Source organism: Gordionus sp. m RMFG-2023, chromosome 3, assembly GCF_954871325.1.
Source record: "Gordionus sp. m RMFG-2023 chromosome 3, tfGorSpeb1-WG-v2, whole genome shotgun sequence".
In the NCBI taxonomy this organism is placed as follows: domain Eukaryota; kingdom Metazoa; phylum Nematomorpha; class Gordioida; order Chordodea; family Parachordodidae; genus Gordionus; species Gordionus sp. m RMFG-2023.
In genome coordinates, this window is record NC_088777.1 from 17,837,470 (window position 1) to 17,909,558 (window position 72,089).

Genomic DNA, 72,089 nt, shown 5'->3' on the forward strand with positions numbered 1-72,089 from the left:
AATTAATTTAATAAAAGACAGTTGTATTTGGAATTAAACAGTATCTTCATATATTTTACCCTCTTGCTTCTTTATATTTTACTCTCTACTAAATCAAACTATTACAAAAACAAAATGGGTAAGTTTCACTCACTAGAATTTTAACTGGGTACAAGGTTTGTTGGTATCCTTGAGAAAAATTGGGATAATTATATAAAGGGTAGGCCTTAATATAATTCAGGTTCGCTCATTTTGGGCAGGTCTATGGCCAACGTGCTAGATAAGATAAGATAAGATATTAGCAGAATGCAAGAAAATTTAAGTATTAAGGAAAAATTAGTTTTAGCATCCTTAGTTGAAAAAAATGGGAATAATTGGTAATATTTATAATAAGATTATTATCATGTTTCTTCAAGGTCCTTTATTAGTAGAATGGCTAAACAATATTCTGAGCCAGGTAGATCTTTAGAATGGTTAAATCCAAATGTAATATTAAATTAATATAATCCAGTTATATTTTAAAATATAGCATTGTGCTCAAGAGTATGAATTATTAAGTGAATTAATTAATGTGAATATGTAAAATTATTTATGTATATACATACATATTAAATTTTCTTAGGCTATTGAATTTTAAAAAAACTGGGGACAATCCAAGTAGAGAACATGAAATTATAAAAATTTTAACTGATAAAAGACAAGAGGAATTAATGACATTAATTGAAGAAGAAACAAACCGTTATATGTAAGATTAGTAAATTTTTTTATAATAAAAAATATTTATTAGTAATCCTTAAGATAAAATCTTTGAAAATTAATCATATAAAAAGCTCAATTATAGTAAAAATTTAGGCTGTGCCAATACATAAACCTATCTGATTTGATATTTTAATAGTTATTTCATGATTGTATACATAATTATAATACAAATAAAATGAACTAAAATTCATATTATTTATAAAATTTAAAAAAAAGTTGAATAATTTTAAAAGATGGAGTAACAAAAATTATAAACTTTTTACTATATTATCTGCATCAAGAAAAAGAATTATAACATATCTTACAACTTACATTCAGCTAGTGGAATTCCATGTCAAATTGACCAAAAAAACAGACATATCTAAAATGAATGAAACTCAATATGATAGTTACTGATGTTGTATATTTTAGTAAAATCAAGATTTTAGAGCACTATCTCAACCAGATCCAAAGATACACACCTTCAAAGTAGAAAATTGAGCAAAACGTGGTTCATTAAATCATGTTTTTTTAAAAATATACTTAAGATAGAATTACAAATTAGATATTTTTGAGTGTTAATATTCTCTATAAATGTTTATTTTTATTTTATATTAATTAAAATCTCAATAGCCATTTTTGTTTTTCTAATTTTAATTGAAATTTTTATAAATAAAAATATTATATATACATAGCGTTATCTTAAAAAATTATTATAATATAATAAAGTTAATAAAAATATGGAATGTATTGTTGTTAAAATAAAGTATTTACTATCATTATTATCTGATGACTTGTGGGGTGAAAAGGATGTGGTGGTCCATGGGTATGTAAAAAAAAATATATATCCTCAGTAATTTTATTCTTTTTTGGTGCTATGGCTAATCACCAAAAAATCGTCATAAACATATATTTCGAAAAAAGACCGGTACAGACCGTGGTCCTAAATGAAAGACCAATCATAGGTAAAGGATTTTTGGTATATATTATTGTCCATAGATTAATTTATGTTTAATCTATCCAAATTTCAATCGGCTGGACTATTTTGGAATCTGAGCCATGCATTAATTTTTTTTTAGCTCTGATCAAAGATTTTTTAAAATAAATATGTTTAATCAACAATTATTTAAAAAATTAAAAATTTTATCAGTTTATTTATTTTTTACCTTTCTCTCAATTTATTTATAAATCGATAAATAGGAAATTTAATTATCAATCAATGATTGAAACGAACAAAAGGTTAAATAAATATTTCTTAATCCTTGGAGGAACATTAAAATGATTGGCAGCACGTTCAAGCCTTCAGTGTACCAGTTTTGGACACTTTTAAAAGAACAATACAATTTAAAGAAATCAATAAGATAAAGATTCAATTTAGCTCGCCCCATTCCAGAAACTCGGGGAATACATGTTGTATTTCCTTTGAGTTTAATTACCTAAATCATAAATAAATTAACATGCAGAGGCCTTTAAAAATAACATAATCTCAAAAGCCTATAGTTTGCTTTTTGTCAATATCAGAGGATTCGTAACATGTGTTTATGATGATTTTTGGTGGTTAGCCATAGTATTAAAAAAGAGTGAAATTATTTAGGAGATATATATTTCCTTTTTATATGCCCATGAACCATCACCATCCTTCTTTTACCCCACAATTGACGATAGCATATGCTTGTTTCATTAGTCAAATAATAACGATAGTAGATTCCATAACAGTAACAGGACGTACCTACAAATTATCGCATCACGGAATTCTATTAATATACCCTAAAGTGGAATTAAATAAAAACAAGAATATTTTTTTTTAATAGTTTGCTTATAAAATTTTTAAATATGTTTATTTTAAAATAGCGTCTTAACATATCCGTGTGAGATGTTTGCTTACATATTGCCCCAGGACATCATATTGGTTATACTCAATCGATTTTTTAAAATTTAATCTTTATCATTATCAAAGACCTTTTTCGCTATATAATCTATCTATTACTCCTTAAAGTATTTTGTTTCTCTGGAAAAGGAAAAAAAAAACCTTTGTTATGTGGTGTTCGTTGCTGGATAGTCATAAACCTATTACTGACTAGTTTTTGCCTATTCACTGGAATTTTCACCTATTTAAACAATTTGCGGTAAACCCATTATCTTTTTCTTATTTTCATGAATAAATTCTAATCTCAATTGATATGAACACATTCTCAATTATTGATAGTAATTATCAAGGCTTACATTAGATGTTAAACTTAAAATTAGCCACCACCCACCCTTAAAGTAATTAAATTATTTTTGCAGTTCTAAAGGCTTTTGTTTTGTCCATTTCTTTTTGTTTATTAGCCTATAGACGTTTAAGCAACAGTTCTCGGACTGTTGCGCGTACAAGTACGTACGGCTTGCCCACAAACGTGTGAAGGGCTCCTCATTTTTCTCCCCTTAATTAACTATCCAGTTTGATGGATTTTTGAGGAAAACCTAGCGTAGCTCTGTTGTATCCACAACCAGAAGGCGAAAACGCTTTTATCACGTATCAAGTAAATATGTTATATTATAATAATTTTTAAATATAACGCCATCTATTTATCTTTTTTATTTATAAAATAAAATTTAAAAAACAAAAATGACTATCGAGATTTTTTATTAAATAGTTTGATAAAAACATTTTTAGAGAATATCAACACTTCCAAAAATTCCCTTCTTAATAATGTTAATTTTTTATTCTTGCCGGAAATGAGATAATACATGGAATTTTTTAATTTTTTTTCGATATTTTCCAAAGTAAAATTTAAAGGCCATAAAATGATATATAATTTGAAAAACCAAGATTTAATGATTGCGCGATTTTCAATATTGAAGGCGTATATCTTTTAATCTGGTTGAGCTATCGCTCTAAAATTGTCATTTTATTTATATTTACAACACAAATAACTAACATGTCAACTTTCATTTATTTTTGAGATAGTAGTTCGAATCACAGGTCGATTAGTCATGGAATTACCCTAGTGTTAAACTGCTTGATTTAGCTAATTTAAAAACGGTTAGCTCAAAGTATTACCAAAATTAGACAAGCCTGGAAATTTTTCTTGCAGATAACAGAAAGGTTTGGACATTGGCAAAATTTTGAAGTTTAAGTATAATATTTTAGTGAAAATCTTGATTTTGCTTTAAAAATGGAATAAATAAAACTCTTTAACACAAACCATAAACATTGTCCGTATTTTGAATATGATGATTAATTTCGGAAAATAAAACGAATATACTTAAATCATTCCTGAGAGTTATTGAGTTTTTTTGAATAATATTAATTATTCTAATACATTGGTAAAACAGATAGTAAATTTAAATCAATGTATATAATGGATTGATATTGGTTATATAGTAATATCGAAAAATATTTTGGATCCGTGAATAAGATACAGATCAGCACAGCCCTAGCTATACTTATAGCTCTTTCAAGATTATAAGAACTTTAACTCTTCCAATGAATATAGTATTAAATAGGTAATAAGCTACCCTACATCAAATATATTAGACTACTGATGATCTTTTATTTGTATAGATTTTAAAATTTGAATAAATATAAAACCACTTAATTTAAAAGAAATATTTATTTTTTAATTAAGTATTGTCCACTCATCAAAAAAATAATAAAATATCTATTTTAGTTTATTAAAACATTATAGTTCTTTATATTTATTTTATTAAAATAAATCTTGGTAGAAAGTAAGGTATCAAGAACCAATTTAGACTACAGAGACCAATTTTTCTAAAAAATTCTGCTTAAAATTTTTTGTAACAAATAAATCTAGAGAGAGAGATCTATATTTTTAAAAAAAAAATTCAAAAACGTTATCCCATTAATCAGGATTTTGATTAGTGTGAATGAAAGTCAATTATTAACAAAGAATGATACTCTCTTTATAATATTTATATTATATTAAAATCATAAATAAAGTTGTTCTTTAAATTTTTAAGATCTGGAACCTGATTTTGTCAGATTCATGTTTGGAAGTATCTCAGTTAGAGAAAATCGGGATCCAACCTATCTCTGAGGCTAACTTTAATATATAGGATAAAATATTTATTTCTATATTTTATTTTAATTTGCTACAGTGATCATATTTTATATTACAATGACAAAAAAAATGATTATTAAAAATTTGTAGTGAGAACCATCTCTTAATTATATCCTCCATACTATGCTAGCCATATAATATTTTTAGCAATTCTAATTATATTGTAATAGAAAATTTAATAATGAACACTTTATTTTTATAAGTATATACAAAATATCTTTAGAAATATTTAATAGAAAATGCTCTGAAAAAAATTAGGTTATAAAAATTTTTCATAATTTTTAAAAATTTTTTACAAATGGATGACTAACTTTTTAATGGCTCGCCATTTCTATATTGAATGAACGTAATAGTTTCCAAACCCCACATTATTAATAATAAAAATCTGTTTTAAATTTAAAAAAAAAACTAAGCCTTTTCACACAATCAATAATTATAAAAAGGAGACTTTCATCAAAAAATTTATTATACCTTTATAAAATATAGTTTTATAGATGCAGGGATATATGATCCTTATTTTACCAATGCCATACTCATGGGATATAATATTTTAGTGCAAAATTGCATCGAAAATTTATTCAATCAACTTTTATATTAGAGAGTTGAATAATGGGTTTATGGTATTGACAAAAAAGTATTGGACGATACTCGGTATGGGTGCATTTTGGTTAAATTTTTTTTTTAACATAAAGTTATTAATCGTTATTTTTATAACGCAATTAAATCATATTTACATAATATTAATTCCTATTAAAGTTGAATTCATTGACGTTGCGAGCAATTATCATTTCGACATGCTAAAAAGATTACGATTAAATATAAAAAATTTAGGCAGGTTGGAGTTTACCATACAGAAAATATAGAAGAAATAAGTTCCCTTTGCCTCGGAACGTGTTCCTAAAAAAAATTATTATATATTTTATTCATTTATCAATAATACGAATTCATATAATATTCTCCAAATTTCGTGTTAACATAATTTTGAGTGTCGAAAAAAAATATTTTAACTAATTCGATAACAAAATTATCAAGGGTATGACTAGTTTTATTAATTAGTTGGTTGTGTAAAACCTAGACCCGGGTTTTGGGTCTAAAAATTGACTAAACCAGCTATGAGCACAGGCCTGGGGTCCAGACTCTATGTTCAGATAAATAATGTTATTTCAAATAGTTCAAATAAAAATTATTTACCAAAAGTAAAGATGCAGCAAAACGGAATGGCGTTTTCTGGGGTAGGTAGTAAAGCCCTGCAAACAACTCGGCTTCGAAATTTTTTTTTTAATTGGATCAACCTAGGGCTTCTAAATATCAAAAAATAATAGGATTAAAATGAGTTATTATGTTGTTTAGCCGAACGATTATTTCCAGCTATACGACTTTTGCAACGATTCGAAACATCACTTTTTTTTCTAAATAAAGTATAAATTAAAATTTTTCTACAAGGACAATTAGTATTACATTTAACTTTATGCAAAAATTAAAATGCTTTTTATTTATATTTTTAAATTTAAAAATTTTCGGACTCAGGGATTAAAGGAAGATGTTTGCCTGGATAGATCTTTCAAAAATATTCTTTGAAGATATTTTATACAAATCTTAGAACAAGATTCCAACTTTTTAGCGATTTAGAACTTATTTCTTACCATGTAATATGTATTTTTAATATATTTCATTTTTTAAAAAATTTTAAATATAAAGATAAACAAAAATACTGAATTTAATTTATTTACTCTTTTGTTTTATATGTATGGCACCCGTATCAGGTCAATTCAGCGAAACTTTTATCGCGAATGTCGTTTATCGCGAAAAGTTATTATAGCAAAGGTAAAATCGCGAAACCAATTCTGCGAATTTATCTCCGCGAAACATTTATAGCGAAGACAATTTCGCGAAGCCATTGGCGCGAATTTATTTCCGCGAAACCTTAACCGCGAATTTATTAAAGCGAATACATTTTAGAGAAATATTTTACGCGAACACTTTACAGCGAATTTTTTATCGCGAATATATTTGGAAGTCATTATTGCGAGCGCATTACCGCGAAACAATAAATATATTGCGAATGCATTTATTTAAAAGAAAACAACATATTATTTATTTTTGATGTTTTTTAATAAAAAATGATATGCTACCATTGTAATATTATTTTTGTTACAATTTATTAGTGATTTTCACGCCCAAGATTTTAAGTAAAAAATATTTCTTGAAGTTTAAAAAGATTTTTAAACATATTTTGATAAAAATTTTAAATCTTCTTTGTAAATATATTTTTTTTGAGGAATTCTTTTGTGAAATTTATTATAAATATACAATTTTAAGTGAAATCTTTTATGGTTTTTTTTATCATTTTTGTAAAATTATCTATTTCTTAAATATATTAAAAGAGCTGGGTTTTCTAAATAATTTTTTAAAAAATATTTATATTCAACTTATTTATGTTATTTTATATGATCTTTTTAAGGAAAATAATTTAATGTGACAATTGTCATATTCGTTATTTCTTAAGATTTTTGAAATTTATTGACTCAAAAGGGTAAATATATCATTTATATTGTAAAGATGTTAAATTATAAATTCAATGAAGATGTTTCTTGGAAATATGGCAATTATCATAATCGGTATTTTTAAACATATTATATTTTTTTTAATGCTAATGGGCAAAAATATGTATTTTTAACATGTTAAATTATAATTTCAATTAGGATGTACCATATAAAAGCGACAATTGTCATAATCATTATTTTTAAAGTTTTTTTACAATTTTTTGACGTAAATGGGCAAAAATATAAGTTGTTACATGTTAAAATAAAATTTCAGTGAAGATGTACCATAAATATAAGTTACAATTGTCATAATCGTTGTTTATAAAGTTTTTTGAATTTTTTTGTTGCAAATGGGTAAATAAAAATATTGTAAACATGCTTAATTAAAATTTCATGAAGATCTACCATTGAAAAGTGACAATTGTCATAATCGTTGTTTATTTGAATTTTTTTGTTGCAAATGGGTAAAAATATAGATTGTAAACATGGTAAATTAAAATTTCATGAAGATCCTATAAAATTCATTCGCGATAAACGACTTTCGCGAAAAAGTGTTTCGCGATAAAAGTTTCGCTGAATTAACATGGAACCTATGGCACCACATATATAGAAAATAATAATTAAATAAAATTATTATATTAGATCTATTTAATTTTTATAATTATAGATTAAGAAAAATTATTTTTGTTTTTATATACGAGGATGTGTGGGGGGGGGGGGTAGTAGGGATAATTATTTTATGTTTTTTTATATTATTTTTTTTACCCCTTTACTCGATGATAATATTCGGAATTAAAATTTCTTTATTGCCTTTATATAAACTAAATTATCCTAAAAGAATAATTAACATAAAAATATGATAAATAAAAATGAACGTAAACTCAAAGGATAACGTTATGACTAAATACTTTCAAAAACATTTCTTTAAATATATTTAATTCAATTTTGTTTAATATTTGGAAAAATATATTACTCTTGTACAACTCAAATTTTATTAAATATTTGGAAAAATATATTACTCTTGTACAACTCAAATTTTATTTTTCAATTTTAAAATTTAATAAATATATATCCAAAAGAGGGCATTAAATGCATATATATATATATATATATATGAAATATCATTTTGGGAAACCCAGGATTTCGATTTTGACAAAATTTTCTTGTGGCTTTTATCCACTTGGTTGGTTCGCATTTTTTGTATTTGGGTGTAGATACATGTGAAAAACCTAAAAATTAAAAAAAAATGATAGGTTTCTTTGACATTTAGTTTATGATTAGGTTTAGGTAGGTTTAGAATCGAAAAATAATAGCAAACTTGTAAGGCACATATTGCTGGCGTTATTGATCAAAATCTTTTCATTTGTGTTTTCGATGCTTATATTTACATGTAAAACATCCTAAATAATATTTTAAAAATATAGTAATTTGATCGATTGCTGAACTCAAAACCGGCCGCTTACTAAATATTAGATTTACCAAATTTGCTAGTAATATAAATAAAAATGTTTATTTTTGTTTATATATCTATAAATACGTGTAAAACATTATCCCAAATTTTTTTTAGAAATACTGATAACCGAATCGTAATCGACCCAATGTCTAAATATTGTTTTGCTGGCATTATCCAAGGAAAAATCTTCATTTTTGCTTTATACGCATATATTTATGTCTATTATATATCATTAAAAATATTCAAATAAATAAAGATAATTTTATTAAATCAGTCAATCTAAAATATATTTGATTCTAATTATAGCAAACGAGCGAATAAATAAATATTATTAAATGAGGGTAAGATATTTATTATTTTACGATTTCATTACTATTTTATAACTTCTATAAGTTTAAAAACAATTAGAATTTTTTAAAAAATATTTTGTCATTATCAGTAAATAAAAGTGAAAGTTTACAAAAAAATATTTTTTAATTGATATTACTAGCAATTTTGGTCAATTTTATAATTAGTAAAGGATCGGTTTTAAGTAAGGCAATCGGTCAAATCATAATATTTTTTGGAATAATGCTTAACACGTAAATGTAAGCATAGAAAGCAAAAATGAAGATTTTAAGTGTTTTAATAACATTTTTCAAATCATTGACATTTATTTCACATCATTTTGGTTAGTGTCGTTAAACTGCTGATTTTGAGCCTATTTTTAAAAAAAATATTATGTAAGCCTTAAGATATTGCTCATAGGAGCACAAAGGCTTGAACATCTATTAACCAAATCTCGAGGCTTAAGTCAATATTTTTCTGGCTAAAATATTGAGTCAGCCGTTTTTAAAAATCAAATTGAGCCGTTTAACAGCACTAATTTTGGTAGAATCGTTTCTACCTTCTTTATTCGTTTGACAATTTGCATATACATTCGAGTTATGATATTTGAAGAAACAACCGAAGTGAGCATGCTTGAGTTAAGAATTATATAGCAACGATAGGATTTGATTTTTTTAAAAATGCCACTTTCTGAGAACGGGCTTGAAATCATTTTTTATTTCTATGTAATTTTCTTACTACGTCTAGAAACTGAAAGATTTGACAGCATAATTTATTTTATGGGCTGAATTGAAAGATATTCAATCGCTGTTTATCTGAATAATTTTAATGGCAATCATGAGATCTAATAAAAGATTATCATAAATATTTCTATGCCTTTGTTGAAATAAAGTTAGGCCAAGAGAATAATTTCAATTGGAAATATTGGTACTGTATTAAAAATAGGAAATTTTTATATCGCAAAAAATTTATAAGGATTGTTTTTACTGTATCATGCAATGACAGAGAATGCCAGATTTTAGAGAAAAATATATTAGTATTACAATAAAATAATAATAAAATGTTATTCTTATCAACGAAAAATAATCTATTTATCTTAAATAAATGTTTGGGCAGTAGTTATCATTTGAGCAGATTCTCGTTGATCAATATTTTATAGTTATTCTCTGATATATATTATCAGCGCAAGAGAATAAATCTGATGTTTTTTATAGAACCCATTGGTAAACGAATTTAAACCTAATATATTTCTTTTATTTAATCATCTTATTTTATTTTAGAATCATGATTGGTATTTTTTTTCAGTTTCAATTGCTAACAATATCTAAATTTAGAAAATAAACATCGCAATAGTTTATTAAATAATATTTTAAAAATAAGTAACAAAGATTACCTGTTTAAGGTATTAATAGACATTATAAATAGTTGATTACCTTATTTGACGGTGGATATTTTTTAATTCTTTCGTCATGTAATTCTAGTAAATTATCTTATTGAATTTCAAATAATATAACAACTTTATTTATATAATACAAAAAAGTAAAATGTTAAAGAATATTATTATTTAGATCCGTATAATATTGTCCATTAAATTTTTTAAATAAGAAAAATAATTTCCAAGCAGCTTCTGTTCCTAGACTATTCAGCTTAGGATCGAGTAATCCAAATGTAGAGAATACCCGTTCCGCAGAAGGAGTAGACGAAGAAGCTGTAAATAATTGTTTAACTATTTTTATAATACTTTTGTTTTCGAATATATTTTCTTGAGATATCCACCAGTCGAGTGGCGTCACATCATCTAAAATTGCTCGACAAAACATAATCTTTTTGAAAGGTTCCGATTTAGCTTGAAATTGTATTATGATTGGCAGAATATTGGAATTTGAAAAAGTTTCTGCAGCATACTCCAATGCCATTTCTCTTTCGTCGTTAGTTAAATTTAACGTGTATTTTGGATTTAAAATATATGCTAAAAAATGAGCCGGGGTTAAGGCTTGTTTGTATCGTTTATTGAAAATAGAGATATTTTTGCTATCAATTTTATTATCCTCATATAATTTGTTGAAATAATTTCGAAGATTTTTCCAGTTGTTTACCGAATCGGATATGTTTGACATATTTTTTCCCAAAGTTTTGAAAATATGCGAAATGGGTTCAGGCATTTCTACTCGGCTGTTTACGTTTTCCATTTCTTGTGATAAAAGGTGGAGTAGATGTACGCTGCATCCATATGTTATTATATTATTTCCATCGTTGGTTTTAAAACTATCTCGCATTATAATCATATCAGCTTTATCTATGACAAAACTGGTCACCGTTAAATTATAATCATTATAACAATTATCTATAAGTTTTTGAGATATTTCAATGAGATATTCTTCAGTGAGAGGGTGATCTGTAGTATCTATAGTTTTTAATAAATAAACATCTCCCTCATCCGAAGTGATAGTGGCATAAATAATGGGTTCTTGATGGGCAGTTGACCAACCATTAATAGCCAAGCAACCTGTTTTACCTGTCAAGTTATTAAAATAAGATACCTTCTCTTCATCATATATTTTGTTTAGGAGTTCCTCGGCAATATTCTTTCTCGAGGGTGGTTCATATCCTGGTCGAAGCATATGAATCGTTTTTATGAATTCGGGGTGTTCAACGCACTTAATAGATGAGTTGGTAGCATAAATTGCCTTTGCTATTTGTTTGTCAATTTCTTCTTTTTTGTTTTTGTCATTAATACCATTTTTTATGTCGTTTTTATTTATTTTTTGTTTTTTTAATACGATTATGGGCATGGAAGGACCCAATGGAAAAGTAGCTTGAGACGCGAAATTTTTGCTTTCTAAGTAGTATATTTTTGAAATAAAAATATATCATAAATTTTTTTATACCAATTGATGTTGAGACTAAATTTTCATATAGCATTTCTATCCCTTCTTGAGGATTTGTACATTTTTGTTTGTGATTTTTTAACCTTTCCACTAAGCCTTGCATTTCATGTTTACACTTTTTACAAATAGCCCTTGTACCGGTTTTATCGCGAATATGTTTAATTTCATCGTAGTACCTCCATATAGGGTCTTTTTTCCTACCAGATGGCATCCTATTGTTTTATATAAGAATTTAAATCAAATATTTTGGAAGAATCATGAAATAAACCTTTATACATTTTTCTTTTCAAAAATTAAAATGTTAATGCGCATGTTCATAAATTTCATTATTACGATAGCAATGAACGCAATTTTAAATTGATATTTTATAGTAAATTAGTAAATTTATATTTTATTTATTTTTAAATTTAATTATTTGATTTAAATAAATAAAATCGCTATTTAGATCATAAAAAATCGATTAAAAAATATATGAAAAATATCGATTTATTTGATTTTTATAAAAGTCCTTTTTTGTCGGCATAAAAATATATATTGAAATATATACACAAAAATAGAATGAGAATAGGATTGACTAGTTATAGTTATTCAAACAAAACATTACAATTTGTATTACGTTTTATTTTAGGTTTAACTAATTATAAATTTTAAATCGCTAAAGAAAATTTGCTTATTCCAAAAACTTTTTAAATATAAAAACATTTCCAAATTTTTTTCTAGAAAATTTTAGATTTAATGTCACGATTTAATTAAAATTTTTGAAAGCTTTGTGCGAATTTTTGGACGCAACTTTAAAAAATTGCATTAAATTCCCAAAATATACGAATAAATAATATTCTAGGCACATTAAATTTTTTAATCAAATTTTCACATAAAAAATATGTTATAACTTGTATAACAAAAATTTTAAAAGGGAACACTTCCCTAAAACCCTAGAATTTTTTCTATTAACTAGTGTAGAAGCGCACTTTGAATTTGCTTATTTTTTTGTGGTTGGGGGGATATTGATTTAAGAATTAATAAAGATACTATAAGCGTAAACAGGTATTTTTAAAATCTATATTGTTCGTCTGGTATGATGCCTACCACTATTTTTTTTAATCTTTAAACCATCTTAAGTAATAAAATGTTCTAATTAAGCAGAATTGATGTTTTCGAATTGGCCATTTCACTCGTAAAGTATTACATCATAGTTTTCATTTTTTATAGTTTCTTTTTTTGTGGTTCACAAAACTGATTTAGGAATTAATATGTACTAATAAGCCATTAAAATAAGCGCAAACCAGATATTTAGTTCTTCTATATTTTTCATTCTGTTATGATGCCATCTTACTATTTTGCTAATAATTTTATCTTACTGTAAAATTAAAATAATATACAATTAAGCACTAAACATTGATAAAGAATACATGATTTCAATAGCATTTTAATTATAACGTTATCCAAGTTATTGCTCCTAATAATTTTTCTTTTATATATAAGCAGGCAAATAATAAAGCATTAGCATAAATTTTAGTATTAGCCCTTTCCACAGCCAACTTTAATAGAGTGATTTAAACATATTGAGTATGTTAAAAAAGCAAAATAAAAATAATCACATTAAAATCAAAAATACATATCATAAACAGGCTCTAAATTTTAAATCTTAGCTATGCTACTGAAATCAATTGATTAAAATCTTATAATGTAATTAATTTACTTTTTGCTTATATTTTAAGTAATCATTTCTTAAAATGTAAAGATTGCATAAAAATAATGATGATTGTCAAAAAAAATTTTATAAAAAATTATCTAAATTTATGATATCTAATTGATAATGAAATATTAGTTTGAACATAAAGCAATTAAATACCATTTGTAATTTAAATCTATCTTTATTTAATATTTTAACATTCAATGTTATTTATTTAACATGTTCACATTTTAAATGAATGAATTTTTGCTATATATAGTTCAATTTATTAATTTTTTAATAATTATAAATCTTTTTGTAACAATTAAGAAATTATTGTTTTCTTATATTTAATTTTATTATTTTTAAGAATATGATAAAAATTTAATGCTAAATTAATCAAACTAATTATTTGTTATTAAAAATTTATTTTACACTCAAAATATATTAAAAATATTATAAATGAACAATTATTTAAATATTAATAAAATTATATTTGTACTTAAAAAATTAATTTTGGATAATGGCTGTTTAATCTGGCCAAATTAATGGATATTTATTATGATTTTGCAAAAGTATATTCCCAGGGCATATTTTTTAAAATTTTTTACCTTATATTAAATTTATAAAATTTTGATTTAAATCAATTTTTTGTTTTCATAAAAAAGATATTATTTTGGACAATACTAAATACATATATGGCATTTATGTTATGTCATCTTATATAAACTTCCATTTTTCTTTATAAATTCACACATTTCTAATTTTTATAATAAAACCAAACAAAATCATACTTTATAACATACAACAATTTATTCTCTTAATAAAAATGTACATTGTAATTTTTTAGCTTCTTATTAGTTTATAAAATCTATTTCAAATTGAATCTTTATGTAAATAATTTAAAAATTTTAATAGCATACTTTTTCTTATAGCTATAATATTCATTGTTTAAATTTATTATAATTAATATAATAATTTCAATCTACATTATTTAATAAATATTGATATTAGATATATTAATCAATATAAGATATACATATTTTTATATATAAATAATAAATTAATATTTATTATCATAGAATTAATGGTGCTCAATCATTAAATTTATTATAAATAGGTAAATGTATATATAATATTGATAATATAATAGGTATAAACTTAGAAAGTACTTGTGTTTATCAATAAAACTGGATGTAAATATATGTAATATAATTAAATGAATGTATGTTCAAAAAATTACTTTTACTCTATGAGTATATATGCTCCAGTCTTAGGGCAAACTTTTTTAATATGATTTTTACATTAATTTAAAAAATTATTAACATTTTGATATAAATCAAAAAAATCTTGATTAAAATCATTTTTTAAAAATCATGATTTATGCTAACCCTATACATTTCTTACTTTTAATTTTTCTCTCAATTAATAAACATAAGCATTGGGCATCATGATTATTTAAAAGTTTTTAAAAATGTTAACATTTTCATTATATATTTAAGGATGCAATTTTTATTGATTATACAAACAATTTTGCGTATGATAGTATCATATAATAATCATTGTTATTAAAATCCTCAATTATTTACAAAAAAATTTAAAATTATGTTTTAAATGGATTTTATAAACTAACATGAAGCTAAAAAGAGTAGTGCACATTTTTAGGGATGCAATTCTTGATGATATAAATAAAAACTTCTGAATGTTAGTGGATGGTATAATATTGTTACATTCATATAAATACTATGAATAGTATAAAATAATAAGATATCACTTTAGGTATGCAATTTATTAAACTTTTTATTTCCATTTTATAAAAAATAATACAATTTTATATTTTTTATTGTTTATTTTTTAGACACTATTCTTAACATATTTATCGTAAATAAAAATATTAATAATTTAGAATCACCATTAAGTCATTTTTATTAAAATGAAGATTATCACTAAACTTTTAAACATCAACTAAATTTGGAAATTTTTATAAATCATATTAATAAATTTAAATTTAATAAAGATTTTTTTTAATAAGCATATTTTACCATCAAAGATTTTTTTAAATGAAGAAGAGAATTCTCAAACAAGTTTTTTTAAATCAATTTTTAATGTTTTGTTATTTTTATGCATAAAGAATTTTCAATTTTGATCTTTAAAGATTTTATTTCTCAAATTTTGGGAATTTTTTTTTCAAACTCAGGAACTCTGGTATAAAAAAAAACTTAATTGAAAACCATATGAAATATGAATATATGAAAGGTCTCTAAGGTCAAATTTTCAAGCCTCCATCAGTTTTAATTTATTTTAAAGCCTGGTTCGATTTCATTTTTAAGCCTGAACCTCGCCCAAACGAATTTTTACAAAGTTAAATAAAATAAAAATCTTATTTATTTTTCATTATTCCCTTTTTATTTTAATAAGAGAAAACATTATTTTAAGCCTAAATTAAAATTATGAAGTATGAAAATGTTTGGGCAAAAATACCCTTAATTTTCCAAAAAAAAAATTAATTTTTTAAAAAATGATTTTGATTTTAATTAAGTAAAAAATTTCTTATTTGCTTTTTTTTTAAAATATAGTTTTAATTTGATATTGTTCATATTTATATTTAATTTTTTAAATTGAAACCGCTTTTTAAAATAAAATATTTACTATTTAAAAAAAAAGAAGAAAAATTGTTATTCTTCAAGCTATAATAACTTCAATTGTTTTTTTCAAACTCTAAATAAAAATAATATTTTTTTTAAATTTTAACTTCCTATTTTAAAAAAAAATTAATTAAATCGTTTAGCAAACTAAAACACGAAATATATCTGTTAGAAAATGATCAAGTTGATTACAAGCAAATGCAAGAGATGCTTAGCGAAATGGAATTGTGAGATGATTTATATTTTAACATTGCCTTTTTGATCATTATTTATGCAATTTAAATATTTGTTTATGATCTCCACTATATTCAGGCAAGAAAAACAATCTTCGCAGACATCATTTATCTCTCCCAAAAGTATTTTATTAAAATTAAGTTAACCTTTACGAATAAAAATAAATAAAATAATATTTTAGCTCCGGCAAGCGAACTCGATTCATCATTCAAGGTTACCGTAGCTGGTCCTCCATTTTCTAACACCATTATAAGTTAATTTTCTTTATAAAAATTTAAATAAAGCACTAGGGTTAGAAAATCATGATTTTTTTTAAAATTAAAATTATATAGAGTACATTTGATAAAATGAAATGTTACAACCATGCTTCTCATTAAAAAATACAAAAAATATTTAAATACCTTGAGCCGACAGAGAAATGAAATAGGAAATTGATAAACTGTCAGCTTAGATGTAATTTATTCCATTCATTGAAAACTCTTTATTTCTTGAAAATTTGTTGATTCGGCTATATTTAAATTATTTTTTTGAAAGATGAAATAGGTCTTAGAATTAAATTTCGCAAAAAAAACTGTTTATAAGCTGTATGATATTTTAGGCGCGGTCCTTATTTTCAAATTTACTTTTATTTTCAAGCCCTCCCAGTCACAGATTTTTTTGTCCGCTAGGATTTTATTTTTGATAATTTCACAGTTCGCCCTAGAAATTTAAAAAAAATGTTTATTTTGATAGGATTTTGAAAATTGTTTCTAAAGGAAATTGAAAATATAAGCAGTAAATTTTTCCGCTCGTTAGTCGGGCCTCATGCCACTGATATTTAGTCTATTTGCATTTCCCCCCCCCCCCATTACACATTTTATGCTTATTCACCAATTCAAAAAAATAATTATACATGTTATTAGATGATGCGAATATAACAAAAAACTTGCAAGATAATACCTCAGTCGATAAAATAGAAAACTCCCATGATCGTCAGGAATCATCCGAGATTATCTTAGAAGATGAAAAAGTTCTAAAGGCCGAATCCATCGAACCATTAGACGATGGCTTAGAAGAGATGGAAGAAGATGACGATATAGGAATGAGCGAAAACATATTAAATGCCTTAAACAAAGTCGAACAAGACGTTGAAATGCAACAAAAATTGATACTGTCTCAGGGAAAAATTTCTCAGCCAGTGCATTTGAATCAATTGGATATACATGATTTAGGTCATGTAGATTTGCAAGGTTTATCAGGTAATGATTTATTGAAAGACAGAAGTATCGAAAAAACGATTATAAAACCAGGCACTACGCAAATAGAAGACGAGGTTGAAATTAGACTAACGGAAATCAATCTAGAGGAAACAGACCAGTTGGATGGACAATTAAAAAAAGACGACAATGTTGCCATCTTGGTTGGATCATCTGTGACGACTAAATCTTTCGATAGCAGTGTTCTTACCAAGAATTATGTTTTTTTATTGTCGATTATGCATTTTTTTTAGAAAATGAATTTTTTTTGGGTTATCTACTAAACCTCTCTTTGTTTTATTTATATATAAGGAATTTATTTTAAATTAAGTATTATATGTAAATATATTTAAAATTAAGAAAAAAATTCACATTTATTTATTAATTTATTAAAAATTAATTTTAAAAAAATCCTTATTGTTTAAAAACTTAAGACCCTATCACAATCATCGAATATGCCTAATGACATTACTATTCAATCTCCTATATTGCAAGAAATACAACCTTCATCTACCATCGACGAGATTGATATTAAAATCCAATCATCAAATTTACTTGAAACAAAAGACGATTTAATTTTGTTGCCATCTAATATCGAACAGAACATATTGGAGAAAGAGGATGCTGTTAGAAGTTCTAAAAAATTCGTTGTACCTACACCTAACAAAAGTATGGAATTGAGTTTAATTGTTTTAAAAATTACTTTATAAATGTAAATTTAATTTTTCTTAACCCTGTCTGAAAATTGAATAAAAAATATGTCATTTCATTCAACCGATACAGGGTTGTTAAACCCGGGCATGGATTCCCAGGAATATTCCCTTATTGAATGGGAAAGTGGATATTCCCGAAATTTCCAATTTTTTAAATATTTTAAAATCATTAAAAATAAGCAAACCTATTTTCATTTGCAATACTTTGGGTGTGCTGCATAGAAAGACTAAAACGTTAATAAAAGAAATTAAAGTCAACCATTACATTTCTGCATAACTAAAAAAAACAAGATAATAATTATCCAACACTATTGCCAAATCCAATACGATACGATGTTGCAGTAATAATGATAAAGATGTTATATAAAAATCAAGAAATTTTACCAGAAATGACAATCCATTTTTTTCTGGACGATGATAATTTTTGGGGGAAAAATAAAGAAGATATTAGAAATTATTGGACCAATATATGCTAAATATTACTACTTGAATCTGACAAAGCAACACTTTCTGAAATACCTGAATGTTTAATATTAAAAAATCTGTTGATTATTTAGGATAACCTTGATGATATTGAGATTGGTCATGTGATCTCAATAATAAAACATTTTTCTGATTTTTTAAAATTAGATGCTGGTTTGATTATTAGAAACTTAGGAGAAGCTCTGTAATTTAGGAAGTGAGATATCTTACTCCAATACATGATGGAAAGGGTTCCTGTACAACCCAATCATTATCCACAATTCCCTTAAGAATTTTATCTATTACTTCTACTAGTGCTTCATCAGAACGTATATGGTCATTTTTTCGGAAGCACACACTATAACTCTAATAAACAAGAAATAAGTTCGGAAATAAAAAGGTAAAAATGTTGGTAACAATTCGACATAATTTATACTTAATAAATCAGCAATTGTTTTCAAATACTCAATCTCGCAACAATAGACTTTTGGAAGAAAATAGTTCATTAGAAATTGAAATAACAGAATGATAATGTTGTTGAAAGGGTTGATGATAGTACGAGATGTTCTTATTATACTTATTTGCACTATAATTTATCTGTTGCTACTTGAATATAATAAGGCCCAAGATGACGTGGATATAAAGATAGCGGTGGATATGTGAAAAATGAATCTTATAAGTGTTGATGCTCAGGACTGTCAAAAATGGAAAATAAAAATCAGAAGGGAAGCTGGCCAACCTGGGTAAACCTGGAAATCGCCATTAAACGGCGAAGACTTGAATAATAATAAATTTAAAATTGTGGTTATTTAAGCAATATCATTGATTCCTTGTTATTCCCAAAAATTCCATGGGAAAGTTACCGTTGCAATTCCAGGGAATTTTCCAACCCTAAACCGATATAACATATATTTATAGATGATCATTTTAAAAAATCATACAAGGCAAATTGTATGTGTATTTGCATTTTTCAAAAATTTACTTTTATATTTATGATCCATATAATATAAATGTTTTCGTATTTTCAATCATATACTAACTCTATTTTGAATGGTAGAAAAACAACTAAAACGAATTAAAACATAATCTAAACCTTATTGATTATTAAAATACATTAGATTTATTTTGTATTGAATACATTTTTTTAAAGGAGGAAGAAAGAAGAAACTGAAAATTGAACCTGAAATTTCACCGGATATCTTGAGTTTCGATGACTCAACTAATGTAATTATAAACTATATATAAATTATCATACAATATACACGAATAGAATAGGTTTTACTAATTTTTGCGCAAAAAAACTAATTTTTCGCTTATGTAGTTATAATCCGATTATAAAGTAGTCTTTCCTGGTAAAATGCCATTAATTGAACAAGTTATATCAATAAACCTTATTTAAGCAAATTTGACCTTGTTTAAAAATTTAATTCGCTTAACAAACGCGGATAAGGTTTATTTTTACGTTTTCGATGCAAATCGATTTCTAACTTACTATAATGATATTTATTCATATAAATTTTTTTTATTAACCAGGACAATTCAACTGTAGTTTCTGAAAAAGATGAGAAACTCAACGAAGACAAAATCAACACGGAATCTAATGATAGTGAAATAATATCTTTAGGTTTTTTAAAAATCTTTTTAATGCCATTTCCAAACCTGTTTTTTTGTTTTGTTTTAACTTTTAACGTATTTTATTAAGAATAAGATCCAACTTACCTATGGCTCTTATTTCTTTTTACAATTTTCTTACCAGTATGGTTGTAGTTGTAACAAAAAAACGTGTAAGAAAGAAATCAGGGTTGATATCCTAAAAAAATTTGTAAAAGACAATGATCTATATTTGTGAATCGAACTTTTAGAAATATTCTTTAGAGGCGATTTTCATGACAGAAAAATTAATGATACTACATCATAAATTTATACTTTTCCACCTAATTATAATACTAACCTAAAATAATTTTGGTAAAAAATAAAAACAAAATTTTTTACCGATTTTGATTATTGATTTGATTTATTTTAGTATTTTTAAATAGTCAGAATCAGATCAGATATCACTAAAACATATTTTTCATTGAAAGAGTATTTTAGGATGATATTAGGACAAGCCGATTCACGATATTTTACGATAATCGGTTTTGGGTAAATATTAAAAAATATCGGATCAGTGAAAAATAAAATTTATGAATAATTTAAAATATTTAAATATCAAAGATATTAAAAATTTGATTTACAGTACTATATTTTATTAATAAATAAACCAACATTTTTTAGACGCCAAATCCGAGGATTTATACATGGATTCGCAAGCAATGAAACCCGAAATAAATAAAGATTTAACATATAAAATTGATATTGAAGGTATGATTTTAATTTTTTCTTATTATTTTATGTGTATATCAAATAATTTGAGTTATTCCTTTTTATTTTACCCTTTTTTCTTTTTATATTAAAAATAAACTTTTATTAAATTTCTTATAAAAAGCAATATTTTAAATCCTATTTTTTATCAGTCTGCAAATGCAATTAGTGGGTTATCTGCAACCCTTCCCCCTCTTGTAATGTTTCAACCTCCCCGTCCATAGTTTATAAGTTGTCCTTTCACTCGCATATTGGTTTAAAATATCGCAATTGTTTGTCCGTTTGAATATTTATTTTAATTATACAATAATTTTGAAATAATAAATTAGTTTTTTGTAAATAGGACAGTCATACACTCCTTTCTTAAATATTTTAAATTACCCTTCCAGGCTGCTCATTATTATAGTTGGGTAATGGCTAAATGTCGGCTAATTCGGCTCAATCTTCAGTCGCCGGAGAAAATAAAAATTGGCTTAAATGGCTAAAAATATAGTAATTACCCACTATATTAAAATTTTTAAAGCCCATCTACCCTCACATAAATGAGTGGGCCAATTAGCGTCACTAGCCTTTACAATCTGATGCTGTTAAAACCTTTTTAATTGACATTACCTGAATTTTCTTTAGTTAATATTTACAAAATGACTTTTTCAGGGGGGCTCCTAGTGACGCTACTGGGGCGGGTAGTTTAAACCTACTAATACACACCTTGCTATTACTGAACAAGGTTTAACATTTGCTCAAAATTTAAAAATCTTCAATTTTTTTGATCTTCAAAGATTTTTTAAAACCTGTTACTGATTTTCACAGATATTTTTCTAAGACGATTTTTTGAGCGTTTTACATATTTTTCTGAGATTCATTTTTTAATATAAGCGTTTCAGTTTTATACAATTAATTTTTTTATGAGCAGAGCATTAAGAAATAATTCTGAACATTCATTATTTTTTTCTGAATATTTCAAGAAAAGAAAAGAATAGGAGCCAATGCTAAATATATATTAAATGATGATTATATGTTATTCATGACTTTATCATCCACCCTTTATATTAAATGACATAATCAACTATTTTTTTTAGAAGGAAGCCAATTTAATATATTCAAATAGGAATTTATATTTCAACATGATAATTTAGATTACTATTACATTACATTTTATTTTATTTTTATTATTAAGTATTCAAATATATCTATTCTATTTTACCTTTTCCAATAATATTTTGCTTCATTTTTTTCCAAAATTTTGCGTTGTTTAATAATGTAAAAGAGATTAAATAAATATAATAAATAATATGCCACTTTGCATTACCCTTCACTATATTTTTATGGTGGCAACAACCTTTGTCATCAATACTCTTTCTTTTTTTAACCGTAAGCCCGCACAAAATTTGTATCTCGATTGAAATTACTCTTCAAGACTTCTTTAGATCCAAAGGTAAATTCTTACAAAAAAACATTACCTTACAGTTCAAATAAACCCGGGGATAGCAATAATACTAAAAAAAATGTCGGCAGCGAAAATTTTGTTACAAACAGACCCCCTTTAGAACTCGATTTTATCAGGTATCACCTATTTTTAATAGAATATCTTCAGATTTTATTTGGAAAAATTAAGACTTACGATTTGCCAATCTAAATAAATCATTTTTTTAATTGGTTTATCTTTAGCCCATATTTAGAAAGCATTTATTATTAGGAATAAATTTAAGAGTATCTATTATCCCCATTTTAATGTTTTATTTTAAAAAAATCAACAACTATAATAATTGACTTTTAAACTAATAATTAAGTTTTTTTTAACCCTTCAATACTCCGGTGAAAAAAATGACGTTAGTACTCCGGTTGGGTTTAATAGACCCCAATTTCAAATGTATATATGTCCAGTTATATTCATTATTTTGATTTAATATTTGAATATAAGATAGAACTAACCTTAAACTTGATAAAATATTTATTTATTTTTATTTCTTAAGTTTAGATTAAAGATGGTGAGGATAATTATAATTTGTGCCAAAAATTGGAAATTAAAAATTAAAAAAATAACTTATTCATCATATAATCCTGATAATTCATAACATGGATCTTTATTCTTCAATATTAAAAAAAAATTACACTGATAAATTCAAATATAAAAAAAATATTGAACATTGAAATATGTTAAATTTGACAATCAAAACATTTGTTACATAAAATATTAATGTGTTCTAAACATAAATTTATTTTGCATATTTGACAAAAATATTTATTTCTAATGTGTGTTCCTTTGTCTACCACCTTTCTCTCTTCTCTTGTTAGTATGTCATCAAATCTCATTGCATGAATTAGAAATCTGAATCTTTTAAGAGGCATTGTTACTCTAAATATATCAATTTCAAACCCATCAGATTTCCATAAATCAGACATATTTTGATGGTTAGATTTAAAAATTCCAGCTAAATAAAGAATTCCCAATAATGCTTTGAATTCAGTTATATCAACTTCTTTTGTAGAACTTTCATATTGATTATAATTTTGACTTACAACTTTTTCCATTGAGTAACCTTATTTTTAGCTAATTTTAAAGAGAAATATACTATGATAAATGATTTTATATTTACCTAAATAATACTTAAGCTTATTATCTGTTACAGCTAATATATCTTCTTCTTCATCTAATTCAGATTGTGTATCATGATCACTATCATACATATAATCTTCATCCTCACTATTAATTATATTATCCAAATCACCTCAAAAAAAAATATTACATTTATATATTTTATATTTACTTTCAGAATCTGCAAAAATCATAGTAGATGATAGAAATAATTTAAAAAATGAGTTTGTTGGAGAAAATAAACATAAAATAACTCCACCAGAAAAAATATTTGTGTTTTCAATTTCATATATCTCATTCAAAATTTGTTATATTCAAATTTCGTTTTAATAAATTTTATAATATAGTGGTATATATTTATAATTATAAAAGTTTTAAAAAAAAAATTACGTATTTACTCCGGTGGGGTCTCACAAACTCCAAGCAGTCACAAAATGCTTATGTTAAAAACTACTCAACCAAAATATGTGAAATTTGGAATATAGATTCTAAGATATATTTGATGAAGCTACTGAAGAATCCAGATCATGATAATTAACCGTTTTTATGCAATATCTCCAGCATGCCTGGGGTTTCCTACACCCCACCGGAGTATTGAAGGGTTAAAATTATATTTTGTTATACTTATGATATAATTAAATTAATAAGCTTTTAATATCTATTAAAAAGGCTTGAAAAATAATCTTTATTCATTTTATTTAAAAAAAAATTATTTAAAAATGTTGACTAATTTAAACAGAAAATTAAAAAAACAAATCACTTTATATTACTTTATATTGTATAAAATAAAATTAAATTATTTTTTTGCGAAACCAGACCGGAACTAAGTACCCCTGAACACAAGATATGGAAAAAATCTATAATGCTCTTGCATAACCGGGTATGCAGTCATAACTGGTCGGATAATTTCTTCCACCCTATAACCGATGCCATAGCTCCTTTTTATTCCTCCATAGTGCATTATCCCATCGACCTGGGAACTCTTAAGAAATGGGTCGAGAATGGAACCATCAAAACGACACACGAATACAGGAGATGCATTATGCTAATGTTTCAGGTAATTTTTTTTAACCTTCTTTCGGATTCGTCTAGGAATTTAAATTAATATGATTAAAAACACCATAATATAAATAAAGTAAAAATTAATGAAACGATTATTGTTTAAAGATTATTCCATAAATAATTTAATACAGAAAACAAAATTAATATCAGCGTTTAACAGGAAACCCTATATTTAATTTAAGGCTTTGTTTTGCTCAATGCTGACTATAAAAAATCATTGTCGTTGTCCACATATTTTTTATAATTAAAATTTATTAAAAATTTTTAATATTTTTATTTTTTAAATGTCTTGCAAAATTTAATTAATTATTTTGGCATTTAAATAAAGATTAGGAAGGTATTGGTTTAATTTTGAATTATATATAAAGGCCTTGCTACAACAAAATCTATCGCTTATTTTGATGTGTTTTAAGGAAATTTTCGCTACTTTATTTTTTTAACAATTATTAAATATCTATTTATTTAATAATATAAGAATGCCTTAATGTACAACTCCGAAGATCACGTTATTTACAAAATGACGCAAGAAACCTACAAGGATGCTCTTAAAAACATTGACGAATATTTATCTGCCGCTTCTTCCTCGAATGTTAATATAAGCATCCCAATTATTTGATGCATCTAAAAAGATCCCAAAAAAACTTGATATTTATTATTATTTTATTGGTCCTTAGAATTAGCAGAAAGGTGTTAAATTTTTTTCAAATGAAGTGTTTAGAATAAAAACAATGATAGAGACTTGAGTTCATAGGATGCCTTTGATAAATCAACTAATTATTATTTACAATTAGATGGATAACTAGAAATATAATAATTTCTTGATTTTTTTCATTTAATTTCTTATAAAAATTAAACTATCACCTTAATTTAGTTTATTGTAAATTTAAATATTACCTATATTAATAAAAATACATGTTCAAGATTTGGAATTAAGTTTAGTAAAGTCTGATTCAAGTTTATTTAATGTTAAATTTTTATTAACTATTGAGTTTTAATAATACACTTTCTATCATATTTTTTATTATCAATCAAGAAACAAACAGATATATTTTTTAATATTAATAATATCGATAAATGGGATTGTATCTAAATATTATATATTTTTTAGTAAGAATAAATTATATTAATAAGAAAATAATTATATATTTATATTGTAAGTAATTTATATTTAAAGGACTATACAACATTACGAAATGATATCTAATAATTGTTCATAATTTTAGCACATTTAATATATGTAATAATACCTCTAACATTAATATTTCAAACAACATTTAATGTAGTTAATCGATTCTTTAAAACACAATCTAAACCTGCGATTCATGAAGCAGTAGGTGATAGGGTTTAAACAGCATGAAAGGTATGCTAGAAGGTGAATTATATAGGCATGTCGCGATAAATAATAGCCCGCGCCAAAGTAAAAGGATAAGGAATCATGAGTGACCCAGGTATTGATCAGATAAAGTGGAGTCCAGCATATAAAAAATTCCAAGACTATCACAATCAACATTCTGATAATCTTAAGAAGTTTTGTATCCATTATGTAGCCCGAATTATTGTTTGAGCCGTATGAATTTATGTGAGCCGATGGATTGGAGGATGAAACGCTAGAATTACTTTTCAATGAATGAATGTGCATTGTATTTTGTTGCCTTTTTCTAGATTTTCCTTTTTTAGGTGATGATCTAGGTTTCATTTTACCTTCGTAACTTATATTAAAAGATGTTATATCCCCATCTGACTTAAAATGGGAATATAATGGATACAAGATGCCAAATACGTTCTCATCAAAAAATACCTTGTCATAAATATTAGATTGCAATAAAGGTGTAACGGGTTTGTCACTCTCAATGAGTTTCCTATTTTGATTAGGTTCGGAGTTATGAGATATTGAAAGCAAAGTATCTTTGGATTTATTCAAATTTATAGTAACTGAATCATTGCCTTTGCCCTCACTTGGTATTTTCAAATTTTTAGGTTTTTTTCTGTATATATTTAAACCAACATTTAAATCTGTGAAGAAACTTTGGGAAACTTTTGGGGAAGGAGAATTTCTAATAAGAGTAGTATCTCGTCTATTAACTTTTGTTAAACAATATGCAAGGTTGTAATAAGCTATGGACATGAGTATTAGGGGTATTATGAATAAAAATATATTGATGAACCAATTAAAAATGATGGCTCTAGACGTATTGAACCACAGTTCTCTGCAAGCAATAGTCGATCGTTTGCTATATGGTTGTTTAATAACCTTCTTTGTGATATATGGACCATCAAAGTGGGAACGATTGGAGAGTAGGTAGAGCACTAATATTTCAAATTTCGAATCCATCACTGTTTGAGGCTGTGATTTAATTAGTGTATCCAATGAATTCGGTGAATTATTTATAAAAATCGTATTATTTCGATCATTACTGACAATCATTTCCTGAAGGTTGTAATAGTTAATATTCACCAAACGATTGATGTAAATTAGTGGACTCATGACCAATCCCGAGAAAATCCACACCATTATGTTAACTTTAAGTGCACGTTGAGTGGTCTGCCATTTTTTGGATTTGAGTGGGTGTTTAATAGCAAAATACCGTTCTAGAGATAACGCTACCAATGTCCACATGTTAGCACTCACAGAAGTAGCTATAAAAATTATTTTATTTTATATAAAAATATATAAGTCATAGGTATAGTAATTATACTAAGGTTTAAATTTTAAGGCGTAGTCAAATATTAAAATTTGAAAAAAATATAATTATATATCCCATCATTCAATCATGTTTATTATTTAGATATTATTATTATATTAATTTGCAAGATATTTTAAATAAAATTTAATTTTTAAAAAAAATAGGATCATTTGTATAAATCGAATATAATTAATTATATTGGTTCATATCGTTAGCCCTCTTTTTTAAAAAAATAATTTATTAAAATGTTTTTTCCAACAATTTGGTCAAATAAACAATTATAGAAAGTCTCAAATCATACTAAAATAGTTATTTGGTGAATGGTAACTTTTATTATTTTTAACGGATGTCAATTGAAATATTGGAGTATTTAAAAAGTTGCTTTTGAGAAGGTATCATAATTTTTTTTTGTAATATAATCAAAATCTTTATTTTCAAATTCATTTCATATGATTCAAATATAAATTTTTTTATATCCGTATATGATAAAATTATATATGGTTAAAAAAAATACAGTTGAGTAGTCTAGAACAAAAAACTAGGGCTAGAAATCGAAAGAAATACTTTTACAATATGCAATTTTCTATCTTCTGGCCATGAGATTTAGGCTAGGTTTATTCATATTTGGGGCAACGAATAAAATTCACTTAAATGAAGTCATATCTTTTCTCTATTATATTATATATTTTGAATTATACCTACAAAAATACATATCGAATATTTGCATCATTCGTATTTGATTGATGATTTCAAATCGAATTATTTATACTAATAATAAAAACATTATTCGGTTTGGTTCGTCGAATATTCGATTCTAAAATTAAATTGTTTACAAATATATTCAAAAATGAAAATATGGATTAAAATTTTAAATGATTTATAGATGTAGAAAATAGTTAAAAATTCCGCAAAGAACATATTAAATACCTAAGAATAATTTCAAATTTTATGAATAATTTTATTTAAAAATAATTTTGTACAATTTGTGATACTAATAATTTTAAATATACGATATTTTCCTTATTCGATAATTTTGTTATTCGCTTTCGTAAATACTAAGCGAATAATGAATAATTTGTTTTGGTATACTTTGCAGTAGTTAAAAGTTTTAGAATAGATACAGATACATAGTCTAAAATGGGTCTAGATACATACACCACAAATTTATTATACTTATGTAAGGTGTGCATAATGCGTAATTTAAGATTTTATTGTTAAAATTGAAACTTCGAAGTGAGCTAAATATATTGAGCTGTTATCACATCTATTTACAAAATATATAATTAAAATAATTATTGTTAGATTTTAATAATACATATACAAAATATATAATTAAATTATTATAAATAGCTCTGATAAGCCGTCAAGAATGATGGGGATAACACATTTAACCCTTTATTTGAGGATGGGTAAATCAGAATTTTCCCCTTTATTTGATTATGGATCTCAGTAATCAACTTATCTTATATGAGTTGTGAATAAGAAATTTACTTTTATTTTGATGAAAGGTTATTTTGAGCTGTTATACTATCTTTATATATGTTAGTGAACTCTATATTTTGTACCTTCGTTATACATATAATTAGATCATATTTGTATATTTTCAAAATATCTATATTAATCATTTCTAAATTGTCTTTAGGTGCCCAATTAAAAATATTTTTTACATTTGTATTTGTAATTTAAGGCTTAAATAAATTAATCCTGCTAGCTGAGAGGTTTGTATACTTTCTCAAAAATTGTATTTATTTGCATAATAAAAAATATTTTAAACTTAATTTTTATACATTTGTATTTACAATTTAAAACCTAAAAAATGTAATCTTGCTAGATGAGGGTTTTGTATTTTAAAGTTAAGAAAAACTGCGAGAAAAGCAAAATATAATATATAATTTTTCTGTGTAAGCATAATACGTATGTAGCCTAGCTCAAACCTAAAACGTGAATAGAGATAATAAATAGATTAAATATTAATGCTAAAATAAGAATGGGGTTTTGGGTAGTAGAGGGTTCGATACTGGTAGATGGCAAAAAATTAACATTACACTGTCTCCTTAAATTTTAATATTTTTTAAAAAATTATTGACTTTGATGATTGATATTATTTATACCAAAACCCTGCACCCGGGCCCGGCCTAAAATTTTTTTTAAAAAAATATCCGGGGTATATTTTAAAACCAAATACTTGAATACGGCAGTATTAACTGTAAAAATCAAAAATAAATAAAATATATTTAAAAAAAACCCGGGCCGGGCCTAAATTTTTTTTAAAAAACAAACCCGCGCCGGACCGGAAAAATTTTTTGAAAAAAATCCGAGCCTGCCGAGCCAAAAAATTTAAAAAAATCCGAGCCGGGCCGTACAAATGGTACCTCTGCAGGCCACTGATTTATATCAACCAAGAGATGCCCAAAAAAATAATATGTTAAATTATTTGATTTCTTTTCAGAGATTGTCTAGAAATATTGATCTAAAAATTATTATATATGTTTTTAAATTAATATAAACAAAACTAATTATAATATAAAATTTTCATGTGTATGGCCATCCTATGAGTATAATAAAATTTGTCTGGTTTGTTTTTGTCATGAAATAAACTTCGACATTTTATTAAATGAATTTAATTTAAATATTATTATTTTTTATATTAAAAAAAGTAAAAAAAATTATATCAAAATTAATATTAAAAATATTTAAAAGTAGATACAGGTACCTCCAAAAGTATCGAGATCTATTTTAACAAAACTATATCCAGACACAGATATCACATTTTTATATCTAGATATATTAACAAATATTTTGTATCATAGATGTATCAAGAATTTTTATGGGGGGGGGGGGGCTTTTTTGCCATCGATATTAAAAAAAAATTGGACAAGACCCCTTCTTTGAATTGACAGGATCACATTTAAATTTTTTTAAATAATAAACTTTTTTCTCACAAATTTCTGTTAAAAAATTATTAATAGTTTAACCCTAACCCTATTAATATTAGATATGCTTATTTTTTTAAAAAATGATTAATGAAATAATATATTTTATTCATTTTATGGTGAGAGGAGTGTGTAGAGTGTTAAGAAAAATGTTTATTAGCTTATAATGATATTTAAAAAACTGAGACATTGTTAGTCATTTTGACCAGAAATTTAAAATTCGTATAGTACCCGGATAAAATTTTCTATCAATCCCTTGGGCTACGTTTTCGCAAGCAATTAAAAATAATGTCCGAATACGCCTATTTTATAAAAATAATGCCTTTTTATTAATTGCTCGTGTGTAATTATTTTGCTATGACACTCGCTTCTGTTTATATTGTTTGCAAATCTTTGTTAATAAAATTAACAATGAACAATTTTAATTGTTAGCAAAGACATGGCTTAATGCTAAATTTCTTATATTTATTTTGAATAGAGAAAAGTAAGTATTTACAATTCTAACATAAATTATGAGGCATAGGAAATTAAAACTAATAGAGAATCCTGACCTTGATAAAGAAATTGAGGCATTTAAAAAAGATAATTAAATGTTTAAGAAAAGAAAAATACCACATTATTACCATAATTTCAATCTAAAATAAATTTTTTAATTTAAATTTGATTTTTTTTTTGATTTTATAATTTCTTTAAGAATAAATTACGTTATAATCATAAGGTTATAATATATCATAAAATGATAAAGATTGAAATGACTTGTAGACTAAAATTATAATTTAGAAGTTTGAGTGCAGTTATAGTGGCATGGTTGGTGGGGGAAAAGCGTACTTATAATCAGCATTACGAAATGAATATCAATTTATTTTTACCATTATTAAAAATCATAAGAAATAGAAAAGTCACCACTGGTTTAATATTGTAACCTTATATGTTCCTTTATTTATATTTTATATGAAGATCATTATCATAATATAAAATTTTTGGATTTTCAAAATATCTTAAATTCTTAGATATTTTTTTATTTATATTTTCACTCAAGCTTTGATTTTATAATAAATAAAAATGATTATCTTGATGCCTTTTAATCTATTAGATTTCGACACTGTTAGACTATTGCTAACTAAGTTAATCTTTTCATCTTTATATAATTATTTCAATTACTATTTCCCAATTCATAATAGACCAGTGTGTTATAGGAATATATGGTTTACTTACATTATAAAAACGGTGATTATGGGCTCCTTCTCATAAAGGAATCTTGAGGCTCCTAAACTTTCCCCCTTCCAAATGGGTTGTGAGAGGATGTCTGGAAGGTTATTGTTATAGAAAAATAGCAGTAGATACAAAAAAAATCCAATGATATAACTTTGTAAAAAAATTATTAAAAAGTATTTCAATTCACATACTGGCATTTTACATTCACAGAATCTGAAATTTATATTTATTGTATCACATTATTTTAATTTAATTATATGTATGAAATAACTTGTAACAGGTAATCTGAAATTAAGATCCCGGAAAGTTGACCTGCCAAAGAACTTGGCCCCCGGAAAAAGCCCCCAAATATTTTTAAAAACCACTTACCCAAAAATAATATGGAATGTACAAAAAATAATAAAAATAAATTAAAACTCTGAGGGATATTAATATGTTCTCCATAAAAAAGATAATTAAAACTTTAGGTAGAGATGTTAGAAATAAAGCAAATTCAAATGCCAAGCAATCTTATCCACTATAAGAACCTATTAAATAATAAGCATGCTCATCCTTTTGATAAAAATAGACAAGTCGATTTAAAATCTATGATAAACATAAAAAGGAGGTCCAAAAACACTGGAGAAACCTCTTTAGATATTTGCCGAATAAGTTTAAATTCGACAAAAATATTATGCATAATGTAAGAGATTTCCAGATCTAGGCATCATCCATTAATTTTTGATAATTTGCAAAAGTGAATAATTACATTTATGAGGTTCCTCATACTTTTAAAAATCAGAATATTTTCGTTTTTTTTACTCAGATAATGAATGATCTTCTTACAAAAAACAGAATTATATTTTTTGAAAAAGATTAATCCCTAAAATTTTTATCCAAAATAATACCTTGGCATATGGGTGAAAATTTAATGTTATAGGGAAAAATAAAATCAGGATTCTTACAAAAAATGTTAGAAACAATTTTAACGAAATCAATGAAAAAATATTACAAAAAAAAACAAAACATACTGGAAAAAAACTGAGGAATTAAGAGATGGGATTCCAACTTACCGAATTTTCTCAACCACAGTTCCTATAAAATTCTATTTTTTCCTACGAAACTCTCTATCAAATATCGATTGCCATCCATGAAAATTTATTCCATACTTTTTAAAAATATATGGTTATGAGGATTTCCAATAGAGATAGCATTAATTATATAGATTGATAACAGATAGTTCTCTTTTAATATTATCTTATAAAAATTATTTACCACTTATCACAATGATCAAGAATAATCATATTGATAATCAGTCAAAAAGATTATATCCATTTTAGATGGGGAAATAATTATTTAATGTCCATACAAATTAAAGACTTCATAATTTCTTAAAGATATCGAGAACTATTTCAACATTGAAAACTTTTATAATTTATAAATATTGCTAGATCTTTTTGAATTTTCATTAAAAAAAAAATTAAATTATACCGAGATGGTCCCCCCTCTCAATGTTTGAATATAAATCAAGTAACTTTCATTTTGTAAACTTTTTTTTCTACCAATTAATCAAATCTTTTTACCAATATTATATTTTATAGATATTTCGGAGGGGGGACTAGAATTCATATGAAAATTATAATATTTTGTTCCCTAAATCATTTAACATAAAAATCAGACTAATTAAATTATATAAAAAAAAATTATGTATTCCATCATTGTATGAAAATACAATTTATATATAAAGTCAGGACATTAATAGGCCTCTAAATCAACGACTGTGTATCTAATTAAACTCTAATTATTTTGATCATATTGTAATCAAATTTGATATTTTGAAAAAAAAATTCAATTTAAGAAATGCAATAATTTCCAATTTAACAATAAATGAGTAAGTGGGGGTGGCATAATGTACATCAGAAAATCCTAAAGAGCCCTTAAAATTTGAAGCGGGAAATCAAAATTAAATTAACAGAACCTTTGAATTTAACCTTAAAACGAAGTCCACAGGAATCTTTTTTAATGGACAAGAGATATTTGAATTAACCTTATAAGTGTTTCGTAACATTATATGAACAATGCCATCCCATAAAGATTCATGCAAGTACATGTTTGTAACGCCTTATTTTGTTATATAAGCCCAAATTTTTATAAATTATAAAGACTTTTTAGGCCTTGTTTTAATCGGAAGAATTTTCTTGTCTAAAAGCTCTTTGAAACTGCCTAATCTGATAAATGCAATTTAGTTGTTTTAACAAAATTTCAATACTTTAGTTATTAATTTGAAATATTTCTACAAACAAATTTAACTATTATTATTTTTTTCTTATATATTCATAGAAATATATTATTGACAGGAGATATTTATTAAAATAATATCTTGTGTGATAATCTCTTTGGATATTATATAATATCCTGTTTATAAATTTTCTTTAATAGAAATGAATTTTAAGTATTTAGCATTATAGATTATAAAATGTAAAGATGAAGGAACTATAAAAAAATAAATTATTGGAGTGTAAACATAAATTATTGGAGTGTAAACATAAATTATTAGAGTGTAAACTTTATATATAATAAATCTATATAATATATAATTATGTTACCTATGAAGTGCATAATCAGGCAATACACGTATTGTTTCTTTCTTACCTAAGATTGTGTTTAAAAAACGCGCCTTGATCGCGATTTTAAATTTGAAAATCTGATCATTCTTCCCTCACCTCATGTCAGTATGTGTAGAATACCCATCCTTAAATTTCAGATAATTTTTGTCATGAATTTTTGAATCATTTTTAATTTATAAACTGGCAAGTACCAATACATAGGACTAAGATATTTCCTAATCCGGCAATATAATGTATTCGACTCATTTCAGGGTATAAGTAATTTATCCATTTATATTAATTTCCAATATATTTTTAGCTTTCACCTTTTTTCTGCCGATAAGCTCTTTCAATATCTCTCACCACTTTATGTTATTCATGCTATCTCTTTTATCTAATTTATTCTTCATATTGGCTCTAACTTTATGAGCTAATATGAAGAAATGGTTTATTAGACAAGTATCCTAGCACACGGCTGTCCAAGCCTGTCGGTGACCGGGGTGGCATTTCTAAGCTCATAAATTCATCTTATCATATGTCTTTAATCATCAGTCATCGAAGAAAAAACTGAAAATTTTACAGTTCCTTACCAGGATTGAACCTGGTACCTTCTGCTAAAAAAATTCTAAATTATCCTAGCTTAGATAGTATAGATTCAAAATCTACGCATATTATAAAGTACTGCAACTTCTATTCTGACCTAATAATTTTTAAGTGTGGTTAATTTATAGCCATTTTTTTTCTAAACTATTACATTAAGAAATAAACATTAATATAATTATTTTATTTATTATATAATTAAGATATTAAATCATATTTTATGGTTTTATTTTATATTTTAATCATATATGCAAAATTAAAATATTAAATCTAACAGCAAACTAACATAGTGTTAAGTTGGACACATATGTTAACTTAAAGATTATTTTGGAATTTTAATCGATCAGAAAAACCTTTGACTGATATTAGCATATATTATATTATATTTATTTCAAAATGTATGAAAAATAAAATATGTAAGAAATTACATAAACTAATTTAAAACAATTTCCAATTATAATATAAAGGAATAAAGATCCTAATATATTAGGATTTAACGTTCTGCTTTTTTCTAAAATGCAGCTGTCAGTTGAAATATTTTACTACCTGCTCGCTGAAGACACAAACATAGGGGAGACCACCCGCATGAATTTTGCTCATTGGCAATAAAATAATTATTTGAAATCATAAAATTAAACTGAAAGCACCTACATTAACCTACAAATATATTAGAGCCTTTTAGTTCCAATATTTAGGAATTATTATAAAAATTGCAATTAAAGTTATGGACAATTTTCCAGACGCATATTTAACATCACATTCGGCAAAATATACATAAAATATACTAAAAAATGTAAAAACAAAACAAAAGTGAGCAAGTTTAATAAACAAATTTAACAAAATAACATAAAATTAATAAGAGTTTTGTCGTCAAATTGAAGGGAGCATAATATCGGAAATTGAAATAATTTTAAAAAGTAAATAATTATGAATTTGGATACATTCATTCAAAATATTTTCCTAACTCATATTTAATAGTTGTTGTTTCCTAAACCTAATAATAAATATATTTTATTTGACAATACATCTGCCAAAATAGATGATTTATACCTATGAATGTACACTAAAAAGGTAAATCCTTGTTTTTCTTACAATCATGAATAGCTTGGATACATTCATTTATTCAGAATATTCCCAAGGCTCATAATTTATAGTTTTTGTTTCCTAAGCCTAATAACAAATATATTTATTTAACAGTACAACTTTCTCCATGATGGATTACTTATACCAGGTATGATTTAATTACACTAAGAATTCTATTAAAAAAAGGTAAATCCTATTTTTTTTATAAATATGATTAATAGCTGGGATACATTTATTCATTACTTCATGATCTTGTAGCCCACATTTAATAGTTTTTGTTTCTTAAGTCTAATAACAAATATATCTAATTAGGATGGAGTGAGATATCTTACTCTAATAACATAGCGAAAAGGGCTCTGTACCACCCTAATCATTATGCAATTGCCCAAAATTTTTTATCAATACCTCCTACTAGTGTTTCATCAGAACGTATAATCATTTTTTTGAAACACACACTCTAAACCAAGAAATAAAAAGGTAAAAATGTTGTTATCAATTCGGCATAACTTATACTTAATAAATCAGCAATTGTCCTCAAATATTCAATCTAGAAACATTAGATTTTTGGAGAAAATAGTTAATCAGAAATTGAAATATCAGATTCGAGTGATAATGGTGTTGGAATGGTTGATGATAGTACGAGTGAAATTGAGTTTTGATGAAGTATTTTACTAAACATTTAATGTATATTCTTATTATCAAGCTTGTTACTCGTTCCTATTAAAAGGATCGAATCCCGATCACTTTTCAAAAGAAAGGGATCGAAATCCAGGTTGACATTTTTTTTAAAAAAGAATGGCTATCACGATCCTTTTCTTATTTTATAAATTTCTGAAAAATTTTTATGTTCTATGCAATTAACTAATATAAAAATAAATTAAATATAGTGTAAATTTATAGTAATAGAATAATATAACTGTATTAATATATTTAAATCAAAATTAGCCTTTAAAATAATAAAAGAACTTATAAATTATTATCATTCAACATCCGTGTCAAAGAACATATTTAGCTTTACTAAACAAGCGCTCTATAGGAGAGTTGATGGCAAAGGTGTTATATTATCAGTAAACAAAATATCAATTAGATAATCATTTGTATATAAAAAATATTATTAAGGGAAAGCGCATTTTGCGAAGAATTTTTCAAAGAAAGTATTAGTTTTTTCTATACAATTATTTGAATAAGCATCTGCATTTAGCTGATCCTGCAGGTTTTTCAAAAACTACCAACAGATATTGGCAGATTGATATGAGGCCTATTATTAAATTATAGGCGAATTATTGCTGCTAATATGCTACTCTCACAGAGTGAAGGAAATCTATATTTTAAAAAATGTAATATTATTATCGGAGTTGAGGAAAAGGTAAAAGGTTATCATTTCTATCTCCACTTTAATAACTGTATGTGCATTTTCTTCTATATCTATAATAGACATTAGTATATATATGCAAAAATAATTTATATTTTTAATTTAATAAATAAAACTTGAGGTTGTATCAAATTCGTAAATGTTGTTGATAAGATTTATAAAAATATAAAATATGGTGGGGGATGCTAAAATATGTGGAGATAGATGTTTTTTAAAAAAAGAATTTTATTTAAATTTTTTAAATAAAAAAAAATATTTAACAAAATAATCTCGATTACGATCCTAAATTTAAGAGGAAATCATAAATCCGGATAAATTGCTAAAATTTGGATCGACTCAGGATCGTCGATCTTTTGATTTCGAGCCTTTAAGAACTCTGCTTATTATATTTATTATTTGCATTATAATTTATCTATTGTTACTTGAATATAATAAAATATAGTGAAAAGGTTGAAAAAGATTAGTTACAATTTAAGCAATCATGAATTCCCATAAATTTCCGTTAAATCAAGTTAACCCCATTCATTTTAATTCCCAAAATTCCCATGGGAAGATTACCGCAATAAAAATCCTGGCAATTTTCTAACCCTAGACACAATATTATTGGAGAAGATACATCCTTTGGAGGTAAGATTTATACGTCAAAATATAATACAATAAGAAAAACAAATTAACACATTATATAGTATATATATGGCAATCAAGCCAGGCCTATACTTAAAATTTTTTAGACGCTCTGGTCATATAATAAAGCGTTATATGATATCCCAGCTGAATATTTATTTTAATAATTTTTTTTAAAGGTTACAATTTTCAAAATCCAAATTGGAGAAATTTAATTTTTTGGTCCATCACTAAAAATCCGGTGTATAAATTTTAAATTTAAAAGCTGAAAAAAAATAAAATTTTAACTAATTTTTGCCCAAAATTTGAAAAAATATGTAATATTATCTTGCCCCAAATTTCGGTCATTGAAGGGAAATAATTTTATGGTTTAATTATAGTAGTTTATTTTTTATACACCTCGCCATATGATAAAAAAATGGTTCACAATTCCCACTTTTTGGTTATCTAAATTTTAAACTTTATAATAATTATTCCTTAAATTTTTTCAAAAAATTCAAAGTTTCTAAAGACTTTCTACATTGGATAATGTTGTCACTTTGACAGAGATAAAATCAACTATTTAAATTTTTTCATTCATTCTCTATAATATAATAAATATTGGTTATAATAAAAAGAATAATTTAATTTTATGAAGCCGTTTTTAATTAATAACCTTGTAAAAATGGTAGGATCCTACAGAGTGCCGCCCCGAATATGAAATTCTTAATAATGGAGCCTATGACGGTAAAAGGAAGGCAGAATATAGTGAGCAACAAATCCGTCAATGATATATTGAGTAAATAGACATTTGTGACCGTTCGCATACCTTTATGCTTCCAGAGAGTCAAAATTACTAAGAAATTTCCAAGTATCGAAAGAGAGAATATTGCGGAACTGACCGCTATTATCACAATTTGTTCCGCGCTAAAGAACATTTTAAGTCGAAGTGTTCTAAAAAATAATTTAAATACTTCTATATATAAAGAAACGACTGATAATAATATTAGGCATTTTGGGCATAAAAGAATAATCTTGTTTTTTATATTTAGAATTTTTTATAAATAAATGAATTCTTTAAAATATACAATACCTAGGAAAAAATCATAATTTATTTTTTCCTAAATATCGATTTCAAAATGTTGAATTTTTCATTATATACATAATAATACATTATATAATATAATCATTATAATTTTTTTATAAAAAAAGATGGCAATTCGAGTTTCATAAAATTTTCTAAAGTTTCTATAAAAAAAAAATGAAATTTTTAAACAATAAATTATCATATTTTAATTATTTAGCTCAACCTTATATGCAATTTATAATTCATAATTTATTGCAGATATAGTGATTTTTCTTAAATAAATATGAAAATTGTCAAACACTGAGAAATAAATTTCAAGAATTGAAATTGTTTTCAATTAGAAGATGTTTGGCTTTGATATTTTAACAAATATTTAAATTTCTGATATAATTCTTATTAAAAAAAATTATATTATACTCATGGGTGATATTTTTTCATTTTCTTATGAACATTCTAATATGCTCCACTTAATAACAGCACATTTGTTGGCGTTGACACATATACTATACTTTATATAATTATTACAAAAAAAGACAGGTATTATTGACGAAGTAATCGTTGTTATATACAACCTACCTGCTAGAATGAAATTCGGGGAAGAGAGGGGGAATTATATTATAGTGAGTAAGTTCTCTATGGTAAACCAATGAGTAGGATTAAAACAATATTTATGATAGCTGCGATTATAATTCTATGATAGTAGCAAAAGTGCAAGATGTAGGCGAAATTTTGGAGAGTAATAGTAATTTTGAGTTGGGTGCAACTCTTCCCCTTCCCTCGCCATGCCCGGGAAATGTAAAAAAACTATGATATAATTAAATGTATAAATTCTAAGATATTTTTAAATAAGGTGGGTGTAAAAGTAGACTGTTTTAATTATGATATTTATATATTATATAAGCAAAATAAATATATTAATGAATTTTATTTGTGGTTGTTTGGATTGCTTAGTTCTCTATCTCTGTATTTCACTAAATTGGATTGATTATCACTTAAATAGCTATATTATTCTTCCTTTGTTGGATCCACCGCCTTTCGGGCGACATCGCTTTTGGCCTTGTACGAATATTCTAAATAAGGTAGTTTGCTAACTTTCCAAAAAATATCTAGGATGACACCCCATTTGGTTAATAATAGTCGTTAAGGGGATCTATATTGCATTTATAAAATTTAGTTTTTCTTGCTGATTAAACTAAAAAAATTCTGATTGTTAAATGAATTCAATATTCCTTACACTTTGATTTGGATAAAGTTAGCTTTATCTTAAATTTTCCAATTTTATGCTTAATCAAATCAACGAAACTAAATAATTTCAAAATTTAAATACTTTTGTCTTTCGTCGAGGAATTTGGCAATTACGATGATTAAATGAGTGAGTGAACCTTTACTTAAATATAACGTGAACTTACTTTATATATCGCAGGAAATCATTTACCAATGATTTACGTAGGTGGGAATAATGAAGAGTTAAAAATGTTATTTAAAAGAAATTTATAGATATAAAAGAGTTTTGCTGATCGAAAAATTAAAAATCGCGTTTTTTCTAACGTAACATTCGCATTTTTTTTAAATTTCTGGACCCATTTGATCTTCAAAACGGGTTCCTTAGATAGATCACTAGCCATATGTGCATCAGGGTTATTCGCTATTATATTTTTGTATCAATATCAGTTTCCTTTTTTTTAAACAATAGTAATCTTTTAATAACCTTTATCTAGAAAAAATCCTGGATACGCCTATGGCAATATAAAATATAAAGGTGCATGTTAATTTGATGAGATCAAGTATTGAACTTAAATTTCCCATCTTCCTAATCTAGGTGGTGGAAATAAGTTTCTAAAATAATTGTACAGTGATTAATTTTGAATGAAAATAAGTTAGACACAATACTTGTCTGATTTGACCTTGATTCCTAGAAACTATTGATTAACTTATGAATTTCAGCTGGAGTAAGATCAAGATGGAGTAAGATCAAGCCGGAGTAAAATCATTGATGTGTTGTTGAGAGAGATTGAATGGATGGTAGAATATTATATAGAGGAAAAAAAGGTATATATTGTAAGCAATTCTGAAATTTTAATTGTAAATTTTATTGACTCAATTTTTTTTTTACAATTTACCAGAGGTTAATTTTCATGAGTGAAATATTTTTTCCCCTTGAGATTTTCCTTCCATTTTTTATGCAATGCAGAATTTTTTAAACAAAAATATATCCTTATTTTTCTATACATTTTTTAATTTGCATTGCAATAAAGGTAAAAATTTATTTTCACTACTATTTTATTCTCAGCCGAGTTGTTAAAGTATCTAGATATCATTTTGAGGTATCTGTATCTATTTTTATATACCCTTTGATATAATTTTATTTTCCGTTTTCTTATATTAAGAATAATATTTGAATTAAATTCATTAAATATTATTATGATTCTTTATATTATACACAATAAATGCCGATAACATGGTAAATTTTAAATTTTAGTTGATTATCTATTAAAGTTTCTAACTGATTGCAAATAGATAACCTATAAAAATAATCAAATAATTAAATATCATATTTTTTAAGTACATAGAAAATATGAATAAATGATATAAATTTTTACACTTATCAAATTTTGATTTTTTTTAAAAAATGAAATGAGTGTTAATTTTTTTTAGTATATTTAAAGATTAAACAAATATAAAGTTGTGATTCAATAATTTTTTTAGATCACTTCAAAATTTGAATTTCATCGATAAAGTCTTAAATTAGACATTAGGCACACCTTATATAATTATTATAAAAATATAACCTGTGAAAATTTTATCTGTATGCAGATACTTGTATCAGATATAAACACATTTTTAGACAATGTATATGTATCTATATCCATTTTTAGACATGTATCTATATCTGCATCCATTTGAAAAATATCTTTTAACAACTCTGATTCTCGGCGAAATATTTGCACTGAACAATGATTTATGAATAAACCTCGTATTAAAATTTGGAATCAAAATGTCGGACATTATCTTAACTACAAAAAATTTATTTTTCTAAATCGAAACTTTTTTTAAATACAAATATGGCCAAATTCAATCATTAATTTAAAACTATTTCTTCTTTAAAGATTAAAATATAAAGCAATTTTTATTATTTAATTAAATTTTTATAAAACTCTTTGCCCTTATCATAATATATAATTTTAAAAAAAAATACTTTTACAAAATTTTAACAAGTTGCCGATATTTTTGAAAAATAATTCCTGATTTTTGTAACATTTTTTAATCGATATTAATTAAGACTGTTGCGACGTTGCCATTGCGACAAATAATTATTATAAAATATAATCATCTAATTATTTTAATATTGAAGTGTAATACTATATAGGCATTATTTGTAGTATTTGATTAGTGCTTAACAAAACTAATAAAATTATTTATTACATCAATAATAAGGCTATAATAAAGATACATTATAAATAGTTTAACGGTTGGTAGATATCAATAGAGTAGATGTGGAGAGAAAAAGGTTGCCTAACATGCACTAAATTTCATTTGGGCTGAAAATATTGAATATTTGTGCAGAACATTTTTTTAAGCTCGCAATACAAAAAAGGACTAAATTTTTTATATACATTTCAAATTATTTATTTTAATTTGGGGTTACAATACTGTAGTGGCACTAAGTTATGGCAGTGCTCAGTGGTGACCAGGATTTTCATGGAGGGAAGTGGATAAAAATTTTAGACCCGCTTTTCCCTCCTATAAAAAATGGCCTAGCAGGTAAAAAACTTTCTAAAAACTTTCTTCTCATTTAGAGTTCGAAGATCATTCGATATAATATAGCCGATTTTCTGTAAAACTACTTTTAATTTGTCTGACAATTGTTTCTTATACATATTATATAATGTCTAATTACATTAATTTTATATGTTTTTAAGACACATTTATGCCTTAAAAAATTGCCAGTATCGTTTTACATTTATATACCATAAAGTTTTGGTGATTTTTCCATATTACGAAATTTTTTCCTCCAATGTGAAAATAATATCCCAAATTTTGCTCTTCCTATTTTCTGGAACTTTTAATTAGATATCAAAGTCTCTTATTCAGTTGACACTTCCAATTTTTAAATAATTTCAATTCAATTTATTTTATTGCCATCGAAAGATTTTTAGTTTTCAAAAATATTCCATTTTCTAAAACAATTAAAAAATATATTTTATAATTTATAATTATAAAATTTATTCATAAAGAAACAATTTCAAAAATTAAAACATCCTTGGTTCACAAAAATTCATATTCACGCTCAATCAGCTTGGAAATAATTTTTAAGAAGCCAGTACCTAGTAATTTAAAATATATTCACACTAATCCCGTTACCTGTGTAACACATAGTTTTAAGACCCGCGTACACTTTTAATTGTAAGTACTAATTCTAAAATATGCTAATATTTTCTGCTTTAGTAGTATCTGGTCATCATAAATGAAAAAATTATTAGTAACAAAAGTTTTCCAGTCTTACGCTTAAAAAGCGACTGAAGGCATTAATCTAAATTTCATCAATTTTACAATTGTATATAATTTAATCCGTTTGACAGATAGTAGAAAAAAAATTGGCATTATGCTAGAATGAAAAATATAAAAAAAACTATACACTAGAGCGCGCTGAGGGCCTGATTAGTGCTTTTAATTCCTCACTCAAAAATGAGAACCGCAAAAAGAAACTAAATTATAAACAAAATATAAATTACGACGTCAACTTTAAGCAAGAAGTTAGCCTAGTTTTTGGGAAAATAGAAAACTTATACCAAACCATTAAGTAGGCTTTATTAGAACATTTTATTGTTTTATTCTTTTTTATGGATGTTTAAAGGGGAAAAGAATTAAGGGTAAAAAATAGAAAATTGTTAAAATCAGTATCTGCCGAAATGGAGAATATAGAAGTCATAATTATCAGGTTGTTAATATTTTTTGCCTTACTTATTAATTCTTTAATCAATTTCGCCAGCCACAAAAAAAGTAACCGAATAACGAATAAAATAAAAACTAAGATATCACTCCTTAAGCGCGCAAAGTCATCCCAGGGAAGCATTATATCTGATATTTATGTCAATAATTAAGGTGTATTCATATTTTTTGGTGCTTCAACCCGTTTGGTAGAAAGTTTAAAGAAAAACATTGGAAAAATAAAAATAAATTGCCAAGAGTCATCATGTTTGGAAGAGGATTATAGAATCAATGAACAATATATAAGGCATGATTGTATCTACTAATTCATCATTCAGTTTTTCTAATTATTAAATAAAAACCAGTTATAATAGAAATAAAAACTTCAGTATTTTTTCGGCTGCTGAGTCTTAAATATCCAATTTTAAAATACGATTCAAAAATCAATTACGTCTAAATACATTAAAGTTTTTCCCCTATTCAAAATATTTTTGAATCTTACGTTATGATTTTTATAAATGTTTGTTATTTAGTATATGTTTAACAATTATATTATTAAATTTATTTATATATATCTAATTTAACAATATAAATTATATTATTACATTTATTTATAATTGATTTTTTTACAAAAAATTAAATATTTTTAAAAATAATTTCGGGGTTATGAGAGGGGGGGGGCTATATCCCACCTTGTATGCCACTGTCACCGCTCTAAGAGAAGGATAATTTATTGTTTAAAATGGCATAATGGAATGTAGAGATTAATTATTTAAAAAAATACTGAACTTTATGACTAAGGTACCTCTTATATAGATAGTTTAGACTTTATAATAAGACAATGGCTTAACCAGATCCAAAGAAACGATGGAAGATTCACCTTTTTTTAAAATTAAAAATGGTTTATAATTGAAAGAAATCAAATTTTAGTTTTTACAACTAATATTTCTATACAACATATGATATAAGATTTTAAAAAAAAATACGATAAATTAGTTGAAAATTTTTGTCCATATTGATACTTGAGATTGTTTGTTTGACCATCTGATTAACATTTGTTGAATCGATTATTGAACATCTTTTGTGAAGCATCGTTGTTCGAACATTGTTTGTTGATTTGCTGTTTGTATTATCTTATTTCTCTTTCAAAATTTTATATATATATTTTTTACAAATATTTATTTATAATAATAATTTTCTATGTCGTAAGTCATATTCTCTCTTTTGAACTTGACTTTGAATTTTCAAATTTTGATCTTGAACTTGAACTTGTTCACTTTTTCCCCTCTAAAAATTTTTTCAGTATTATTTTTTGTTATATTCGTTGCTCTTTTCTTTACTTGATCTAAATGTCTCCGTCCATTATCTATTTTGTACGTTATTTAGCCTGAGTCATATCTTTTTCATTGGTTTGTTAGTAGCTTGTTATCCTTATCGTCTAATCATTCGCTTGAACATCATCCTCACATTAGCTTGTTCATCTCGTTATTTATTATCATTTTTATTTATTTATAAATGTTTGTAAATATATATTATGATCAATATATCTCAAATAAAATAATTTTGAAATAATTGAAATGATAATGGAATAAATAATTTATCAGAATCATTCATAAGAATAAGAATCATACTTTGGAATATAGAATAATAGAATATTTGTAATTGTCTCTTTTTATAATAATTTTTTTTATTTATTAATTAATTATTTTTATTTTTAAATTTTACTCCTTTATTTTTCAATTTAAACAATTTATATCATAATTTATCTTCAATTTGTTCTTTATTTTCAACATACGATCTCCATATCATACTCTTAAAAACTTTTTCAACATCAAGATATTTAATCACCTTGCCTCTCTTTTTAATATTTGTTTTAATTTTCTTTATTTCCAAAGTTTTTTTAAATTTTTTATTTCATTATTGTCTTTAATCACTATTATTTAGTGTTGTAAACGAACGCGTTCAAAATGAACGCGTTCGTGAACGAAGTTCGTTTTTTTGAAAAAAGGTGATGAACGGCGTTCCTTTTTTTTGACGAACTTTGAACGTGAACGCGTTCCTTTTCTTTGATGAACGCGTTCAATTTTACGTTCGTTCAATTTTAAAAACACTTTTTATTTTTATTTATTTGAAAAATTAATATTAATCCGCATTTTTTAACAAAAAAGTCTTATATATTTTTATTTATTTGAAAAATTAATATTTAATCCAATTTTTTAACAAAAAAGTCTTATATTTTTTAATCAGCTGTTTTTACTTTTTCCTTTTTCATAATTAACGTACCATAGTGCTACTGCTAGAGAAGATAAGATTAAAGTTTATTAATTTGAATATTTTATATTTTAATTTAATAGATTAGCATTTGCATGGATATAAATATTTCATCATCAGATTCTGAAAATCAAAATTCAATATTAGATGAATTAGAATTACCATGGCCCAAATATCAAAAATATTTCATAAAATCAATTCCGAGATATCCTTTTTATTTGACGAGGAAGAAGAGGGCAGATTGGAGGATGATAACATAGCTCACTTTTTTGAAACAATGGATAAAACATTAAATGTTTTTAATAAATTCCCCCTTTTAAAAGAATTGTTTATCAAGTATAACACCGCAATCCCTTCATCCGCCCCTGTTGAGCGAGTTTTTAGTATAGCTAACGCTGTATTAACCGACAAGCGTTCATGCCTATCAGATGAGAATTTTGAAAAGCAATTATTATTAAAAATTAATAAGAAATTTTTTTTATCGCTCTATTATATTGTATTTATAATTATATTATCAAAATAAAACTATTATTTTTTATCATGGCTAATATATTGTGTTTAAGGCATTTATTTATATTAAATTAAATTTAAAAAAAAATTTATCATAAAATTTAGAACGTATGAACGCGTTCATGAACTTGAACGCGTTCCTTTTTTTGAATTTGAACGTGAACGCGTTCGATTTTTGTCAATGAACGTTGAACGCGTTCGATTTTTTTAAAAATGTTTACAGCACTACTATTATTTTATCAATTGTTATCATATGATTTATTTCTTTTAATTTATAAGAATTTATTTCTTTTTTAACATTTGGTATTAATTTACATAATACAATTTTATTCAGGTTTTTATTATTTTGACTTTTAAATTTTTTATTAGGATAAGATATATTATTTGATCTAGATTTTTCATTTATCTCTTTTACCTCTTTATAATTATAAAAACATTTTAATATAGATATTGCTTCTTCATAACTTGAATTTCCATATATCGGTAACATTGTGTCCATAAGCAAATATAAGTCATCTGGTAGATTAAATGTTAAACTCAAAACATCTTTCATGGTATATTAAATACTCTTCTGATTCATCTATGGATTTTGTTTTATTCTTATTGTCCCATATAGGTTTATTCATATTTTAAATATTTTATTATATTATTAAAATTTTATTATATTTATTTTTAATTTTACATTTTAATCATATCTTACGTGTTTTAGAATTAAATTAACATCATTTTCCATAATCCTCTTTCGTCTAGTTTCACCATGTTCCCGTATCTAAAATCATGCTGCCACCATAATAATTTAATATGGAAGGCGCAACTTACAAAATTAAATTTGTATTATTTTTTATTAACACTAAAATATTTAACATTTTGTGCTTTATATACATTTTATATTTACATTTTTACATATTAAAAATAATAAGTTTTTTAAAAGGTTATATAAAATAGAATGTCGACAAGTTCATCCTTATATTTTATAAAAAGTAAAAGAAAATTTACGAAAAGGTCATTTAATTTTAAAAAAAAATATAAAAGTTTTAATATTCAAAATTTATATATTAACAATAATATTTTGACTTTTTTTGATTACTTAAAGTTTGAAACCGGAACTAGAACCTGAACCCTTTAAACGTCAAATTTAAGAATCAGTATCAGAATCTAAAGCTCACTTAAAATTTCAGGAACTGGAACCAGAACACTTTTTAATTTATGATCCAAACTTGGATAAATTTTTCAAATTAAAAAAATTTTCCACTAATTTGTTTTTTCAAAATTCTAATCTGATATGTAAGAATGTTTCATATTTAAAACAGGATTCACCACAAGCAAAACAGGAACAGAAGTTGGGGTTGCCATTGTTGTAGTTAATGGATAAGGATTTTATTTTAGAAAATAATATATATTTTTTAAAATTTAGTTAAGTTCAACAGAACCAGTTCAGATCAGACAACTCCAACGGTAAAAATATTTTTCAAAAAAAGTAGCCAGCTACATGCAGATCGGCTTTAGAAACAAAATAGAATATGGGCAGTCGGGTCAATATGAACCCCTAATTCTATAATGTCATTCTGTCTGCAGCCTATAACTTCTTAAAAAGTCGTAGAACAGCGATTGACTTTCTACTTTGTCTATTTATCATTTATTCATTTTTTATCTTTCCAAGAATCTTCTTTTAAATCCTCCACTAATTGATCGTCAATAAAAAGGAGATTCTGGAATTTTGTTCGGAGGCTTTTATTCTAGGGTTTCTATCGATTTATTTAAATATAATATAGGGTATTTGTTTTTTATCTTTTCGATTTGTGATGGTTTTAGTTATCAAAGGCCACAATAGTGATCATAAAATATAATGTAATAAACTATTTAAAAAAGAGTATGGAAGTATACACTAGTCAGAAATGGAAGCATATTGAATGAAAAATATTTGAAGGGAACAGTTGAATTAAAAAATTATTTAAAAAAAAAATAATCAAACTATTAATTTTAACCTTCATTTTGCATACATTGCGTTTTTGCGTGCTTTTCGATCCTTTGCTTGATTTTTTGCCTATATTTAGCTTAGTTGATAGTTTTGCGTTCTTTTTGCATCGTTTTGCTTGCTTTTCTGTCATATTCCATAGTTTATAATATTTTGAGTAATTTTTGCATAGTTTAGTTCAGATCAGACAACTCCAACGGTAAAAATATTTTTCAAAAAAAGTAGCCAGCTACATGCAGATCGGCTTTAGAAACAAAATAGAATATGGGCAGTCGGGTCAATATGAACCCCTAATTCTATAATGTCATTCTGTCTGCAGCCTATAACTTCTTAAAAAGTCGTAGAACAGCGATTGACTTTCTACTTTGTCTATTTATCATTTATTCATTTTTTATCTTTCCAAGAATCTTCTTTTAAATCCTCCACTAATTGATCGTCAATAAAAAGGAGATTCTGGAATTTTGTTCGGAGGCTTTTATTCTAGGGTTTCTATCGATTTATTTAAATATAATATAGGGTATTTGTTTTTTATCTTTTCGATTTGTGATGGTTTTAGTTATCAAAGGCCACAATAGTGATCATAAAATATAATGTAATAAACTATTTAAAAAAGAGTATGGAAGTATACACTAGTCAGAAATGGAAGCATATTGAATGAAAAATATTTGAAGGGAACAGTTGAATTAAAAAATTATTTAAAAAAAAAATAATCAAACTATTAATTTTAACCTTCATTTTGCATACATTGCTTGCTTCATTTTGGATGATTTTTACATTATTTTTTGTTATTTTGCGAGCTGAATTACAGGGTTCTAAACAAGACAATGCCGTATAATACATTCGCGGTAATATATTAGGGGAAATGCATTTTTTGCGATAAAGCCAGTTCACATTAGCAAATCATAAGTTAAATATGCAGAGTCAAATTGAAACGAAGATTAGATATTCGGTAAGAAAGATATATTTATATCTTTTTAAATTAATAATAATATTGATTTAATATATTTTGAACCCTCCTGGTAGTGTTGTTAAACGGCTCGTTTTGAGTCGATTTTTTAAAAACGGCTATCTCAATATTTCATCTGGAAAAATATTACGTAAGCCTGAAGATTTTGTTCATAGAAGGAAAAAAGGTTTAGACTAGACACATATTATCTATCGAAATCTCGAGGCTTAGGCCATATTTTTCTGTATAAAATATTGAGTTGGCCGTTTTTAAAAATCGGCTCAAAACGAGCCGTTAACCGAATGATATTTATTAGAATAATAAAATTATAGTAATGTTGATTATTAATTTGATCATTCTTTTAGTATATTGAGCGCTTGCTTTAGTCATTTATAGAAAATTTAAATATTTATACTTTTTTTAGTATAAATAAAATATTGTGAAAAAGATTTTATTTGTATTATTTGATAGTAATATTTTAAAATATAATTTAATTGGATAGAAATTCAATACAATTATAATGTAGAAAAACAATTGATGCAAATATTAAATAGAATTATTGTATATTCTATATGAAATAAGATTGAAATAGTATATAGGGTTTCAGTCTTCATCTTCCGTCTTTGCAATTATTCTATTTCCAGCATTCCTAATTCATGTGACAAAATGTTAAAGTTACTGATAAATATGTAGATGATTTGTGGGTTTTTTAGTGATGACAGTGTTCTTTTTCAAACACAAGGTGACTTTTTTTAAATGTCCATCAAATTTATATTGAGGTTACTCTGAAATTCCAAAAGGCCATTATGTGTTTAAAGGATAGATGTGACCATGGTTGTGAACCCGAATTAAGGATCAGGAACTAAACTCTATTTAGTGGGAGATTTTGATAAGAGAAACTCTATCGAAACCAATTTCATGAAAGTGGTCTGAACCCGCCTCGGCCCCATATTCCCCCTGTTAAATGGGTTGCCCATAAATCGGTTTCTGCTTGAATTGTGGCCTCGAAATGTCCAACCAAACAATTAAAAATTTTTGAATCCTAATCTAGGTTCACAACTTTGAATCTCACTAAAAAATATGAAATTAAAAATATATAATTCAAAAAGTTGGATCACTTTTTTCGATACATTTAAAGATATATATTTGTTATTTTTTCAAATATTTGAGAATTTTATTCAGATTATTTCATTAAGAGATAATGGAAAAAATTTTTCAAATTATATTAGAAAAGATTTTACGTGTATGTGGCTTCAGGTGTGATAAATTGATGATTTTTTTGATTATCATATGTAACATGTAATTAGTTAAATTACATAACTCTGTCAAGGTTACGAAAATTTTTCATTTTTTATAGGTATAATAAAAATTTACTTTTTTTTAGAATAAAATTAAAAAAATATAATATCTATAATTCCACGCAACAAAAAAATAATTATCTGGACTTCTATTATTTATTTTTTTAAATCATAAAACGTCGCTTCTAGTTTTTCAAGCTATTTTTAAAAAAAATCATATAATTTTTAAACGAGATGGCAAAATATTCATAAACAAAATCAAATTATATAGAATCGAAAAAGGTAAATAGAAAAAATTAATAAGTTACAGTATCTCGTAAATAAGAAACATGTTTTTTAATGAAATAATCCATACCAAGAACATGTTTTTTAAATAATATATAATAATAATTTCAACATTTTATCCTGTCTTCTAGACAAAACTGATTATTGTAAGAGGAGGGGGGGGGCAATTGGGCATTTTCCACAACTGCAGATTTTGTGGCGAGGTTTTTTTAAAATTAATATTCTTATGCAATTAGATATTAATATAATTTTCTATTATATATATTTTATCGGCAATACCTGTATTGTCTTAAATAATATTTTAGTCAATCCATGTATCGGCAATAATGTGTTTCATTCAGCATGCATAGGCGGAAAAGTTTCCCTTTCTCGTAAACATCATTTTAAGTTTATAAAAAATTTCTCTCTACCCTAACCTTTCTCACCTCCCTCTTCTCAAAAAATAAATATTAAATTAAATAGTAATTTGATAGAAAAATAAGTAAAACGTTAATAATATTTTTAAATAATGACCATTGTAATTCAAAATGAAAAAAAAGTTTGTTTTTTGTGATAGTACATTTTTTACTTTTAAAAAGCGGTTTCAATTAAAAATTAAATATATAAATTTTTTTTTAAAGGCATGTAATAAGTGATTAAGATCCCCAATAAAATTTATGGGGGAAACCCCGACAAAATATATGATAAATATGAATTTTTTTAAAAAATATCCTCACCCTCCCCAGTTCCTTCTCCCAAACAAAAAATTGTCCGCCCTGATATAATACACATGATAATTCATATAAGATCTATATATTGACTAGTTTATTCTTTGGCATAAATATAAAATAAAATTAGGAAAACGTTAGAAAAGAGAATTAGATTATAAGTACTATATATGATTGTCTACTAAAACCAATAAGTAAAACACTCGTGGTAAGAGTCACAGAAGTGTTGAGACTGCTAGGAGCCCGAAGTAAATATGAATTTGGCGGCCCTTTAAAAATATAATAAAATTAAGAACTAGGTTCGTCATATTTCAATAGGAATTAAATCAGCAGTTAAGAAAATGATAACGTGATATTGGCAATATATTGTAGTAAAATATAAATTATCCATAGGCGTAGAGAAGGCTCCCTTCGGAAATTCGCCTGTTCTCGTAAATATCATTTTAAATAAAATTTCCCACTTACACACCCCCAAAAAATTATACAATATAACAGTAAATAAACAATAAAGGAAAATAAGTAATAAGTAAACGAACTAACTATAATTAAAAATTTTATGATAAAAGCATTTTTATAAAAAGACAAATTAATTTTTATAAAAATGAAGCATAGCCAAAGAATTTTTGAAAAAAAAAGACCTCAAGCAAAATTCTTGCCACACCTTTGAAATTATTTGTAGGAAATCACTGAATTAGAAAATTTAAAGCATAATTGTTCGAGGAATTGGTTTCGCGATATTACCTAAGCTCTAAAATTCTTTATAATTCCTTCGCGATAAACGACGTCTGCGTTAAAAGTTTTTGAATTGGCATGATACGAATTTTAAATGGTTAAAAAATTTATAATTTTTTACAAAATTCTTTTTCAAGCATATATTACATTTAATATTTTATTATTAATACAGAGATATTAAAGTACCTAGATATAAAAATGAAGTATCTGTACCTAGATTCACTTTTATAAAAATAATCTTATTTAGATAATATTTTAGAGATATCTGCATTTTTAGATGCTTTTTAAGTATATTTTAACGCTTTTTATATTAAAAATAAAAATATTTTATAAAAATATTTGTTGCAAAATTCATTTTATTTTATATGAGCATATAATTTAAATAAATAAAAAATATTAAGATTAAAAAAATAAATGTATGAAATATTAAAACTTATATATAAAATTGAAATTTATATGAAATATTAAAACTTGTATAAAATATTAAAACTTCAATATATAAAAAATAAAAATATATACATAACTTTTTATATCATAACTTTTTATGATCTATTTTCTTCCCTATTAATTAATTATAAAAACATTTTTATTCATTTCAAAATTATAAAAAAAAATATTCATTAATTATTAATTTTTTCAGGGTATTTTTATCATTTACTTTAAAAAATGTACTGCAAACGCAAAAGTTCTTCGCACTATAAAGGAATATATAAATCCTTGTTTTGCAATTGACTTCCATTAATTATAACAATAAGCTTAAAATTATTTTAAGAAAAAAATTATATAGAATTTTTTAAAATATTTTTATAAATAACTCCCCTGACTTTTAATATATAAGTTTAATGTAAAAAAATTTTTTTTTAAATAAATGCTCGCTTTAAATCAGAATTTGTTTGAAAAGATGATAAAAATAGTGGTATTGACATTTTTTTATTATTATCTTGTTTACATATTTTGTGCTCTCATAATAAGAGTTTTTGTTCGAGAATAACGGCGAACCCTGTATATAAGTATAATAAAATTGTATTGATTTACATACACATTTGGTAAATGGTATCTGTATCTAGATCCATTTAAAAGCAACTTTTAACAACTGTTATATATATATACCTAAAAAAGCTTATATCACAATATATAAATAAATGATCTGCATCGGGCCTAATTTTTCAAGCCCGGCCCAGCCCGAAATTTTTTAAAATGTTTTACCGGCCTGGCACGAACCCGAAATTTTTTTTAAAAAAATTTACCGCCCTAGCCCGCCCCGAATTTATTTAAATATACAAATTAATCTTTATAATTACTCAAAATAAAAGACATATGTTATATGTCGTTTAGTTTCAATAAATAAAATCAAATATTTTATTTAACATAAAAAATTCAATATAAAATTGATAAATTTAGATATATTTAAAAAAATTTCCAAGGTCCGACCTGACCCGGCCCGATTTTTTAAAAAAAATATTAGGCCCGGCCTGACCCGAACCCGATTATTCTAAATAGAATTAGGCCCAAGCCCGGCCCAAAGCCCGTTCGGGCCGGGTACGTGCCGGGCCTAACTTTGCAGATCTCTAATATAAATACACTAAAAATCTTACTAACATTTCTAATCCTATTATTGTAATAAGTTTGAGAATAACCCTTCCATTCTAAATTTAATTAAAACCTAATTTATATGCTTTAAAAAAAATATTCTAAATATTTATAAAGCTTTAGATTTAAAAGCTTTTGCAAAAATAATTTTTCAATAAACGTAGAAATAGTTATTTTAATATAAATTATATACTATACTAATAAATATTATAATTTTTATTTTCTTAATTTGTTTTTATGTGAAAAGAAAATTTGTCATTTTAATATTTATAAATGTTTTCTTCGTAACTGTTTATTCCACAACACGAATAGAATAATCCTTATATTTAATATATCTAAAATAGATTCACAATTATAATAAATTTATCGCTATTATGTATAATATAGTTTTTAAAAAAGTTTCATAGAAGGAATAATTATTTATTAAGGATATCAATTATTTGAAACTTCCCGATTTTTCTAATAACTTCTTCTTCTTCAATTACTAATATTTCTTCTAAAATGTCTAATCTTAGCTCACTGAAATTAGTTATGAATATTTTACGCAATTTATTAATTAATGTTATTTAACATATATTGGTTTTTAATTTTAGTAATGAATCTTAGGAACACACATTTGATAACATTAATTCCTAAATTTGGCGAGAAAATCATAGCTAATTTCATTGATTTAAAACTGTGTAATGAAATAATTTATTATTTTGCAATAATTGAATCATCAATAATAACGCCCTAATTTTTCGAACGATAAAAAAATATAAGTCATTTCGTTAACATTTATGCATTTTTAATTTTTATTTTCAATGATTCATTTCTACAAATTAGTTTTTTATTGATTCATTTTATTTAAGCTAGGCTATAATTTGAAAGTTAACATAATTCATATATAAATAATAATAAAAATAATTAATATGTATTTATACAAGAATGGAGCAAATTTTTATCTCATATGAAGGGACAGAAATTTTAAATGGAAGGGCAGAATCCCCCTCCCCCATAGTTATTTGGCAGAAAATAACGTCGTTGATATATAACAATATGAAAGCGCGAAAAGTGAATAATATGACATGTGTAGAATTTTTTAGAGTCAACACACCTAATTACCCCCAAAATACCCCTAGAACCTCTCTCCTATTCTCTGACAGATATATGGAGGCAAATAATCACTGCCCTCCCACGTTTCTTCATGTAGATACTGCTATATACTTGCAAATGAGTAATGGTGTATTGCTTTAAAATGGGGAATACGATTTTTCAAATATGAAAAAATATGATAATCTATATAAAATCGATTTTCTTTTATTACGAATATGAATAAATTCTTTTTCTATATTATATTTTAAAAATAATGTTACAAATTTAATATCCCCGATATCTATGAAAATTAAGAAATAAATAAGGGCTGAAAAAATTCCAAACATCTTTCATTTTTTGACTTGTTTGGATTGTATTTTTTAAAAGGATTTTATTTACCCTAGATGATTCCTTTCCCATATTTCGATTAATGAATCTGGAATATTCTGATATCGAAGGTATTAATATTTATGAACAATAAATTTGACTAATTATTTAATCTTGCAGTTGTAAGAGGGGGAGTCATACTGCAACATCTCATATTATTTATAAATGTTTTGAAGCTATTGGTGAAGTAATTTTACTTTTTTAATAGAACTCTTAACTTGATAGTTTCTACTCAAGATCCAGAAGCCACTGGTCTTAATAAATTATATTGTATTGGTTGTAATTTAGGATATATTAGCAACAATTGTTTCTTAAATAAGCTTTTTCAATCAGTTGATGCCAAAAATTATGTCGACTCTACAGCTAATAAATTTATAAAAAAAATAAAATTTCGGCTTGTTAAAGATTGAAATTGAAAATCCTGTATCAAAGTTTAACCACGAAAAATAATCAAATTGCAAGTGTGTGATTTTTTGGTTGATACCAAAATAAAATTTAATTGTGGAAAACTCTGTTGTAATAAGTTACTTTGAAATAAAATGGTTACAGTCCGCAATTACTATTATTAAAAAATGTTAAAAAAGCAAATAAGCTAAAATGGCTGACAAAATGGCCCCTATAAGTTTGAAGCGAGAGATATAAAAATATTAAAAATTTAAACTTTACAGATTAGACAGATTTTACTATTTAAAGTAAATTATTTATATTTAATTAATTTGATATAAAGAAAAGTTTATTAATATAAATATTAGAAAATATATAATTTTAGTATTAAATATTTATATAAATTAATAATATAATAAAATATAATATTGAAAATACATATTTATTTAAATTAGATATAAAGAAAAATATGTAAATTATGATGTAAATATATTAAATTGTAAGATTATAAGATTTTATTAAAATATAATAATTAATATAATTTATTTAATATATTTATAATATAAATTGCATATTTTAATATTATTAAGATATATATATATTTTTTATAATAATTCATAACAAATTTTTCTTCTGCATTAGATAACTTATCTGTTTAATAATCAAAATATAAATCAATTTTTTTGAAATATTTATTCTAAAAAAATAACCTAGAATGGTAAACTAGGAGTCATTTATTTACCTCGTTTTCTGTATATAATTTTGTAGCTGGGTAGAAAATAAATTTGAGGGTAGTTATTTCTAATGATTAATGAAATCGTTAATTTTTTTTACTAGGAACTATATAAATAAAATTTTTACAGTAGGTATATATACTTATTATTCCATTAAATATCTGATTAACTCATTTTTTTGGTTATTTCTAAAGATTAATGGAATCGTTGATTATTTTTTCTTACTAAGAACTCCTTTGATAAAATTTTTATAGTAGGTATTTATACTTATTATTCCTTTAAATATCTGATTAACTAATTTTTTTTGTTATTTCTAAAGATTAATGGGATCGTTGATTATTTTTTCTTACTAAGAACTCCTTTGATAAAATTTTCACAGTAGGTTATTACTATTATTCCTTTATATATCTGATTAACTAATTTTTTTTTGTTATTTCGAAAGATTAATGGGATCGTTGATTATTTTTTCTTACTAAGAACTCCTTTGATAAAATTTTTACAGTAGGTTATTACTATTATTCCTTTAAATACCTGATTAACTAATTTTTTTTTGTTATTTCTAAAGATTAATGAGATCGTTGATTATTTTTTCTTACTAAGAACTTCTTTGATAAAATTTTTATAGTAGGTATTTATACTTATTATTCCTTTAAATATCTGATTAACTAATTTTTTTTGTTATTTCTAAAGATTAATGGGATCGTTGATTATTTTTTCTTACTAAGAACTCCTTTGATAAAATTTTTACAGTAGGTTATTACTATTATTCCTTTATATATCTGATTAACTAATTTTTTTTTGTTATTTCGAAAGATTAATGGGATCGTTGATTATTTTTTCTTACTAAGAACTCCTTTGATAAAATTTTTACAGTAGGTTATTACTATTATTCCTTTAAATACCTGATTAACTAATTTTTTTTTGTTATTTCTAAAGTTTAATGAGATCGTTGATTATTTTTTCTTACTAAGAACTCCTTTGATAAAATTTTTATAGTAGGTATTTATACTTATTATTCCTTTAAATATCTGATTAACTTATGGATACATATTAATTTCTTTTTATTTCAACTGTATAATTTGACAATACAAAACATTAAATTATTATTCATTATAAAATTTTTCTAAAAATTTGCTTAGACAATATTAAAAATTTATTTTATAAGAATTTAATTACATATATCAGGTTAAATAAAAAAAATAATTTTATAAAAGTGCGCGAAACAATAATAAAAATGATAATTTTGAATTGAAATAATTTATAAAAAAAATATAACGACAATAAATATAAGTTATACAACTAATAAAAAAATATACAAAGGAAGGGTTTAGTGTACCATTCAGGCATTCCAATCTCAAGAACATTATGATTAGTATTATGAACTTTTACCATATAAAACTCTCCACAAATGATGATATAACAATAGTTGAGGAACATAAATAGATTTTGAAATTGGCATATACCATTTCAGCCAAACCCAACTACAATAAAATAACTTGGATCAACAGTAATGATATTTTTTTAATGATTTCAAAAAAAATATAAAACAAATTGATTAGATGATAAGCAAAAAGTCACCAGTATAAAAAAATGAGCTAAACACCAATAAATTTTTTAGAATATAAATATCTGGATATTTTATCCAAATATTCAATGGGACTATATAAATTTCCACAATAAAGTATCATTATCTCTCTTATTTTAAAATCTAATAAGATATATTTTCTTCTTCTTTCGGTAACTTTTCGCCCATCATCTAATTGCATCAACATAAGATCCATATCTTGTTCTATATTTTTAATGATATCAATAAATAAATAAATATTAGGGTGAGGATAAGGAACGTATTCCTTTAAAGCACGATTAAATCCTTCAACGTGGTTATTCGTCCTCACCCCTCTAACATCAAATGTGTTCCACATTTCATATTTGAACTTGGCATTACTGTTAATCCAAGTATTTTCAAAATAATTTAAAAAATCTAAAATAGAACTTAATTGAAAAGATCGAGCTTGGTTAGTTAACTCAATCATTATAGATGGCACATCCCTTTCTAATAAAAATGGGATGGCCATTATAATACGAAAAAATTTATGAATATAAGGATTTCGCCTGTGTAGTTGGGTCAGGCGATATTCCTGAATGCGTCTTACGATGCATTGACAGAAATGGAAATAGCAACCCTTTACAATAATTCTTGGAAAAATTTCCTTTAGGGCTAAAAATACGCCATTTTCAAAATCTATTGTTGCACTTGGTGGCGAAAAAATTAAACCTAATGAGCAATAATTTTTTAATAAATAAAACATTCGAATATATGTATTTTTATATTTATCTGGTAAAAGAATATACGCACAGATAATTAATGTATTATTTATAATAATATTTATAATGTAAAATTGTTTAAATAGTTTAGGGGCGGCATTAAACGTGCCATCTAGATATATTTTATCTGCCAAACAAAGGCGAGATAAAAGTATACGAGTAGAAAAAATAAATAATTTATTATTATCATTACAAATTAAAAAATTATTATTAGTTATTGTGACTTAATGTTCCTCAAGCAATGCTATATCAGCATTTGTGCGAGGTAAGAATGGCCGCGTCGATTGAATAACGCGTGCCATAATTGTTTTTACCGACAAAAATGTTGGTAAGGTTTTAGGATGTCGCATCGCAAAGGAATCTAATTTCCTTTCGCGCATAACCTTTTTATATATTTTATGTAAGCTTAAATATTTATTTAATTTTGTTTGATTTTTTAATTCATTTAATGTAAGTAAAAGTTCATAATACACTTCATCATTATCATGATTATGTTGCTTAGTCATCATAAAATGAGTACCTAATATACCCCTTCCCTTACAACTTTGTAAACGACATTTATAAAAAAATCCTCTATTGCGATGATATAAATATTTATTTGAATAGATTAAATTATTATTAAATTTAGATTTTATAAATTTATACGAATAATCTTCAATGCCTATAAAAGATTTCTAGATAAAATTAGCAGCATATTTTAAATTTACTTTGATTAGTTGGAGGGATCATATTATTTGATGCTAAGAATAAAATTTCTAAGTTAATAAGATGGCATATTTTAAATTTACTTTGGTTGATTGGAGGGATCATATTATTTGATGATGGGATATTTTAAATTTACTTTGGTTGGTTGGAGGGATCATATTATTTGATGCTAAGAATAAAATTTCGAAGTTAATAAGATGGCATATTTTAAATTTACTTTGGTTGGTTGGAGGGATCATATTATTTGATGCTAAGAATAAAATTTCCAAGTTAACAAGATGGCATATTTTAAATTTACTTTGGTTAGTTGGAGGGATCATATTATTTGATGCTAAGAATAAAATTTCCAAGTTAACAAGATGGCATATTTTAAATTTACCTTGGTTAGTTGGAGGGATCATATTATTTGATGCTAAGAATAAAATTTCCAAGTTAACAAGATGACATATTTTAAATTTACTTTGGTTAGTTGGAGGGATCATATTATTTGATGCTAAGAATACAATTTCCAGGTTAACAAGATAGCATATTAGTAATATATTATATAATTTACCTTGGTTGGTTATGGTCTCAAATGCTGCTGGAGAAAATATTTCATATAAAATTTTAAAATAAAGTTAGAATTATATTTTACTTTGAGTGGCTACTGATATACTATCTACATTTATGGGATCAGCTATAAAATAAATTTTTATATTATAAAATTAGAATTATATTTTACTTTGTGTGGCTATAGATTTAACTTGTGTTATTTCTAAGCAGGCAGGAGCTATAATATAATTATTTTATATAAAATTAACAAAAAATATACCTGTACACTGTTTAGATTTTTGGAAGGTATTATTTTTAAATACCCCTTTCCCTGCACATGATGGCCTGGTGCATTTGTAATACATAGTAGTATTATAACTATCATATTTTCTAAAATGTGACGGAATCATAAGGTAATATTTATAAAGTAAAAGTATATATTGAGCAATCAGCTTGTTAAATTGAGCATACAAATTTTAAGCTTAAGCAAAATTTAGCAAAAAGTCTTACGAAAAAATCCCTAATTATGGCTGAAAAATAGTAAAGGCGGTACGATACGAATAAAATAGAGGAAAAAAATATTCAAATCGAAGTAATATTCAAATCGATTGTTAAACAGATAAAACGTAACGAATTATTAGATTTTTTGAATAAAGACGATGTAAATGAATAGGAAAAGAAAGTATATATAATCGGGAATATTTTACTTAAAAAGAAGAGGGATTATGATTTTACGAACTTAATTTTTAATCTTTTATTTAATTTTTTTATATTATTTTAATTTCTTATTTTAGTTATTATTAAGTAATTAGTATTTATATTAATTAATAAAGTATTAGTAGTTAATTTATTTATACTATTTATTTTATTCTCTAAATTCTCTCAACCACTACATTTGTTGGCCGAAACAATGTTCTATGGACATATTCAGTCTACTTTAAATACTAAAATTTTACAAACTCTAATTGGAGTTCTTAATATTATGAAAATAATTGATTATTTTGTACTTTTTTTAGAAAGATTTACTGACGATGATTATAACCTTAAATATTGATTTATTACATTGTTCCTCCTTGACTCAAAATATGTTATTACAGATAAAATGGTCACATTGGCATCTTTATTAAACCTTAATAAAACATTACATCGTGAAAAGAAAATTGCAAAGAAATTGTTAGCGGATGAAGAAGGAGAAAGACTAAGAAATATTATTAATTTGATGTGTAAAAAAGGATCATATTGCATCTGAATCATTAAATTCTAATTAGCAAATTATCATGGAAGTATCAACAGCTTCTTGTAAATCCACATTCCTATACTCAAGATGGTTAATCGAGCATTAGAGAGTCGATAACAAAATTTAGTTCTAATGACTTATGGAGATAACCAAATATTTAGCTATTAATTTATCTATATATAATAAAATTAAAAACAAAAATCTCCTTATATATTATAGTATTATTTTTGATAGGTTGGAGGTTGTAAGAAAGATTGTATTACACATATATTATAAACAAAATTATATATTTATCGTGAAATTATTTACAACAAACAAATTAAACTCTATAATACACTAAACCTCAATCATTTAATCATTTTAACTAGATACTACTCAAAAAAATCTCTTCAGATTCTCAAATTTGTGATCTTTGTCCCGAAAGGCCACACCCAAAATATAAAAAAAAATATTTGTCGGCTTGGTCCGGCCCGAATTTAATATAGGAAGTTTAAAATTTTTTAATTGTAAAAAAAATATACGACAAATGAAAAATATTGGCGCCTTGTTTCTTGCAAATTTTGGATATATATTTATTTTACAAAAATGAGGAATATCATATTTAAAGATTTAAGCCATACCTGACCTTAGCTTCTACATGACAGAATATTTAACTAGATAAAAATACCCCCTCAAAAACCTATATCGACCTCCCTAAAAATTATCCCCACCTTCGGCGGCTATCACACGATTGATTACACCTTTATAATAATGGTACTCCCTTCATAAATTAAAAAAAAAATAACTTAAATTATTAATGCTCAACTACCAACTATCAAAATATTGTGAATATAAAAGAGTTATTTTTACAACACGAATTTAATTTAAAAGCCCCACTTTTACAATGAATGCACTATTATAGTATATTATTTAGCATGAATATGAGTATAGTGATAAGATCTCTAACCCATTTAAATTACATTTTAAAGTATAGCAGAAAGTTCCAGAAATTGTTTTATTTGTAAAATAAATCTATGATTGCGTGAAATATATAGATTTCGTCGATATTTATCAATATATTAGTCTATAATAAAAGCATTAATTTTACAGCAATAAATTTTGCGATATTTCGTCTAAAAATTTAATAAATACCTTCTTCCCCCAATGAATTTTTCTTACCCCTAGTCTGCTATAAATGACGACCTAGTCCTCCCCCTCATCCCCCCAAGGAAAATATGACTGTTCTTACCGGCACTGCTCATTTAGATGCTAACTGGCCCTGCCCAAATTTTTTTTTTTAAATATTCGGCCGATTTACCCGAAATTATTTTTTTAAGATAGGCCCGGCCCAGGTACGGGCCGGGATTTGCAGATCTCTAATTCAAATTTAAAAAAGGCACAAATTTTCATACCGTACTACAATACTCAAAATCTCCTTTGTCTTAATTGGCGCCTGTTTATAATTTACAACAATTATTCACTAATAACAATTTTGTGATTATGGTCCAACCAATGACATATGGTCCAACTCAATAACATTATTTGTAATCACATGACTTGTCAGATTTGACAAATTATTAATAAAGTGCAATTACACATGGAAAGGGTCTGCAGAGCATTTTTTGGTCTCAAAGAATACTCTATTCTGTCATGATTACGAAAATCAGACATCACAAAGTAACTTGTCATATGAACCTACTATATTTAAATTTTCCTAATATCCTCTCGTGTTTCAAGCGTAATCAACAGTTTAGACTCAACTGGCAAAAGAAAAAAAATGCTTTTTAAAATAAAAATATGACTAATAAATCTTTCCTTTAATTTAAATAAAAATGTATCAATAAGATGAATAAAAATGTTTATTTTATAAAAATCCTCAATCGTAGATGCAGCAATATTTGAGCAATTGCAGGGGCGTCGCTAGCCTTTACAATCTCAGGGGGCTCAACTAAAAAAATTTTATGAAGGACTTCGCCCCCCCATGCTCCCCAATTTGCCCGCTTCTGCCCGGCCTTCGGCCGGGTTTAATATTTATATATTTTACTTTTTTAAAATTTGCTAACTCTTAACAATTATTTTGAATTTTAAATTTTGTCATTTATTATATTATACATACAAAATAAACTAGCAAATACATAAGACAATAAAACACATTTTTAAAAATAATTTATAATTATTTTAATATAAAAAATATTTATAACAGTATAAAATATTTTCGATTGCTGATATAAAAAAATTTTGCGTCTAAGAATTACAAGTGATAAAAAAGGTTAATTAATTCTGCCTCAATTGATAATGGTTTTTAAAACGATATAAGACAATATAATTCTTAGCAACTAACAGACAGGTCATGAAACTATCTGTTACCATTTTAGAAAATGTTTTATAGAATAAGGAAAAATTTATAGGCCTAAACCAAATCAACAATTTGAAGAAGAGAGTATAAACGACCAATCCAAATCATAAAACTATATGATGGTTAGAGCTTCCTTTTAGATGACATGATGAAAGCTAGATAAGTAATCGAGAAAATTATTGTGAGATATTAAATTTCTAAAATATTATCTTCCATTTTAAATTATATATAAACGACTACACATTGACCATTATTGTTTATCTAAAATATGCTATCATATGCTCTTAGCAGCTGTAATAATAATCTTAAATTACATAGCAACACAAATAATAGATGCTGATTAATTAGCAGTAATAACCATGACACTCACGATGTAAACTAATATCAGAATTTAATATGTTGGAAAAATTGATAAAATAAAAACACTAAAAATCTTTGGGAGAAATAATTATGCAAATATATAGAAGCCTGGATTTATTTACACGGCAAGGATGCCATATTAGAAATGAAATATTTTCTAACTATAAAATAAGGACCAGAATGATATGATGAAACAATTAAGATTTTATATATTGTCGCACTACCTTTAGTTAATATATTATATCTTAAAATAACAGTAGCTTGTAATAATATAAAAAATATATAAAAATTTAACTCAAAACTGTTTTTCGAAAAAGTAAAAATGGCTTTCCTAAAAACACGTAAAAAAAAGAGAAGAAAAGATATCAAATTTATTACATCTATTGTAAGATGAATAATAAAATGTTTAATTATTAAAATTATATAACTAAATAGATGGCGTTAAATACTTAAATGCAAGTTGTTACCATATTTATTATCAAAAGCATTTATATAAAATTCATTATAATATTAACTGCAATATATTATATAACTGTCAAATACGTTAAAGTGGCATTTTATCTAATATTTTATAAACAACTGTATATAATAGAGCATTATAAACTATATGTCTATTTACTTACTTTTTATAAAAAAATCTCTTATACTTATTTGAACCTTGAAAATATTTTTAGGAAAATAAAATTTAAAAATAAATATACAGTTGATTAGTCATTTTGAACTCGGCTAATTACAATATTAAATTTTTTTAGTTTTCAATTAATAAATGATTATATTTATTTAATTAGGGTTATATAATAATTTAAATAATAATAGTCAATTAAACTTCAACTGTTAATGCTAAATTAATATTTAGTGAGTGATATTGATATTCTATTTTTAACACAAAATTTGCAAGCGGATATAGTGAAAATATAATTTATATGTATTAATCTAATCCAATATTTAAAATAGTATTTATTTAATAAATATTTTGACAGTCTTATTAATTTTTAAATAATAAAATTAAATCTATATATTACTTAATAGAATTATAAAAGAAATCGTTCAGGGGGCAATCAAAAAAATTTATTTTTAGTTCAAGGGGTTAAGATTCCTTCAAAAACAATTTTTTGTTTCAGGGGGCTATTCAAATTTTTCAGAGGGCTCGAGCCCCTGTGTATCCCCTAGAGATGCCCCTGAGAAATTGGATTGTCTAGAAACTACTCTAGGTTGCTTAATAATAGCCTGCAAAAGATTCTCAGCATCTGCTGAATCTTTTTCTTTGCTTGATATATAAAATATAGTGCTGTAAATACAACATCATATAGTTCAATAAAGAGTTTCACCGACTCTTGTTTTCAATGAATCTACTGGACAAAATTTTTTTAGTTTCTTTTTTTGATTTTTTAAGTCAATGTCATGATAAGCCACTTATATTTTTTTATCCATGCTAATTGGAATGTCAAATTTCTCATATTTAATGACACTGGAAATTTATAATTTTATTTTCAATTAGTATATTTCAGTGACGAGGCGTCAAGTTTACTACTAGGGAAGCAATCAAAAAATTTTTTTATTTTATTTATTAGTCAAACCATAAAAAATTAAGATTTATAAATATGCGGAATTCGTCTTTGTTTTTGAGTAAAATGATCTAGTACTGAATTATAAAAGTTATTACTAGATTTTAAATTTTTCAATAATTTTTTTTCAATAGAAATCAAAGCTAGATTCGATAATCGATTTTGACTCATTCTGTTTCTACAATAAGATTTGATAATTTTTAAAGATGAAAACCCCCGTTCTGCACTGCTGTTGTTGCAGCCAAAGTTAAAATGAATTTGCATAATTTAAAAAAACTATTTAAAACTTTTCATCAAATCGGTATTAATTAAAAATTCAAGTATTTCATAAACATTTTTTCTCTTTCTAAATTCATCGTCACGAAACACTACCTTTAATTCGGTTTCCAGCTAGTGTAAGTTGAAAAATTGAGAATAAGTTCATTTAAATTGTCAAATAAATATTTTGGGAAATTTTGATTAAATATTTGAAATTTACTAATATCTAACAATTCGACGAATTTGATATTTTTTAATGTATCAAACCGAAAATCAATTTCATTGATTATAGTATCTATTATTTTAATTATCAAATTTTTATAAAATTCTCTTGTATTAGGCAATCCGGATCTATTACGTTTTTTATCTAAATTGTCTTCAATATTTTCCTTTACATTTAAATTTATCCAAAAAACATCAAAGTTTTCTATGTTAGATTTAACTGAATTTCTGAAATCGTTAATACTTTTAAGACAATATGATACATCGTTAATTTTAGTTTGAAGTATATCAAATAATAAATCAGATTCTGGAAAAACTTCTTGAAAAAAATATAACAAAATTAGAAAATTTGAATCATTTAATATATTTAAATAGCCACGAGATGTTATTAGAACATCATTATCCCAAACAATATCAGATTCTTCATCAATCATACTTTCAAAAAAAAACGACTAGATCCTTCAAATAATTGAAAACTGTTTGAACCAGCCTATCATTGTATTCCCATCTTGTTGGGGCTACTCGTGGTAATCTTTTTTTAACATATTTATCAAATTCTGTTGTACGCTTAGATGATGTACTAAAAAATCTGGCTAAACTAGATAAAGTTGCAAATACATTCTTTAATTTTGCTGCAAGATTTTGTTAATATAAGATTTAACTTGAGGGCAAAACAATGAATATAAAGTGCAGAAGGATTGACGTCTCTAATTTTTGCTTGCAGTTTATGTGAAACACCTGACATAACAGCTGCGCCATCGTAACTTTGACCTATCAATTTTTTCATAATTTTCTTATCATTCAAAAATTTAATGACAAATTTTGGGAAAGAATTAGCATCACTATGCATTGTAACATCAAAGAATTCAATAAATCTTTCATATAATGTCCCGTTATTTAAAACATATCGAAGAACTACAGCAGTTGGGATTTATTATTTATATCAATTGTTTCATCTAATATTATTGTTATAAATTCCGTTTCTTCCAATTCATCTAATATTTTTTGGTGTAAGACATATGAAATGGAATTAATTAAATCATTTTGGATATCACTTGATAGTCCAATAAAAGTTGTACTATTTTCTAAATGATGTTTTAATAGCAAATTTTCTTCCACGAGCAAATAAATTAATTCAATACAATTTCCTCTATTTACTGAATTAGGTGATTCATCATCACCACGGAATGCGAGCTGCCGAACTCCAAGAAAACATATAGAATTGATTAAAATTTTCAATATTTCTCTATTTGATTTAACTTTCGAATTATGCTGTTCGATTGATATTTTGCGCATCGAATCTATCATATTTTCAATACGAATTTCGCCAAATGTTTTTAATTGAATCATCGACTGCAAATGAGCTGTTGATTCTTCATGTCGTTAAACTGCCTTTGAAAAATTATTCATATCCGAAAATCCTCTATCATTCCAAACATATTATTCCTTTGGGAATAATAAGCATGACCAAAAATATAGAGATTTAGAAAATTCACATCCAGTGAGCCATTCATATTTATTTATCGATAGAAAAATTACGAATGCAAGATTTTATTTCTTTTTTTAAATTTCTTAAAATTGGCTTTGGTCTTCCTTTTCAATAATTAATTTTTTGGTATCAAAATTTCTTGAGCTAAATGATAATATTAATATATTTTCAATAATACAATTACAATTATTAAACATTAATTTAAAGAAAAAAATTTTTTTTAAAAATAAGTAAGAAAAAAAATTTAATATAAAAAATTTATTTTTCTTTTATAAAAGAATAAGCAATTTTATATTTGCTTCCCCAATGCTTATTTTTTAATCGTAAGATTAAACAATATCATAACATGATTTTCTATCTATTTATTGAAAAAATAAGTAATATTAGATTTGCTACCCTCTTGTATATTTTTTTTTAACGTAATAAAAAAATTACACCAAAAAAATATCGTATGAATCATGATTTATTAGTATATTTATTATAGGAAAATAAGCAATATTAAATTTGCTTCCATCATTTTTTAACATAGTAAAATTAATAGTAAATTTTTGAACGTAGTAAAAATAATAGTAAATTTTTTAACGTAAATTTTTTATCGTAGTAAAATATTATAAATCTTTTTAACGTTATAAAAAATATATTAATTATTTTAAGGAAGTAATTTTATTTTTTTTAGCATAGTATAAAGATTATATTAAGTTTATCTAAGAATTTTGTAAAAAAAATTTCAAGGGAAGCAATGCTTCCCTTGCTTCTATGGACGCTTCGTCCCTGGTATATTTATAATTTCAATACCTATAATATAAATAAATAATAAAAAATTGCGCATTAATTTGTCGGGCCGATTTGGGCTTATTATTAAAAATGGTCGATTATGATTTTAGCCAAAATAATATGTAAGATTGGAGATAGTGGTTCAAACCTTTTTTTTCTTTATCTTTCATTCTTTTATGCGCAAATTCTCCAGGGTTACATAATATTGGCTACTAATACATACCTTATAATATGGTAAATTGGTTCACCAAAGAAATCGCCATAAATATTGGTTATTAATTTTTTTAAATATTATTAGATTTTTTATTGATATTACCATATAGTAAATAGAATTGAGATTTTTGTAAAAAAAATACAAAGTAATCACCCTTTTTTTATATACTAATAAATTTATAATAAATTGCAGCTATATTAGATACGCGCCGAATTGACGCTGCTCTGAATTTTTACAGCGCTGAATTGACACTGTGCCGAATTGTCGCCGCGCATTGATGCTGGGCCGAATTGTCGCTGCTCCGAATTTTTCGCGCCGAATTGACATGATACTTTTTTTTAGGCAGGCTTGAACCGCGTTTCTCGTCATCAGATACAAAATAAAAACTTAAAATTATATTTTTCTTTCCTCAATGTCAAAATACCAAAAATTCTATTAATCAGACATTGCTCTTATTTTTATATAATAAGATGAAATTCAACTCCCTCTATCTATTGGCAGCTTGTTTCTAAAATTAAGATCTAACATAGCCAATAAAAACTGGATTCCAATTATTTTATTAATTTATCTTGATAATCGATTATTATTTATTCGATATTATGCCATATAAGTTAGTATTTAATAGGTATGGATTTAAAACAATCTTACAACGAGATTTATTCTAAATGGCCTTCACTCAAAGTTTGGCTTAAAAAAATTATTATTATAAATTATCATTTAGATTGCTATTGAAAACAATGAAAAAGGTATTAGATATCAAGAATTTGTTAAATGGTTATCAAATGTAACATTTGAACTTATGGAAGGCAATCGTATTATTTATAAATGAAATTTATTTTAATTTATTTATTAAGGTAATATCCAATCAACTGAAATTGAAGATTATTTGATTGAAATTATAGATAATGAATTAGATACATATATTGAGGATGATACATTAATTCAGGTTTTTGCATATTATTTGTTTATATAATTATATGAGTGTTTTATAGAATTATTATATTGTTATGTCAATCATATTGTTAAGATTAAATTTATTAATGTAATTTATCTGCATATCCTCTTTTTTTTTATGTAACATTAAAATAAATATACCACTTTTTTTCAAAAAAGTACTATGATTTTATAATATTTAGATAATGAATAATCAGACCATAAATTAGCCAGGATTTTTTAGGAGGAACTAGATCTTTAAGATTATCTATTGCTATGTAGTGTTGTTAAACACTCATTTTGAGCCAATTTTTTAAAATGGCTAACTCAATATTTTAGCTAGAAAAATATTGCTTAAGCTTCGAGATTTCGATAATATATGTCTAGATCTTTGTTTCTTTTATGAGCAAAATCTTCAGGCTTGTTTAATATTTTTCTGGATTAAATATTGAGTTACCCATTTTTAAAAATTGGCTTAAAAAGAGCCGTTTACTATTGCTATGTCACATTTTTTAAATAATAGGTTTGGGTTTTCACTTTTTTTTAAAAAAATTTTGAATTATAGTCATTTTTTAAAAAATTATTAGATTTTATTTATTTTTATTTCAAATTATTGTTTATATACATTGGATGAGAGGGTGGTGGGGGTTGTGTAGGAAGAAAATTTATTTTCATAAATTTTGGAGTTGGACAGCTTGTACAAAAATTTGTAATGGGCCAGGCCTTGCAGATTTCTTATTTAAATGTTACAATTTAATATTTTTTTACTTGTCAAAGTTAAGAGTTGAATGTTTTTCCTAACATGATCAATCATTTTATATGGTTATCTTTTCAGCAGGGATCCTAATTGAGCCAAACTGCTTAATGGGTATTTTTTATCAAACCTGAACTGTTAAATAATTTCTTATCTTTACCTTAATCAAATGCTAAAATACCAATAAACGAGTTTGAGCCTCATTATTATATGCAGTGATGCAAATCATTCCATTTGAGAAGACTTTAAAATGGCTAACTCAATATTTTAGCCAGAGACCTGCAGAGGTACCATTGGCCCGACCTGGATTTAAAAAAAAAATTTTTAGGCCTCGAAATTTTTTAAAATTATATTCGACCTGGTATATACAAAAAATTCACCTATATTTGGTATTTTATCATATTTTTTGGTGAGCATTATCATTTAATAAGCAAGCATATTAGCTAATGTTGTTAAATGGCTGGTTTTGAGCTGATTTTTAAAAACGGCTAACTCACTATTTTTGCCAGAACAATATTGACTAAGCCTCGAAATTTCGAAACTATATGCCTAGACCTTTGCTCCTTCTATGAGCAAAATTTTCAGACTTGTATAATATTTTTCTGAATAAAAAACTGAGTTAGCCGTTTTTAAAAATCGACTCAAAACGAGCTGTTTAACAACACTAATTTTATTTATTTTTATTCTAAACAGATATTTAGTATATTATAAATTGATACTATAAAAAATTTGTGTAAATAATATTTTGAGAATATACTATATTAATTGTATTTGTAAAAAAAATAAAACTGATATTTTAATTAATAAAATATATAACATATCATAATGTATTTAATCATTTGCATATTTATTCCATGGCAGGAAAACTAATTATATTATGTAATAGATACTATGAGTGCTAACTTTCACCCAACATTTTATTAATCATAACTATATATAATCATTATAACCATATCTAATTGACGAATATAATAATTCATGTTGTATAAATTTTTAAAAAAAATATCAGGCCCAGCCTGGGTTTTTAAAAAAAATTTCAGGCCCGGCCTGGGTATATTTTAAAAATTTAAATACGAGATTTTGTTAATAGATGTCAAACTTGTGTTGCATATATAAGCAAAATCTTCAGGCTTGCGTAATATTTTTTTGAGTGAAATACTGAGTTCTGTTTTAAAAATTGGCTCAAATGGAGCGATTTTATATCACTAATTTTGTGCATATAAATAATGTGAGTTATTATTTATATTGCTAAACTTGTAATTTATAGCTAAATTGTTTTTAAGATTATTATCAATCAATTTTGAATATGTGTCTGTTACAATTCTTAAAATGTATATTTCCATTTATATATTTTTTTCCAGCTTATATTATAACCCTGAATTCACAGTTGGTATGAATTCTTGATGAATGATACAAAATTTGTTATAATGA

General features: G+C 24.9%; 5 protein-coding genes and 1 long non-coding RNA gene across 18 annotated transcripts in view; 2 read left to right on the top strand and 4 right to left on the bottom strand.

Moving 5' to 3' along the window:
- Nucleotides 1-264: 264 nt before the first annotated feature.
- On the top strand, nucleotides 265-25,710 carry LOC135926107 (uncharacterized). The gene is made up of 15 exons (XM_065461796.1): nucleotides 265-356; nucleotides 396-465; nucleotides 509-558; nucleotides 602-724; nucleotides 16,453-16,536; nucleotides 16,622-16,665; nucleotides 16,725-16,796; nucleotides 17,446-17,999; nucleotides 18,213-18,447; nucleotides 20,104-20,177; nucleotides 20,487-20,577; nucleotides 21,228-21,314; nucleotides 22,691-22,877; nucleotides 24,727-24,967; nucleotides 25,448-25,710. Exons 1-15 carry the CDS (start codon nucleotides 286-288, stop codon nucleotides 25,586-25,588), a joined length of 2,124 nt encoding a protein of 707 aa, XP_065317868.1. The 5' UTR covers nucleotides 265-285; the 3' UTR covers nucleotides 25,589-25,710.
- LOC135925800 (uncharacterized) lies at nucleotides 5,551-6,108 on the bottom strand. Its single transcript, XR_010571732.1, has 3 exons — nucleotides 5,973-6,108; nucleotides 5,629-5,678; nucleotides 5,551-5,578 (listed from the first exon to the last, which is right to left on the bottom strand). It is a non-coding gene; the product is annotated as an uncharacterized LOC135925800 (long non-coding RNA).
- Nucleotides 10,463-14,998, bottom strand: LOC135926326 (uncharacterized). Of its 4 annotated transcripts, none has more exons than XM_065462162.1 (3): nucleotides 14,908-14,998; nucleotides 11,993-12,204; nucleotides 10,463-11,943 (listed from the first exon to the last, which is right to left on the bottom strand). In XM_065462162.1, exons 2-3 carry the CDS (start codon nucleotides 12,201-12,203, stop codon nucleotides 10,652-10,654), a joined length of 1,503 nt encoding a protein of 500 aa, XP_065318234.1. In that variant the 5' UTR covers nucleotide 12,204; nucleotides 14,908-14,998; the 3' UTR covers nucleotides 10,463-10,651. The 4 variants fall into 4 exon arrangements, with proteins under 4 accessions (XP_065318234.1, XP_065318232.1, XP_065318233.1 ...); XM_065462160.1 differs by lacking the exon at nucleotides 14,908-14,998 and adding an exon at nucleotides 14,837-14,907; XM_065462161.1 differs by lacking the exon at nucleotides 14,908-14,998 and adding an exon at nucleotides 14,826-14,885.
- LOC135926108 (cholecystokinin receptor type A-like) lies at nucleotides 24,724-48,948 on the bottom strand. 4 transcript variants are annotated; one of them, XM_065461799.1, is made up of 4 exons: nucleotides 48,830-48,948; nucleotides 45,404-45,544; nucleotides 45,086-45,205; nucleotides 26,200-27,609 (listed from the first exon to the last, which is right to left on the bottom strand). In XM_065461799.1, the coding sequence occupies exons 3-4, from the start codon at nucleotides 45,153-45,155 to the stop codon at nucleotides 26,228-26,230; spliced, it is 1,452 nt and encodes a 483-aa protein (XP_065317871.1). In that variant the 5' UTR covers nucleotides 45,156-45,205; nucleotides 45,404-45,544; nucleotides 48,830-48,948; the 3' UTR covers nucleotides 26,200-26,227. The 4 variants fall into 4 exon arrangements, with proteins under 4 accessions (XP_065317870.1, XP_065317871.1, XP_065317872.1 ...); XM_065461800.1 differs by lacking the exon at nucleotides 48,830-48,948 and adding an exon at nucleotides 45,695-45,723; XM_065461798.1 differs by lacking the exons at nucleotides 45,086-45,205; nucleotides 45,404-45,544; nucleotides 48,830-48,948 and adding exons at nucleotides 24,724-24,998; nucleotides 38,724-39,043 and having other exon boundaries at nucleotides 26,286-27,609.
- A 9,199-nt stretch (nucleotides 48,949-58,147) lies between these two features.
- LOC135925757 (uncharacterized) lies at nucleotides 58,148-60,999 on the bottom strand. Of its 7 annotated transcripts, none has more exons than XM_065461226.1 (11): nucleotides 60,798-60,997; nucleotides 60,708-60,755; nucleotides 60,621-60,662; nucleotides 60,540-60,563; nucleotides 60,447-60,479; nucleotides 60,366-60,398; nucleotides 60,285-60,317; nucleotides 60,204-60,236; nucleotides 60,123-60,155; nucleotides 59,989-60,021; nucleotides 58,148-59,942 (listed from the first exon to the last, which is right to left on the bottom strand). In XM_065461226.1, the coding sequence occupies exons 1-11, from the start codon at nucleotides 60,925-60,927 to the stop codon at nucleotides 59,506-59,508; spliced, it is 879 nt and encodes a 292-aa protein (XP_065317298.1). In that variant the 5' UTR covers nucleotides 60,928-60,997; the 3' UTR covers nucleotides 58,148-59,505. The 7 variants fall into 7 exon arrangements, with proteins under 7 accessions (XP_065317298.1, XP_065317297.1, XP_065317295.1 ...); XM_065461225.1 differs by having other exon boundaries at nucleotides 60,540-60,566; XM_065461223.1 differs by having other exon boundaries at nucleotides 60,447-60,563; nucleotides 60,798-60,999.
- Nucleotides 61,000-69,557: 8,558 nt separating this feature from the next.
- LOC135927122 (pre-rRNA-processing protein TSR2 homolog) overlaps nucleotides 69,558-72,089 on the top strand; it is a 13,548-nt gene continuing 11,016 nt past the window's right edge. The window contains exons 1-3 of the mRNA XM_065463059.1: nucleotides 69,558-69,652; nucleotides 69,693-69,783; nucleotides 69,826-69,917. Of these exons, the coding sequence (XP_065319131.1) occupies nucleotides 69,599-69,652; nucleotides 69,693-69,783; nucleotides 69,826-69,917 (237 nt within the window). The 5' untranslated portion in view covers nucleotides 69,558-69,598. The remainder of the gene's footprint in view (nucleotides 69,653-69,692; nucleotides 69,784-69,825; nucleotides 69,918-72,089) is intronic.

Excerpts from the sequence above, each read along its gene's own strand:
- LOC135926108 (XM_065461797.1), bottom strand. The coding sequence starts at position 38,985 with ATGTTCTTTAGCGCGGAACAAATTGTGATAATAGCGGTCAGTTCCGCA. Across the intron at positions 27,610-38,723 it reads GATCCTACCATTTTTACAAG|CTACTTCTGTGAGTGCTAAC; the intron begins GTTATTAATTAA and ends TAATTTTTATAG.
- LOC135926326 (XM_065462162.1), bottom strand. The coding sequence starts at position 12,203 with ATGCCATCTGGTAGGAAAAAAGACCCTATATGGAGGTACTACGATGAA. Across the intron at positions 11,944-11,992 it reads TTTAGTCTCAACATCAATTG|AAAGCAAAAATTTCGCGTCT; the intron begins GTATAAAAAAAT and ends TATACTACTTAG.
- LOC135926107 (XM_065461796.1), top strand. The coding sequence starts at position 286 with ATGCAAGAAAATTTAAGTATTAAGGAAAAATTAGTTTTAGCATCCTTA. Across the intron at positions 16,537-16,621 it reads ATGCTTAGCGAAATGGAATT|GCAAGAAAAACAATCTTCGC; the intron begins GTGAGATGATTT and ends CACTATATTCAG. Across the intron at positions 24,968-25,447 it reads GCATTATGCTAATGTTTCAG|AATGCCTTAATGTACAACTC; the intron begins GTAATTTTTTTT and ends TAATAATATAAG.
- LOC135925757 (XM_065461223.1), bottom strand. The coding sequence starts at position 60,927 with ATGATTCCGTCACATTTTAGAAAATATGATAGTTATAATACTACTATG. Across the intron at positions 60,237-60,284 it reads GATCCCTCCAACTAACCAAA|CATCAAATAATATGATCCCT; the intron begins GTAAATTTAAAA and ends TTTTATTCTTAG. Across the intron at positions 59,943-59,988 it reads GATCCCTCCAACTAATCAAA|GCATTGAAGATTATTCGTAT; the intron begins GTAAATTTAAAA and ends AATCTTTTATAG.